Source organism: Zingiber officinale, chromosome 9A (genome assembly GCF_018446385.1).
Source record: "Zingiber officinale cultivar Zhangliang chromosome 9A, Zo_v1.1, whole genome shotgun sequence".
NCBI classification, from domain to species: Eukaryota; Viridiplantae; Streptophyta; class Magnoliopsida; order Zingiberales; family Zingiberaceae; genus Zingiber; species Zingiber officinale.
This window is the reverse complement of record NC_056002.1, coordinates 106,459,808-106,531,896: the sequence shown is the minus strand read 5'-3', so window position 1 is coordinate 106,531,896 and position 72,089 is coordinate 106,459,808. Positions and strand designations below refer to the sequence as shown.

Sequence of the window (72,089 nt, the reverse complement as noted above, 5' to 3'; positions counted from 1 at the left end):
ATCTCTAAAAATTAAAATCTCTTTTCAATCTATAAACAAGGAAAGCTATCAAATTTTTTCTTAATCTTTTGTAGAAACTAATAAAAGAGAATATTTAATTTTTAAACTTTCTTTTAAATCATGAACATGGTTAAAAAGAAAAGTTTTCTCAAAATTAAAATCTCCTTTCAATCTACAAATAAGAAAAGATTACAAATCTTTTCTTAATCTTTTGTAGAAAGCTATAAAAGGAAATATTTAAATTTTAAACTCTCTTTTAAAACCATGATATCCACATAAGAAATAATTTTAATAAAAATTCCTTTTAATTTTCTAGTGGCCGACCACCTAAGCTTGGGACCCAAGCTTTGGCCGGCCACCAACTTGGCTCATCCACTTAGTCTTGGCCGGCCCTAGCTTGGGTTCCAAGCTAGCTTGGCCGACCCCATTAGGATGGGTAAGAAGGTGGGTATGTGGTGGGTATAAATATCTATATACAAGAGGCTACGATAGGGACCGAGAGGAGGAATTGGTTTTGGTCTCCCGATGAAATTTAGCTTCCCGTGTTCGCCCCGAACACACAACTTAACTTCATCAATAATAATTCATACCACTAAAGAATTATATTGAACTACCGCACCAATCCCAAATTACATTTTTGGGCTCCTTCTTATTATGAGTGTGTTAGTCTCCCTGTGTTTAAGATGTCGAATGTCCACTAATTAAGTGAGTTACTGACAACTCATTTAATTAATATCTTAGTCCAAGAGTAGTACCACTCAACCTTATCGTCATGTCGGACTAAGTCCACCTGCAGAGTTTAATATGACAATCTTTATGAGCTCCTCTTGGGGACATTATCAACCTAGATTACTAGGACACAGTTTCCTTCTATAATCAACAAATCACACTATAAGTAACATCATTTCCTAACTTATCGGGCATTTTGATTTATCGAGCTAAATCTCACCCTTTGATAAGTCAAAGAAATAAATATTAAATATATGTGCTTGTTATTATATTAGGATTAAGAGCACACACTTCCATAATAACTAAGGTCTAGTTCTTTTATTAAATTAGTATAAAAAGAACTTATCTTAAATGGTCATGCTCAATACACTTAGAGTGTACTAGTGTAATCTATTAGCCAAGATAAACTAATACCTAATTACACTACGACTATTCCAATGGTTTGTTCCTTTCCATCTTAGTCATGAGCTACTATTTATAATTTATAAAGAACCGATAACACGATCTTCTGTGTGTGACACCACACACTATGTTATCCACAATATAAATTAATTGAACATCTACATTTGGTATATATAAATGTAGACACTTGACCAATGTGATTCTTATAAATGTTTATACAAAAGTTAGGCTTTTAATATACACTCCAACAAAGTCCACAATACAAGTATCAAGACATAGTCAGTTCTCACAACTCTAAATCCAACGAGTATGAAATGCAGATAATAAGGAACTAAAACCGATAAGAAGTCCTCGAATATGACATGGGAAGTCGGACCGGCTGGTAGTGTACTCCAAGCAACTCCATATCATCTACCTACTACCTGAAATCAAAACAGTATAGGCAGGGTGGTGAGTACAAGGAACTCAGTGGGTAAAGACAGAGTAAAGCATGGTAAATATGATGATATAGGAACCAAGGAATACAGTCTCCATAATAAGAATAAAATCATGCTATCAAAATATAACACATCTAGCCACATCTAATACAACAACCATACATAAACATACCTACCACAATAAATGCACATGCTCGACTAGAAACAATACCACGATACCATAATTAGTAAACTCACCGGAACAACAACAGATCTACTCGAGACACCTATGCAAATATTGATACGACTGCATATACATGTAAAATAAATGATATGTATGCAGTATGGCACCCAAATGCAGCATACATAGCTCAAGCAAATGCAACAGTACACAATCACATGCAACTAATATCTACTATGCATGTATGCGAAAATATCTCCACAAATGCACCGCGCATTATATGCAAATATGCATGCATGCTCCATGGTCACCCCCGCCACCTCTCTAGACACCACGCCCCCTGTATGGCCAAGAGGCTTGGGTCTGTGACAAATCGTACTAGCCTCCAGTATATACACCGCTATAGGCGGTCGAAGCGGATGGTCAGCTAAGTAGTTATATAACTACATAGCTAAGGGTCCCTGACCACTCACAACTCAAGCCCTCTGACTACTGTACCCTCAAGACCCACTACTCCAGAGTGGTCTAGCCTGATAGACTATAAATACTGAATGGATGAGCAAGCACAACAGGACTAGCTCCACTCCTAGCTACCACTCTCCAACAGTGGTCAAATGTGCAGCTATAAACAACTGACGACCCTCTCACCACAAGCGAGACAATAGTCGTCAGTATGCAATGAATGATGACATGATGTGAATAGTCACAATATAGATACTATCATCAATCACGCAACCCCAAAAACAACCCCAATAACCACCACAAATGTATATACATACTCCAACATACAACATGGTCAATCCACTATGCGACTCCAATAACACATACCCGTCACGTGTACACTCAACATCAATATGCATGATAAACACGCTAACCGTACAAACCTGACATCTTTATGATACAAACTCTACATATACATATGCACAGAGTTCCGATATCAAGGGTGAGACTGTATCGAGGTATACTAGATCATATCAAAGATCAAGACAGAAAGTGACAAGCAAGAATGAAACAAATATACAGATTTAAGGTAATGCAACCTAAACATCCAAATATAACCATGCTTTAAAGTTCAAAGAACTAATAGGAGATAGGAAGAAATACCCGCCTCAAAATAACTCGTATCAACAGAACCACCCGCGTCACGTGGCACGTCGCAAATCAAGGTCTTATATCACATATACAGTTTAATGTAATTATATGTATATGCTACAAATAGGTGAATTACCTATAAACAAATAACCAACTTAAAAAACAATAGTTACTGTGATTACTACCCCCTTCCACTGATAAAGCTAGATTAACTTTCAACCTAGCTTAACTCCTCCAAGAACTAAATTCCTATTAGACCCTTCTATAAACACCTAACACGAAGCAAACCTAAACATCACTAAATCTATTTCAGATTAGGTTTATCTTCAATTACAACCTCCAATTCTCCAGCATAGCCATCTCATATCACTGTTAACAAATCTTGATCAACAAAATCCATAGAAGTTCTAATGAGACAGCACACTAAGACTTCTAACACCTAAACAAACCAACTCTGGTTGCTTCTACTATGGTTCGAGATCGAACAATGCCAAGATTCCACTATTTACAACCTATTGGATACACTGATGGATCAAAAGAAAGGAACAAGAACTACACAGTGCACTAATTCCAACCGGATCAAGAAGGAAAAATAGCAAGAACTAGAAGATCTCTTCACCGCTACAAACTAATATTAAAAATTACTCTCATTACCTCTTCACCTTTCAATCGCCGGAGACAATCACCGATACGATGAAGAGATCGATCCAACAAAACTGTGGTGGTCGGAATCAAGACACCGATCTCTGCTTCCCAAAAGACCACCCGAATCAACACTAGAAAAGGATCAAGGTTCGAATTCACAACCAAAATCAACTACTTACCTCCAAGAATCCCGACTAGGGCACGATCTGTTCTTGCCGACGAACAGAGAAGGAGATCGGGAAGGAGACAGTGGTCGTTACCTCACCCAATCAGTCGACACTGGCCAGATCCAACTATGGTGCCCTCGATTCCCCTTCGATAGCAAGTGAAATCGCAAGATCGGAGATCCGTTGCGGCTACTTGCCTAGACGAGAGAGGGGAGAGAAAGGACAGGGAGAAGGAGGGTTCGACTGTAGCTAACCCCTTCTTCTCAACGCTCCAAGATCTGTTCCTCATCGGCGACACCGAGAGAAGAAGAAGAGGATCGCCGATGGTCGGGGCAAGCGTTGGCGTCGGGCGTTCGCGCGAGAGAGAAAGAGGAGAAGAAAGGAAACAGGTCGGGTTTTTAGGTTTAGGTGAGAAATGGAATCCTATTAATAGGACTCACTTAGGGTTAAGGAAATTAAACCCTGAATAACTCCTCGATGCAACCTAATAATGCGAATTTCCATGGTAACTCTAAAAATAATTTCGCATATCTTACACTCAAACCCTCACGACTCATTTGACTCTTCCTCGCAGCCTTGACCTCTTACCTCAAGCCTCCTTCCTTTGGCTCTTGTCCCTTGGATGCATTCAAGCCCACGGCTTGTCCTAATGCCATCATTCGTATATGCCTTGAAGTGTGCTTCCCCCCGCTTGTCCTTGCAGCCTTGTTTATGGTCCCATGGATGTTCTATCCTTCACTGAACCAAAAGCCATCAAGCAAAGTCATATGTGTATCCTATAAACCTGCACTACTCAAATACAAGGGTAAACCTAACTTAAACCCCTTTCCAAAATCAAAACTCATGGTCACACCAGACCCTCAAGATTGCTTCCAACAATATTGTGTTTGCATATGTTTTTATTTTATTATATCCATATGACTGTGTTATGTTTACATATGATTGAGATATGTCTGCTACATGCGCATCGACACTGGCTTACTTATTGGTAGTATGCATATAGCATACATGTTGCTCTTGTAGTTATGAGCAATACTATTGTAGATCTTCACTTACAACTGACTTTTTATTACATGCTTAGTATATGGGTTCATCTATGGACATTTATTATGATGTCATTGTTGTTCTTGTTCTTGTATAAGCAATTACTTATGATTTTATTATTTATTTGATAAATATAGATTCACTATTTGAGAACATATTATATGCTTAAATAGTCTTAAACTTATTTACTGAATGTTCGTAATATAATTTATAGCATGAGAGAATTTGTGATTGGATCACAACTAGTGATTATCTCTACATGTGTAATTATGAATATATTAAAATTTCCCTAGTCGTCAAATTGGTGCATTTGGGCATCATCAATTCTATAAGATAACACAGGTTATACTCCATGGTTAGGCTAAGCAACTATTTCTCACTAGCTGGAGACATTTGGATGTCGAGAGTTAAACGTGGATGCTAGTTATGGTAACTAGTTCATTGGAGTGACTTGCTATAAGACTTCATATGGTTGTCTACATATAAGGATATGTCTGTGAAGTTCTTACTGCAGTTTGAGTGTAACTTTCCTTCGACTTGAGATATACAAGTCATCTTGGTCATGGAGACTTATACTTTGACATCTGAAGCAAACATCTCTTGGAGGTGTGGACCAAAGATGATTGGGTATAAGTCAAAGTGTCTGAAGGTGTTTGGATAGCCCATAAAGGATTTACTAATCCTTGCGAGGAGACGAATACTCTATGGTCACTCATTAGGATTATTACTCAAAGTCTTTGGTCAAAGTTATTGGTCCGAGTAGGCCAGCTGGAGAGGGTTGAGTTGCATGAAACACTAAAACAAAACACCTTTCTTGACTTTCAACTTAGATTAATAAAATAATTAAAATAGAATTAACAACTTAAAAGAAATAAGTAAAATGCCACTATTTATTTGGTTACAACCTAGATGGTTGTTAATCCAAGGAAGATGAAAGCTCACTAAGAATCTCCTTTGCTGAAGGCAAAGAAGCCTTTTGCACACAGTGAAAGCTCAGAAATGACTAGGAAATTGAATACGGAAGTTATTACATGTTTCTTAGGCCTAGGGGTCTTTTCATAGACCCTGGAAAAATTTATCTGTAGGGTTGGAAGGCGCCTCCAGCGAGGCCAAAGGATAAAACTTTATCCTTTCCGCAAATGACCAAATTGCCTTGTCAAAGGCGCCTTTCATGACTATGGAAGGTGCCTTCCATGGCTGGTTGAAGGCGCCTTTAGCCATTGAAGGTGTCTTCTGCCTGAAGGTCATGGAGGCGCCTTCAACTCTTGTTGAAGGCACCTCTAGTAGCTCCATAGCTCCACTTTAGCTCTTCTGTTGCTCCAATCGCCTAGGTAATTTTGGTCAACAGAAATAGGGCTCACCCGAATCCAATTTTTGGCCTTCTCCTTGAGCAAGATTCTGCTCCAGCTTCTCATCTCTCGAATATCGCGTGCATCCTTCTCATCCACCGGTGTACTCTTCCATAGCATCTCGTCCCTCTAATGCACTGAGCTTGTCGGCTCTCTCCTGTGTCGTCCTTCTCGCTAGCCGCATCTTTCGCTCGACTTCTTGTGCTCCTAAGCTCCTACACACTTAGACACAGGGATCAAAACATAATAGGACCTAACCTATAACGACCCGACCCCTCGGCCCCTTGGGAAGCCCAACTGGCGGGCCATTTGGCGACCCCTTGGCGGTCCCTTGGGCGGCCCAATTGGCGGCCCAACTGACGACCCCTTATGTCATCGACCGATGACCCTCGGTCGTGCCGTTACTCACTAGGTCTTCCCACCCCTGGCTAGTGGATTTTTGCCTTCCCTAGGATTCGAACTCTAGACCTCCAGGCTAAGTACTAGAGTTTATGAATCCTGGTAGCCAAACTCTAGTACTTAGCCTGGAAGTCTAGAGTTTGAATCCTAGGTAAGGCAAAAGTCCACTGGCCAGGGGTGGGAAGACCTAGTGAGTAACGGCATGACCAAGGGTCGTCGGTCGATGACATAAGGGGTCACCAGTTTGGCTGCTAGTTGGGTCGCCCAAGGGACTGCCCAAGGGGCCAAGGGGTTGGGTCGTTACAAAACCTAACTTGGTTGATCACACTAAAAATAACCTTGGGGTTCCAACAATCTCTCCCTTTTTTGATGTAAGCAACCCAAGTTAAGCTAGGGTAAAATAATTATAAAGTAAATATAATAAAATTATAATTATGCAATAAAGTATAAAAAGATTTTTAAATTTAAAATTTGAATTGAACTACTACCTTTCCCTTGACTTAATCTTCCCTTCTCCCCCTTTGCTCACATAAAACATGAGGTACCAAAAAAAATCTAAGGGTAAAAATAAGTTTAAAAAAAAACTTAATTTTGTAAGTGAGACTTAAATAAAAAAAAATCTAAGTGAAATTTGTAAGTCAAGTCAAACTTGTTCTTCCCTATTCCCCCTTTTGATCATATAAAATTTAGGGTTCTTTTAACTATTAAAAAAAATTCTAACTGAAAATTTTTTTTAATGCATTTATAAATACTTAACAGTTAGTCAATTAAATACTTTATTTTATTAATTGGCTTCCAAGCTGTGGCGAGGCACTAGGCCTTCTTGGTTATTGGAGAAACAACCACTTTCTAGACAAAGCCTTTTAAGGAAATTAAATATTTAATTTTCTCACTGAAAACCCTGAGTCTAATTAAAGTTTAATTTATAAAAGATTTTGAAACCCAATATAGGTTCCTTCCAACTGGGTTAATTAAAAATCTTTTAGAAATATCTTTCTGAGAAATTTTTCTAATTTGCCCCTTATGGTAATTAAAATACCAGTTCAGATTGTTATATTTCCTAATATTTTTATTATATGAGCATGCACGATTTTTCAGATATTCTATCACTGTTTTCAATTTTTCATTTTCTATTTTCAAATTATCATATAATTCTAGTGGTCATGCTTTCAATAACTGTATTTTCAAATTTATATTTTCTTTTTCTAACTTGCAATATTTTTTTGATAGGAATTTAATAAATTTGAATAACTTATCAGGTGGAAAAGATCATACCTGATTTACCTTGTCGATCCCATCATTCGTACCTCCCCATGAACTATTGCTTTCTTCTGATGTAGCTCCCCCTTCATCGATGCTCTCGATGCTCATTTCGGACGAGCTTGCTGCGTGTTCATATTCTTGATGACTTTCCATTAACGCAAGTCTGGAAAAGGCTTCAACCTCTGATTTGGACGATGTTTCGTCGCACGTCGCCTTAAGGGTCTTGTATTTGTTCGTTTGGATGGACTTCTTGTCTTTGCCTTTATCCTTGTTCTTCAATTTAGGGCAGTTATCTTTTACATGTCCTTCTTCATTACAATGGTAGCATCTGATTATTTTTTTTCTTTCTACCCTGCAGATGGTTAGATTTTCTAGATTTAAATAATTTTTTAAATTATCTTACCATCATTACTGTTTCATTGTTGTCAAGAGAGGATTCTGAAGCTTGTTCATCCATCGTTGCCTTAAAGGCAATGTTGTGCTTTGACTCCTTCAGATCTGCACATCTCGTTTCATGGACTTCAAAAGTAGAAAATAATTCTTCTAAAGTAGTTGAATCTAAATCCTTAGATATGTAATAGGAATCTACTAATGATGCTTATTTAGTATTTTTAGGGAATGTGTTAAGCGCGTACCTTAGTAAATCTCTGTTACTTACCTTTTCTCCAAGATTCATGAGTCCAGTGATGAACTTCTTGATCCTTGAATGAAGGTGTGCAACAGTTTTGCCTTATTCTAGTTTGATGTTGCTGATCTGGTTTCTGAGCAGATCTCGTCTTGCGAGTTTTGCCTCCGAGGTTCCTTCGTGTAGTTCAAGGAACTTCTCCCAGAGCTCCTTTGCAGACTCATAGGCTCCAATCCGATTGACTTCTTGTGGCGGTAGCATGCTTAGCAGATGGAACTCTACTTTGTCATTTGTTATGAAATTAGCCTGCTCCTTTTTGGTTTAGTGGTATTTTTCATTACCTTCAGGTGCTACAAAACCAAACTCCATTATTAAAAACAAATCGAAATCAGTTTTGAAAAATATCTCCATCTTCTTTTTCCAGTTGGTGAAATCCCCCTCGAACTTTGGAGGGTGAATGCTTGATTCGGCCATCTTGTGTGCTTCGTTCGGCGGTTAGTCCTCTTGAAGTTGTTAGGCTCTGATACCACTTGTTGGTCCGGGTAGGCCGGCTGGAGAGGGTTGAGTTGCTTTAAACACTAAAACAAAACACCTTTCTCGACTTTCAACTCAGATTAATAAAGAAATTAAAATAGAATTAACAACTTAAAAGAAATAAGTAAACGACCACTATTTACTTGGTTACAACCTAGATGGTTGTTAATCCAAGGCAGATGAAAGCTCACTAACAATCTCCTTCGCTAAAGCCTTTTACATATAGTGAAAGCTTAGAAATGACTAGGAAACTGAATACAGAAGTTGTTACATCTTTCCTAAGTCCAGGGGTCTTTTTATAGACCCTAGAAAAACTTATCTATAGGCAGAAGGCACCTTCCATAGGGTAGGAAGGCACCTTCGGTGAGGCTAAAGGATAAAACTTTATCCTTTCCACAAAATACCAAATTGCTTATCGAAGGCGCCTTCTGCCTTCCATGGCTAGTTGAAGGCGCCTTCAACCATTGAAGGTGCCTTCTGCATGAAGGTCGCGAAGGCACCATCAACTCCTGTTAAAGGTGTTAAGATGTATACTAAAAGCCTAGCTTTTGGTATAAATATTTATTTAGAAATAAGAATCACATTGGTCAAATGTCTATATTTATGATAAATGTAGTTGTTCAATTAATTTATATTGTAGATAACATGGTGTGTGGTGTCACACACAGATGATCATGTTATCAGTACCTTATAAATTATAAATAGTAGCTCACGACCATGATGGAAAGGAACAAACCATTGGAAGGTCGTAGTGTAATTAGGTATTAGTTTATCTTAACTATATAATTACACTAGTACACTGTATTGAGTAGGACCATTAGAGGTCGTTTCTTTTATACTGACTTTATAAAGGAACAAAGACCTCAGTTATTATGGAAGTGTGTGCTCTTAATCCTAATATAATAACAAGCACATATATTTGATATTTATTTCTTTAATTTATCAATGGGTGAGATTTAGTTCGATAAATCAATAAGCCCGATAAGTTGGGAAATGATATCACTTATAGTGTGTTGTTGATTATAGAAGGAAACTGTGTCCTAGTGATCTAGGTTGAGAATGTCCCCAAGAGGAGCTCATAAGGATTGTCATGTTAAACCCTGCAGGTGGACTTAGTCCGACATGACGATGAAGTTGAGTGGTACTACTCTTGGAGCTAGATATTAATTAAGTGAGTTGTCAGTAACTTACTTAATTAGTGGACATTTGTTATCTTAAACACAGGGAGACTAACACACTCATAATAAGAAGGAGCCCAAAAATGTAATTTGAGATTGGTGCGGTAGTTCAATAATAATTCTTTAGTGTAATGAATTATTATTGATAAAATTAAGTTGTGTGTTCGGGGCGAACACGGGATGCTTAATTTTATCGGGAGACCAAAATCAATTCCTCCTCTCGGTCCCTATCGTAGCCTCTTAATTATAGAGTACTATACCCACCTATACCCACCTTCTTACCCATCCTATAGGGGTCGGCCAAGCTAGCTTGGAGGCCAAGCTAGGGCCGGCCATGGTTTGGTTCATGGGTGAATTAATGTGGCCGGCCCTAGCTTGAACTCAAGCTTAGGTGGCCGGCCCTATTAAAATAAAAAGGAATTTTAATTTTAAAATTTTTCTTATGTGGATAACATGATTTAAAAGAGAGTTTAAAAATTTGAATCTTTCCTTTTATAAGATTCTACAAAAGATTAAGAGAAGAGTTAAAATCACTTTCCTTATTTGTAGATTAAAAGGTTGATTTTAATTTTGGTAAAAACTTTCCTTTTAATTATGTTCATGATTTAAAAGAAAGTTTAAAAATTAAAAATTCTCTTTTATTAGTTTCTACAAAAGATTAAGAAAAGATTTAATATCTTTCCTTATTTGTAGATTAAAAGGAGATTTTAATTTTTAGAGATAACTTTCCTTTTTGGAAATTATCCACATGTTTAAAAGAAAGATTTTAATTTATAAAATTTCTTTTTATTAACTAATCATGAAGGGATTAAAATTATTGGAGAAATTTTTATAAATTTCTAGAAATAAATTAGGAAGTTTTAATTTTTGTTTTAATTAAAACTCTCATTGTTTTGGGGAAAGAGGTGGCCGGCCAAATAAATTGGAGAAGAGAAAATTATTTTTAATTAAATAAATTTTCCTTTTCATGGCAAAAGAATTAAGGAATTTTTTATTTAAATTTCCTTATTTGCCAAGACCAAGGATTATAAAAGAGGGGGTAGAGGAGACTTCATGGTGAACAACTCTATTCTTTTTCTTCCTTGGTGTGGCCGGCCCCTAGAGGTTCCCCTTCTCCTTCTCTCTTCTCTTTCTTGTGGCTGAGGCTTCATCATCTCTTGGAGGCATAGAAGTGGCCGGATCTAGATTGGAGAAAAGGAGAGAAAGGAGTCTTGTTTCTTGCATCCCTTGGAGCTTGGTTGGTGGAAAAAGATCTTCATCTTTTGGAAGCTTTGTGCTTGGCCGAAACTTGAAGAAAGGAGAAGAAGGTGCTTTGGTGGTTTCTCATCTCGGAAGATCGTTGCCCACACAACGTCCGAGGTTAGAAGAGGAATACGGTAGAAGATCAAGAGGTTTTTCTAAAAGGTATAACTAGTATTTTTCCTTTCCGCATCATACTAGTTATTTTTGGAAATAATACCAAATACAAGAGGCATACGATTCTAGTATTTCAAATTTGTTTTTGATGTTGTGTTCTTTTGTTTTTTTCTTTTCCTTGTGATTTGATTGTTCTTTTCGGTTGACCTAAAGTTATTTAAGGAAATTAAATATTAACTTTCCTTAAAAGGCTTTGTCTAGTCGGTGGTGGTTGTTCCCATATCCAAGAAGGCCATGTGCCTCGCCACATCAGTATTGGGAGCCAATTTTGGAAACTAATATTTAATGAAATTAATAACCTAGGTGATTTGGATCGAACGTGTTAAGTTCCGCAGGAGATCCGAGTCTAAACCTAAAAGAACAAATAGATTAAACTTTGGATCAAACGTGTTAAGTTCCGCAGGCGATCCAAGTTTAATTTAAAAGAACACATGGTAGCTAGGAAAAGGTTCAGACCTTTGTACAAAATTTTTGTACAGTGGAACCATTATGTTTTCCGAGTAGCAACCAACAAAAGGTGCCTCTAGCAGCTCCATAGCTCCACTTTAGATTTTCTGCTACTCCGATTGCCTGGGTGATTTCGGTCAACTGAAATAGGGTTCACCCAAATCTAATTTCCAACCTTCTCCTCGAGCAGACTTCCGCTCTGGCTTCTCATCTCTTGAATGTCGTGCACATCCTTCCCGTCCACCGGAGTACTCTTTTGCAGCATCTCGTTCCTCGGACGCACCGAGCCTGTGGGCTCTCTCCCGTGCCATCCTTCTCTCTAGCCGTGTCTTCCACTCAACTTTCTATGCTCCTAAGCTCCTACACACTTAGACACAGGGATCAAAACATACCAGGACCTAATCTAACTTGGTTGATCACACCAAAAATAACCTTGGAGTTCTAACAAAAGCATCACATGTTAAGAGTATGGGACTCTTGTACACATGTACAAGTAATTTGAATCCATAGAATGAGAAGTATTACTTGGGCTAGGTGTGACATAGCCAGCCTAGTGGGGGCAAACATATAGACCATGTCATGAATCAAGTAGATATAAGATGAGTGAAAGGAATGAGGCACAACTCACTATAGCTGCTGAAGGATTCAAACTTAGTTCTAAGATCAACTGTGATTTTCTAGTTAATTGGTGATCATGATGTACTACTAGATATCACTCATGATCATTCTATAATTAAATAGTTAATTATGGATGGTCAAGATAAACCGGGAACATATTAGGTCACACCCACTATGAGTCTCTAAAAGATGTAAAATAAGTTAGAGAATAGGATTCTCATATCAAGAAATAAATGTTTGCTTAGACTACACATAAGAAAAATATGGAAATATTTGTCGGAATGGAAGCGTGGATGGGCCACATCTCTTATGAAAGAGTCAGATCCTATTTGGTTTAGTCATGAACCAATTTGGTTTAGACATGAACCAACTTGATTTAGTTGTGAACCAAACCAAGGGATTAATAGGCTAGTTTTTTGTTAAGGCATAATGGGTTGGATTTGGACTTTCTAATCCAACTCATTAAAGAGGACTATATATTGATATGGTTAAGAAAGAATTAATATACAAGTCATTATTGTTTTGATTAGGTTTTAGAAATCTAAACCCAATGTCTCTCTCCCTCCCCATCTCTCTTGTTACCGGCCACAACAAGAGGGTCTCCTCTTGTTGTTGTAAGCCACCCAAAGGAAGAAGATCTTCCTTTTGCTTCTTCTTCCTCTTCTTAATCCTTCTCCTACACTCATGACTAATACCTTTTGAAGATGAAGCTTGTTCTCTTGGAGTTTTCTTAAAGAGCTCGGTTTGGATATGAATAGAGGTGAGGTTCGATAATATCGAAATAAGTTGATACCCTTCTCATTATAGGTTATCCGTAAGGTATATCTAAAATAATTATTATTTGATTTCATTTATTTTTATGATTTTATCTGCATGATTGTATCTTGCTTGCATATGATGTGTGTGATTTAATAAATTAGATTATTTATCGTTAAGTCTTCCGCTGTGCATGTTTACAAAACATGTTTTTATTACACACCACATCGGGCATATCCCAATAGTGGTATCAGAGCTAGATCATGCTTTGACAAGATCGTAAAATTATTTTACGATTTATAATTAGGGTTGTAATTAATTTTTAGTATTTTTATAGAATTATTAAGAATTTTTCATTTGTGAATGTTTTCTAAATTGTTAGGAAATTTTACTTTTAGAAAGTTATGAAATATTTTTTGAAAATTAAATTTTGAAATATTATGTTTGTAAAATACCGAAAATAGGCGAATATTAATAAGGGAATTTTCCAGAATTTTTGAAATTTTTTCGGGAATTTTTCGAAGCTCATATGGACGAGTTAACGGGGATGAAAACGAGGCCCGGAAAAGCCTGTTTAGGCTACCCTGTTTTAATGAGGAAAAGTTTTATTTCTTTTTCCTTTTCCTTTTTTTTTTCTTTTATTTCCTCTTCCTCGCCGTTGCTTCCTCCCCCGCGCGCCCAACTGCTTGCCCTAACCGGCGCCACAGGCGGCGGTTACCTCCTCGTCCGAACAAAAGTCGTGCCCCACCTCTTCTCTAATCCTTCTTCTCGCCACTGCCCGAAGCCTCCTCTGCATCCCGATCCCTTTCTCTCCTTCTCCCGACGCCGAGCAGCGCCGGGTCGATCTTCTTCCCCTGCTGCCGAAGCCCTAGCAGCACCTATTGGTCATGGAGGTTTTTTCACCGCACCGACGCCCTCTCCGATCTCCCCACGACGCCACCTTTTTTTTTTGCCCTAACGTCGAGCCGCACTGCCGATGCCACTGCCGCCAGCGACGTCGAGTGCCTCTGCACAGCGCCGTCATCGTCAGGAAGTGTTGCTGGCCTCTCCTCTACCCCGCCGTCGTTTGCCCTAGTGCCGGTCAGTCGAACCCTAGATCGTTGCTGGCTCACCTGTGCCCTAGTTCCCTACTGATGAAGCCCTCCAACCCGTGCCCTAGCAGTGATTTCTGGAGGTAGGCTGTTAATTTGGTATTTTTGATTTCTGATCTCATCTTGAACCGACAGTGAGGAAGAATTTCCAACAGGACTTGATATGGTGCTGTAAGTGTGATCGTAAAGTGAAATAAGACTTGCTGTGGATTGTCTTGGTCTGACAGTTACCTTTCAGCGGCTACTTTTCTTCGGCAGCAACCAGCTTGAGCTGTGAGTTGAGGTAAGTGTTAACCCTAGCCTCTAAAATAGGTAATACAGTGATGAATTGTTAATTTTCGGGCATTTAACCTTGTTGGACAGCGGTATCGCAGCGTGTACCTCCGACATTGACTAACCGAGGAATTCTTATATCTTGATGAGTTTTAGAAGGGATAATTATTTAGATTTGACTAGAGGAGGAATTTTATTCTTGTTGTAGTTACACCTGAAAATGAAAATTTGAATAAATTAGGGTTAGGGATTTTTATTTAGCTATTTATAAGAATTGTAGCTAAATAGAATATGTTTATATTGGTGACACAGGACCTTGACGCGAGACGAGTATCTCGATTATCTGATTGGACCATTTCTTATTGGAGGCGGGTACTTTGACTTATGTCTTTTGATATGCATAATAATGTGTTTAACATATAGCAATGATTGCGTTTTCCATTTGTTTCGATTGGTCACTACATGATCTGTTACATGTTTGCTTGTTTACTTATTATGCACTGCATGTTATTATTTACCTGATCATACAGGCTTTAGAGGTAGTGACACAACCATATTATACATTATGTTCAGGACCTAGGGTTTCTTTGATACCCTATCTGATCGGTGTACCTTCCATTTGATACATTGTCCTGTGGTACATACTTTGTATTTATTTATATGGTTATTGTTATGTTGTTCATGATATTGCCATGTTTAGTGTCATGCATCATCTTGCATAATTGCATGCTGTGTGATTGTCTGCTCCATTATTGTCGAGCACATCGCCAGTTACATGTATCTATACACACCACCACTCATGGGTTAGTGGTATATCAGACAGGTGTGTGGCAGTTCTGCTGTTTGGCTCCGTTGGTTTGGTGACTCAGCGTGGTAGCCGGCAGACAGTTCCGCTCTGTTTGGCTCCGTTGGTTTAGTGTAGCAGTGTGGTAGTCGGTAGGCAGTTGGACTCTGTTTGGCTCCGTTGGTCCGCTCATGGGTAGTGTGACGCAGCGTGGTAGCCGGCAGAGATTCCTCCTCGTCATCGTGTACCGGGAGATGAGAACATTGAGCTCCCCCATTTATGATTTGGGGTAGGAGGATAGGTGTACTCTGACAGCATCCCGTCCACTCGGTCACTCATCAGGAGTAGTGATGTCAGAGTGCACGGTTGTCACAGCTCTACCCACTCAGTCTCACCATTGTGTGTGAGATGGCTGACTGGCGTCAGGGATGACCATGTCATTGGCATCATATGCATGATGCATTTATTGCTTGTGTTTGCTGCATTTACTTGCTGTATTTATATGGATGCATATGATTGACATGCATACAGGATTATGACACTCTCGGTCTGACAACCCTTTTGTACTTGTACCTTGGTCCTGGTTTATACAGTTTTCTCCTGTTTTGTTTCAATTGCATTTATTCTTCTTGTATCAGGAGATTGTACGCATGATTAGTGCTGCCTGTTATCTTCTTTATTATGCATATCAGTTGTTACCCGCTGAGTGTTGGACTCACACCCTCCTCCGTTGCTATTTCAGGTTGATGCTGTCAGGAGAGAGTTCCAGTCGCTAGTCCCCTGCAGACCAAAAGGGCATTATTGATCTTTTGGTTTTCTTCTTTGGACCATGTTTAGACTTGTTTTGTTTTGATACTTGGAGCTTGTATGGATTGTATTTGTTGATGAATTTTTATTCGATATATTTTACTACATACCTGCCTAGACGGCAGAAGAGGTAAGTTGATCTTATCGTCGGATTTGAGCTTTATGAGTGTAGTGGAGTAGGAATATGTTTTGAGCTTTATGGATGTAGTTGAGTAGGGTTGTTTTCGAGTCTGTTTATCACTGTTCGGTTTGTTTTCTAATAAACTGCGTGGTTGTGTCAGCCAGAGACTGAAATTGATATAAACTGCGTGGATGACTGTGTTATTGTTTGTTTATTGATGTTATTATTCCAGCCGCATGTGGCTGAGGTATATGGTGATGTAGTAAAGTTTCAGATTGTCCGCCGTACAGGGGAGATGCTGTCGAAATTTCTTCGGACAGGGACTCTTCCGGGGCTTGACAATTTAGTGGTATCAGAGCCAGGTTGGCGATACTTGTTTGATTTCCGTGTGTTGGATTTTCGAGATTTATCTGATACCAATTTATTTGTATCAGAGCGGGTTATGATACCTGCTTTTGGTGTTCTAGATATTTGGATATCTATTTCGGTTTGTACGGATTTCCATTATGGTTATATTTCGGACTTCCGTTTCAGATTTGTATAGATTCCCGGCGATTTACTCGTTCGGAATTCCGAGGTCAATATGGGGACTGGACAGTGACGGAACATCTCCAGACAGTAATTAGGTATGATGTTATTTTAGTAATTGTTAATACTTGTAGTAATATCTGTGATATAATTTAACAGATATGAGGAGATCTACACGTATTGTTGCGAGACGTGGTGTTGGACGACCACGTACGAGGACTTTGGGATCTCTGGATATGCCAGAGATGCCTACTGAGGCTGAGCCTGTCAGTCAGGGACAGACTCAGCATACTGCGGGCGTGTTGGGCTCTCAGACCCCGATGGCTCCTATAGAGGTACCTACCTCGGCTGTGCCGAGTGTACATATCCCTACCGTATTTCCGGTACCACCAGGGGTACCATTGGCATACTCGACACTTGCCCCGGCCCAGCCTACGGCGTACTCGGCACCAACGCCACCTGGACCTACCGTGTACCCGACACCAGTGGCACCTGTGCCCTCAGTACCTACAGTATACCCAGCAGCACTTGCACCAGCGATGTCGGCTGCTCCACATCCGGTACCTTTACCTACCGTACATCCAGCCGCGGCCACCTATGTTCACCCTGCAGTGCCACCGATGGCATATGCTCCAGTTTATACAGCAGCACCGGGAGTACCTCCTCCGGTCTATTCAGCGGTACCACCTGTAGCACCAGCTCCAGTGGTTCTGCCAGTTCCTGCAGCCGTTCCGACACACCTCACTGACATTGTCACGGCACGAGCTAGGATTCCAGTGTTGGCAGAGTCGATGAAGAGTCGATTTACACTCTTCCAAGGAGACTGTGATCCGAGTATGGCCCTGTCATGGATAGAGACTATGGAGCTGACCTTCTTATATATGACTTGCTCCGAGTGGGAGAAAGCAGAGCTGGCTGCTTTCCATTTACGGGATAAGGCTAACGCTTGGTGGATTACTCAGCGTTCCATCATCGCCGAGCGGAACATTACTTGGGCTAGGTTCAGAGAGGCTTTTGAGAGCCGTTTCTTTCCACTAGCATATCAGATGGCTCGCCGGCAGGATTTCATGAGTCTGCGGCAGAACAATCGCTCGGTGACGGAGTATAATACTGAATTCAATCGGTTGACTAAGTTTTGTCCAGAGTTAGTTGTGGAGGACAGATCCCGCATGATGCAGTTTATACAGGGACTGGATGGTCATCTGCAAGTACGGCTTGTCGGTTTAGGGATCGCATCTTACTCAGATGCACTGGATCGAGCCTTGATGATAGAGTTAGCTCAGCAGAGAGCATTTCCGGACAAGAAGAGGAAGCATACGGGTCAGACATCTAAACAGATCCAGCAGCCACCGGTTACACAGCAGCATAACTGGAAACAACCCGCCAGCGACATTCGCTGTTTCAGATGTGGGTCCAGAGATCACATCACCTCAGTTTGCTCTCTGGGACAGGCAGTTTGCTTTCATTGCAAACTGCCTGGGCACCAGAGCCGAGATTGTCCGCAGAAGACTCAGCATATGACTTCCGGAGGGTTTGATCATGGAGGGCAGTCCAGTCAGTCCGGAACTTATCAAGGAGGGCGAAGAGCCCAACCTTCGCATGGCCAGCAGCGGAGTGCTCCCCCTGCAGCAGCTGCATTTGGCATGTTCGGACAGGAGTACCCCAGTACTCCCATTGTACCCCAGAGCTCCGTTCCGGGATCTCATTATCTGCCTCAGGGGCAGTATCAGCTACAGCCCCAGTCACATGCTCAGTATCAGACGCAGTTTCAGCTCTCGGTACAGTATCAGTTGCCGCCCTCTCAGGCTTCTATGGCACAGTATCTAGCACCGCATCAGTGGCAGGCTTCTGCCCAGCTGCAGCAGCCGCTGGCAGCGTTACCACCTCTTCTTCCGTCAGAGACTGGGCGTATTCATGCGGTCACCCGAGAGGATGCGCAGCGAGCCGACAGATCCGTTTTCCACGGTACGATTTCTATTTATGCCTTATCTGCAGATATACTGATAGATACTGATAGCTCGCATTCTTTTATATCTCGTACTTTTATGTGGAAGATTGGTAGATTACCCACTTATAGACCCCAGCGACTGATTGTCTCTCTACCATCCGGTGATACTTTGGGCGTCACCCAAGAGGTCAGAGGTTGCCCATTAGATTTTGGCAACCTAATACTTACGGTGGATCTTTTAGTATTGGAAATGGTCGATTTTGATATTATACTTGGCATGGATTGTTTGTCAGCATATCATGCCACAGTTGATTGCCAGACGAGGGTGGTCACATTCCGGCCATTATGAGTTTTTGGTAATGTCATTTGGGCTTACCAATGCTCTAGCGGTATGTTATGGATTGTTGTAGTGGAGCATTGCTCCCACATGTTATGGATTGTTGTGATGGAGCGTCGTTCCCACATATTGTAGATTGCTCGTAGAAGAGCGTTGCTCCCACATATGTAGTATTTCTTGTGATGGAGCGTTGCTCTCACATTCGATGATCTATTTCTCTGGTGATTTGTAGCTAGTGATCAGATTTCAGACTTGTTGTCGGGGATCTTATAGTTGAGTATGCCTGCTGTACGGGCATTATGAGTTCTAGGTTTTCCCATTTAGGCTTACAAAGCCCTAGATGTTTTTCATGGACTCAATGATTTCGGTATTCCTAGGTTGTTTGGATCGGTTTCCATTGTCCTTATTGACAATGTTGTAATCTATTTTTTTTTATCCGAGCTCGATACCCCCATCTTTTCACTTGAGGTATGTGATTTAATTTACCGTTCAACATTTATACTCTATATCTGTTGTTAGTACTTGCTGATGGTAGATAACGAAATTTGGGGACCTAATTTTTATTAGTGAGGGAGAATGTAAAATACCAAAAATAGGCGAATATTAATAAGGGAATTTTTTGGAATTTTTGGAAATTTTTCGGGAATTTTTCGAAGCTCGTATGGACGAGTTAACGGGGATGAAAACGGGGCCCGGAAAAGCCTGTTTAGGCTACCCTGTTTTAATGAGGAAAAGTTTTATTTCTTTTTCCTTTTCCTTTTTTTTTTCTTTTATTTCCTCTTCCTCGCCGTTGCTTCCTCCCCCACGCGCCCGACTGCTTACCCTAACCGGTGCCACAGGCGGCGGTTACCTCCTCGTCCGAACAAAAGTCGTGCCTCACCTCTTCTCTGATCCTTCTTCTCGCCACTACCCGAAGCCCTCCTCTGCCTCCTGATCCCTTTCTCTCCTTCTCCCGACACCGAGCAGCGCCGGGCCGGTCTTCTTCCCCTGCTGCCGAAGCCCTAGCAGCACCTCTTGGTCACGAAGGTTTTTCACCGTGTCGACGCACTCTCCGATCTCCCCACGACGCCACCTTTTTTTTCTGCCCTAGCGTCGAGCCGCACTGCCGACGCCACTACCGCCAGCAACGCCGAGCGCCTCTGCACAGCGCCATCGCCGTCAGGAAGTGTTGCCGGCCTCTCCTCTACCCCGCCGTCATTTTCCCTAGTGCCGGTCAGCCGAACCCTAAATCGTTGTTGGCTCACCTATGCCCTAGTTCCCTACTGTTGAAGCCCTCCAACCCGTGCCCTAGTAGTGATTTTTGGAGGTAGGCTATTAATTTGGTATTTTTGATTTGTGATCTCATCTTGAACCAACAGTGAGGAAGAATTTCCAACAGGACTTGCTATGGTGCTGTAAGTGTGATTGTAACGTGAAATAAGACTTGCTGTGGATTGTCTTGGGTCTGGCAGTTACCTTTCAGTGGCTACTTTTCTTCGGCAGCAACCAGCTTGAGCTGTGAGTTGAGGTAAGCGTTAACCATAGCCTCTAAAATAGGTAATACAGTGATGGATTGTTAATTTTCGGGCATTTAACCATGTTGGACAGCGGTATCGCAGCGTGTACCTCCGACATTGACTAACCGAGGAATTCTTATATCTTGATGAGTTTTAGAAGGGATAATTATTTGGATTTGACTAGAGGAGGAATTTATTCTTGTTGTAGTTACACTTGAAAATGAAAATTTGAATAAATTAGGGTTAGGGATTTTTATTTAGCTATTTATAAGAATTGTAGCTAAATAGAATATGTTTATATTGGTGACACAGGACCTTGACACGAGACGAGCATCTCGATTATCTGATTGGACCATTTCTTATTGGAGGCGGGTACTTTGACTTATGTCTTTTGATATGCATAATAATGTGTTTAACATATAGCAATGATTGTGTTTTCCATTTGTTTCGGTTGGTCACTACATGATCTGTTACATGTTTGCTTGTTTACTTATTATGCACTGCATGTTATTATTTACCTGATCATACAGGCTTTAGAGGTAGTGACACAACCATATTATACATTATGTTCAAGACCTGGGGTTTATTTGATACCCTATCTGATCGGTGTACCTTCAATTTGATACATTGTCCTGTGGTACATACTTTGTGTTTATTTATATGGTTATTGTTATGTTGTTCATGATATTGTCATGTTTAATGTCATGCATCATCTTGCATGATTACATGTTGTGTGATTGTCTGCTCCATTATTGTCGAGCACATTGCCAGTTACATGTATTTGTACACACCACCACTCATGGGTTAGTGGTATATCAGACAGGTGTGTGGCAGTTCTGCTGTTTGGCTCCGTTGGTCTGGTGACTCAGCGTGGTTGCCGGCAGACAGTTCCGCTCTGTTTGGCTCCGTTGGTTCGCTCATGGATAGTGTGATGCAGCGTGGTAGCAGGTAGAGATTCCTCCCCGTCATCGTGTACCGGGAGATGAGAGCATTGAGCTCCCCCATTTATGATTTGGAGTAGGAGGATAGGTGTACTCCGACAGCATCCCGTCCACTCGGTCACTCATCAGGAGTAGAGATGTTAGAGTGCACGGTTGTCACAGCTCTACCCACTCGGTCTCACCATTGTGTGTGAGATGGCTGACTGGCATCAGGGGTGACCATGTCATTGGCATCATATGCATGATGCATTTATTGCTTGTGTTTGCTGCATTTACTTGCTGCATTTATATGGATGCATATGATTGACATGCATACAGGATTATGACACTCTCGGTTTGACGACCCTGTTGTACTTGTACCTTGGTCCTGGTTTGTATAGTTTTCTCCTGTTTTGTTTCACTTACATTTATCCTTCTTGTATCAGGAGATTGTACGCATGATTAGTGCTGCCTGTTATCTTCTTTATTATGCATATCAGTTGTTACCCGCTGAGTGTTGGACTCACACCCTCCTCCGTTGCTATTTCAGGTTAATGCTGTCAGGAGAGAGTTCCAGTCGCTAGTCCCCTGCAGACCACGAGGGCATTATTGATCTTTTGGTTTTCTTCTTTGGACCATTTTTAGACTTGTTTTGTTTTGATACTTGGAGCTTGTATGGATTGTACTTGTCGATGAATTTTTATTCGATATGTTTTACTACATACCTGCCTAGATGGCAGAAGAGGTAAGTTGATCTTATCGTCGGATTTGAGCTTTATGAGTGTAGTGGAGTAGGAATATGTTTTGAGATTTATGGATGCAGTTGAGTAGGGTTGTTTTCGAGTTTGTTTATCACTGTTCGGTTTGTTTACTAATAAACTGCGTGGTTGTGTCAGCCAAAGACTGAAATTGATATAAACTGCGTGGATGACTGTGTTACTGTTTGTTTATTGATGTTATTATTCCAGCCGCATGTGGCTGAGGTATATGGTGATGTAGTAAAGTTTCAGACTGTCCTCCGTACAGGGGAGATGTTGTCGAAATTTCTTCGGACAGGGACTCCTCCGGGGCGTGACAATGTTAATTCAAAAATTATTATTTATAAAATTTTATGAAATAATAAGAAATATTCAATTTTAGAAAAAATTTCTAATTTGTTAGGTATACCAAATTTGCAAAGATTCTGAAATGCTTTAAAAATCTATATTTGAGATAATCTAAATTAAATTATAGAAATTATCTTTTCTGAAATTTTTGTATTTATTTAAATATTCTATTTTTGAAAAGTTTTTTAAATTGTTAGGAAATATCAAATTTGGAAAGATTTAAAAAATTATAAAATATCTAGATTTAAATTATTCTGTAATAAATTAAGAAATATTAATTATTTATTTCCTAAATTATTAAGAATTTAATTGAGAAATATATTTATAAAATAATTAAAGATTATTGATTGATAGAATAATTTTTGATGAGATATGTTAATTGAATTTGAAAATTAGTTTCCTAATTTGATTAGATAAATCTTGATTTATTAAAATTAGATTTGTAACATATTTTTATTTCCAAAATAGAATTATAACATATTTTTATTTCCAAAACATAATTATAAAAGATTTAAATTTTTGTAATATTCATGTCATATTGTATGTCATGTAGATGCATTAATTATAACATGATTAAGATTTTCCATGTGTCCGATATGATTAGATCTTGCTATATGTGTGATATGTCATGTTATATCATGCGTGTGATTTGTCATGTCATCATCTATGCCATGCATGCGATATATTATAACATCATTTATGACATGTATATAATATCATGTAAATATCATATTTGCATGATGTAAATGAGACCAAATCCCTACACAATATTAAAATCTAAACCTTCCTTTAATATGGTAAGAACCAGAGTTTATGTTCTTATTTGAGTTGTTGGCTAAAGTCAAGCTCAACTTGAAATTAAATATGTTCAAACTATTGAGATACAATCTCATGATTAACGGATTAGTTTTAAACTTGAAGCGTTGATTTATTGTACCAAAGTGATGATCAATGTGGATAGAGGTGAAATTGGGTGATATGCATTTGATGCATACTTGTTAATGTGTTAACAACCCGATGTTTATGCTAAAATCAATTAGTTGCTAGGATAATATGATAGTTGTTTATAAGTGATATGTAATCGATAAACTTGTTACCTACCGCTATAGCTAAGAATAACATTTTAGCCAAAGTCAAGGTTGTTCTTATCTATGGTGGATATCAACGCACTTGGAGAAAACCTATCATCTCCCAAATTTAAAATAAGGGTATTTGAATTTGATAAATAAGTGAACTTTTATTACATGTAAATTGTATACATAAATAAAGTCATGCCTCTAATACATTATCATTTTTAGATTTTTAGGTTAATCATTTAATTATGACTTCTGTTAAATTATGTTTGATTCTAGACTCAAACAAAATGACTAGACCGAACTTCTTGGACTAGTTTCGAAGTTTGAGAATTGCTCTCAAAGCTAAGAAGATAGATTATATCCTTGATGAGCATATTTTCATAAGTCTTGATGTCAATGCAACTGCAGACCAATTTGTTGCCCCATCAAAAATATAACGATGATTTTGTACTTACAAGTTGCATCATGCGAGCCGTTATGACTCCTGAACTACAGAAATTGTATTAGCATTTGGATGCTTATGATATTGTCTGACATCTTCATGAGTAGTTTGATGAGAAAACTAGATCCAAAAGGTTCAAGGTCTCCAAGATTCTCTTTTACTCAAAGATTCAGGGAGTTCGTCTGCAGTATAATTTGTACTAAACATGAATGGCTACATAGAGCATTTAGCATCACTTATTTTTATGATGTATCATGAGTTAAGTATTTACTTAATTCTACATAGTTTTTCAAAAGGTTATTCACAATTTGTGATGAACTATCGGATGAACAATTTGGAATCAACCATCCCCGAGATGATTAATATGCTCAAGGTTGTGGAGCCTTTTATTAAAGGTGAATAGAAAACTATGATGTTAATAGACTCCTCCAAGAAAGGTTCTAAGAGAAATTCAAAACAACAGGCTAAGTGGAAGAGCAAAAAGGCCAAGACAGTAGAACTAGGACAAAAAGGGCTCATGCCATCATTGTGAAAAGATGAGATATTGGAAAAGAAATTGTAAGATTTACCTTGAGTCTGTGAAGAAGACTAAGGCATCCGATGCTAGATCCTCTTCAGATACTTTTGTTATTGATTGTCATGTTATTTCCTCAGACACTTGGATATTAGATACTAGGTATGACTCCCATATATGTAATGATATACAAGGGATAAGGAATAGCAAAAGACTCATCAAGGGAGAATCAAATCTGCTAGTTGGGAATGGAGCTAAGGTTGCTGCAGTCACCATCGAAACATACTTATTAAAGCTTTCCAGTGGACTTGTCTTAGAACTAGATAATTGTTATTTTGTTCCTATATTAATAAAGAACATTTTTTTTATTTCTTGCTTAAATAGAAAAGGTTTCCATTTGACTTTTAGTAACAATTGTTGTTATATAACTTTGAATGACGTTCTTTATAGCACTAGAACTTTATGCAATGACATCTACGCATTAGATATATCTGGTGACATATTCAATATCGAAATGAGCAATAAACAGTCTTGAATAGATAATCAATTAACCTCTTACTTGTGGTGTTGTCACCTTAACTATATAAAAAAGAAGCGCATGTTTGAATTGCAAAAGATTATAATTCTCGAATCATTTGAATTAGATACATTTGAAACATGTGATTCATGTTTAAAAGGCAAGTTGATAAAGTTACCTTTTTCTAGAAAGGGTGAATGAGGTGATGAGTTACTTGGGCTCATACATACCAATGTATGTGGACCAATGTCAACTCACGCACTAGGAGGTTATAGCTACTTTATTACTTTCATTGATGATCACTTTTGTTATGGGTATATGTATCTAATGAAACATAAGTCTGAAGCCTTTGAAAAGTTTAGAGAATACAGAAATGAAGTCGAGAATCAACTTGGTAAAAGTATTAAGATACTTCGATCTGATCGAGGTCGTGAGTATTTAAGCCAAGAGTTTCAAGATTATTTAAGGGGCAATGGTACATTGTCTCAATGGACTCTGCCTTATATGCCACAACATAATAGTGTATCAGAAAGGCGTAATCAAACTCTATTAGACATGGTTAGGTCAATGATGGATCGTTCAAATCTTTCCAAAACCTTTTGGGGTTATGCACTCATGATAGCTGTTTACTTGCTAAACAGAGTCTTGACGAAGGTAATATCAACTACTCCATATAAGGTATGAACTAGTAAGAAACCCCTCATATCGTATTTGAAGATATGGGGGTGTCCTGCTTATGTGAAGAGGATTATATCAGACAAGTTGAACGTTAAGTCTAATAAGTACTTATTTATTGGATACCCTAAGAAAACTAAGGGTTACCAATTCTATCACCCCTTGAAATAAAAGGTTCTTATTTCAAGGTATGTTGTATTCCTAGAGAAAAAGCTTCTCTTATAGGAAGCAAGTGGGAGTATAGTTGAACTTGATGAAGTTCAAGAGACTCCAATAGACACTAATGAGATGCCTAGTCATGAACTGCAACCGATTATGACACAACCTCCTCATAGATTAGGTAAGACATGTAATATTCCTAAAAGATATGGATCTCTTGCAAGAGAATCGAATGATGTGTTACTCATTGAGGATGAGGAATCTACTGATTATGAAGAAGCTCTAAATAGCTCAGAGAAGGGCAAGTGGCTTACAGCCATGAAGTTGAAAATGGATTCCTTGTATGAAAACTAAGTTTTGAATTTGGTGGGCCCACCTAAAGGCATTACGCCTATAGGATGCAAGTGGATTTTCAAGAAAAAAATTGACATGGATGGTAATGTAATTACATATAAGGAAGGTTGGTGGTGAAAGACTATCATCAAAGGCAAGGCATTGACTATGACGAAACCTTCTCACCTATAGCCAAACTTAAATCCATTCGGATACTCCTAGCCATATTAGCTCATCATGATTATAAGATATGGAAAATGGATGTGAAAATAGCTTTTCTTAATGGAAACCTGCTCGAGGACGTGTATATGATACAACCTAAAGGTTTCACATATATTAACAAAAATAAAGTATACAAGTTCCAACGGTCTATTTATGGACTAAAGCAAGCATCCAAGATTTGGAATATCCATTTTGATGAGGCAATCAAAGATTTTAATTTCGCATAATATCTAGACAAACATTGTGTGTATCAAAAGGTTAGTAGAAGTATAATCGTATTCCTAATATTATATGTTGATGGCATATTACTTATAGAAAACGATGTGCCAATTCTACAGACAGTTAAAGTTTGGTTATCCATGATATTATTCATGAAAGACATGGGAGAAGTAACTTACATCCTATGGATAAAGATCTATAGAGATAGACCAAAAAGGTTGTTTAGTCTTTCACAGTCATGGAGGCACCTTCAACTCCTGAAGGTCACGGAGGCACCTTCAACTCTTGTTAAAGGTGCCTCTAGCAGCTCCATAGCTCCACTTTAGCTCTTCTGCTGCTCCGATCGCCTGGGTGATTTTGGTCAATCGAAATAGGGCTCACCAGAACCTAATTTCTGGCCTTCTCCTCAACCAAGCTTTCGCTCTGGCTTCTCGTCCCTCGAATGTCATGCACATCCTTCTCATCCACCGGTGTACTCATCTACAGCATCTCGTCCCTCGAACGCACCGAGCCCGTGGGCTCTCTCCCGTGACATTCTTCTCGCTAGCCGCGTCTTCCACTCAACTTTCTATGCTCCTAAGCTTCTACACACTTAGACACAGGGATCAAAACATACCAATACCTAATCTAACTTGGTTGATCACACCAAAAATAACCTTGGAGTTCTAACAAAAGCATCACATGTTAAGAGTATGGGACTCTTGTACACATGTACAAGTAATTTGATTCCATAGAATGAGGAAGTATTACTTGGGCTAGGTGTGACATAGTCAGCCTAGTGGGGGCAAACATATAGCCCATGTTATGAATCAAGTATATATAAGATGAGTGAAAGGAATGAGGCACAACTCACTGTAGCTGCTGAAGGGTTCAAACTTAGTTCTAAGATTAACTATGATTTTCTGGTTAATTGGTGATCATGATGTACTACTAGATATCACTCATGATCATTCTATAATTAAATAGTTAATTATGGATGACCAAGATAAATCGGGAACCTATTAGGTTAAACCCACTATGAGTCTTTAAAAGACGTAAAATAAGTTAGAGAATAGGATTCTCATATCAAGAAATAAATGTTTGCTTAGACTATGTATAAGAAAAATATGGAAATATTTGTCGGAATGGAAGCATGGATGGGCCACATCTCTTATGAAAGAGTTGGATCCTATTTGGTTTAGTCATGAACCAATTTGGTTTAGCCATGAACCAACTTGATTTAGTTGTGAACCAAACCAAGGGATTAATAGGCTAGTTTTTTGTTAAGGCATAATGGGTTGGATTTGGACTTTCTAATCCAACTCATTAAAGAGGACTATATATTGATATGGTTAAGAGAGAATTAATATATAAGTCATTATTGTTTTGATTAGGTTTTAGAAATCTAAACCCAATGTCTCTCTCCGTCCCCCTCTCTCTTGTTACTGGCCACAACAAGAGGGTCTCCTCTTGTTTCTGTAAGCCACCCAAAGGAAGAAGATCTTCCTTTTGCTTCTTCTTCCTCTTCTTGATCCTTCTCCTACACTCATGACTAATACCTTCTGAAGATGAAGCTTGTTCTCTTGGAGTTTTCTTAAAGAGCTCGGTTTGGATATGAATAGAGGTGAGGTTCGATAATATCGGAAAAAGTTGATACCCTTCTCATTATAGGTTATTCGTAAGGTATATCTAAAATAATTATTATTTGATTTCATTTGATTTTATGATTTTATCAGCATGATTGTATCTTGCTTGCATATGATGTGTGTGATGTAATAAATTAGATTATTTATCGTTAAGTCTTCCGCTGTGCATGTTTACAAAACATATTTTTATCACACACCACATCGGGCATATCCCAATAGTGGTATCAGAGCTAGATCATGCTATGACAAGATCATAAAATTATTTTATGATTTATAATTAGTGTTGTAATTAATTTTTAGTATTTTTATAGAATTATTAAGAATTTTTCATTTTTGAAAGTTTTCTAAATTGTTAGGAAATTTTACTTTTAGAAAGTTTATGAAATATTTTTTGAAAAATAAATTTTGAAATATTATGTTAATTTAAAAATTATTATTTATAAAATATTATGAAATAATAAGAAATATTTGATTTTAGAATTTTTTTTTTAATTTGTTAGGTATACCAAATTTGCAAAGATTCTGAAATGCTTTAAAAATCCATATTTGATATATTCTAAATTAAATTATAGAAATTATCTTTTCTGAAATTTTTGTATTTATTTAAATATTCTATTTTTGAAAATTTTCCTAAATTGTTAGAAAATACCAAATTTGGAAAGATTTAAAAAATTATAAAATATCTAGATCTAAATTATTCTGTAATAAATTAAGAAATATTAATTATTTATTTCCTAAATTATTAAGAAATTAATTGAGAAATATATTTCTAAAATAATTAAAAATTATTGATTGATAGAAAAATTTTAGATGAGATATGTTAAATGAATTTGAAAATTAGTTTCCAAATTTGATTAGATAAATCTTGATTTATTAAAATTAGATTTGTAACATATTTTTATTTCTAAAATAGAGTTATAACATATTTTTATTTCCAAAATAAAATTATAACATATTTGTATTTCCAAAACATAATTATAATAGATTTAAATTTATGTAATATTCATGTCATATTGTATGTCATGTATATGCATTAATTATGACATGATTAAGATTTTACCATTTGTTCGATATGATTAGATCTTGCTATATGTGTTATATGTCATGTTATGTCATGCGTATGATTTGTCATGTCATCATCTATGGCATTCGTTCGATATGTTATATCATCATTTATGTCATGCATATCATATCACTACAAGAATTTTTGGATTTAACCACACCTAATAGACAACAGTTTTTTAAGAAATTGTTGTCTTTTTTCCATTTAACAACAGTTTTATTGAAAACTGTTATTGTTCACCATAATATTTTTTAAATAACAACAGTTTTTCAAAACACTGTTGTCTAATGTGTGTCAAAGACAACGGTTTTAAAAAACTATTGTCTTTTAGTGTTGCTTATGTGATAATATACAACAGTTTTATTAAACTGTTGTCTATTGAATGTTGTTGAATCCTAAAAACATAACAGTTTTTTTAACTTCATGAAAAAAAACCTAAAACCCACTTCTCTATGACTCTTCAAACGAACAAAAACCTATCTCCGACTCCTCCTTGGCGACTTCTCCGCAAAAGACGCAGCCGCCGCTACCCTCACATTCCCGAAGCCACAGCCATCGCCAGCCGTCGAGGGTGCTGCCGGTTACTGCCAATTGCCGCCGCCCTTTCCCCTCTCCCGTGCCCTAGTTTCCTATTGTAGTCGCTCCGACGCAGCCGCCATCGCAGATCACGTTGGCACCACTCGACTACCGCCGCCTCCTCGCGCTAGGGCATTGCCATCTGTTCACGGTGTAGAGCCCAGCCTGGCAGTGTCGCCGCATTCCTCTCCAAGCCAATGCTGAGTTCCTCTCCCGATCTTGCCGACGTCGAGCTCCTCTCTTTCGATCCAGCTGCTGTCCGTGGGTTTATTTTTCTGTCATTGTTAAGCTTGATCCTATAGTAAGAGAAGCGTTTGATGTGGCCTATGACAATATTAATGCATTTCATGCTGCTCAAAGGATTCCTGAGAAGGAGATTGAGAATATGAAAGTAAGAATAAGGCACTAGCCTTCTTTCTCTTGTTTATTTTCCTTGTACTTGTGACTTAATTCATAGAATGAACATGCATAAGGGGGTGAGGTGCAAAAGAATAGCACGGTGCATTGCATCTGTTGGCCTTTATGTTCCAGGGGGTACTGCAGTCTTACCCTCAACTGCTTTGATGCTCTTGGTGGTATAGTATCCTTGTTTACAATATCCAATGTTGTAGTCATAGTGAATTTTGACACATTTAGGCAAAAGGATCTGGTTTAACTTTCAATTTATTTATGTATACACTAGCCTGCACAGATTGCCGGGTGCAAAACCATTGTTCTAGCAACTCCGCCTGGTCGTGATGGCAGTATTTGCAAGGTAGCCTTAAAAAATAATCTATCATCACTATCCCTACACTGGTTTTCCATGTTAAGACATAGGTTAACATGATTATGTGACAACAAGAAGTGTTATATTGTGTAAAGAAAGCTGGCGTCACCCGCATTCTAAAAGCTGGGGGAGCTCAGGTTCATCAATTTCTAACCCTTTTCATTCTTTTTTTCTTCAACAAGTCTTTTCTCACAATGGTATCAATGCATTCTATTTTAGGCGATCTCAGTGATGGCTTGGGGAACATCATCTTGCCTAAAGGTAATCCTTACAAACATCTAATACGTTGATTGCAAACCCTCACCATTGAAAGCTGCATCTCTTGTTTGGCAGTATTTTCAAGTTTCTTCTATCTTTGCTTTATTTGGATTGTAATTTTGTGCTTTGTATATGTAGCTTGATTTTGAGGTGATATCTCTTTATCATTTTGGGAAACTTAATAGTGATAGGTGGGCATCTTGGCTAGAAAGAGTAGGAACTAGGAACACTAGCACTAACTCATCTTCTACTTTTACAAACTTTTTTATAGGAGAGCTGTCTTGCATACAAAATCATCATTTTTGCAATCTTGACCACAAACTATTATTCTCATGCTTCAATTATATATATACATATATTAAGCCTTGTTTCATGAATATGATACTATATTACGGTGGATTTTGTTGCCTGAGCATTGTGTGCAAATTTCTCTGCTGCATTCTATATTTGAATCTCTCATTTAGTTAGTACAAAAACATTTGGAATGTAGGCGTTCTGAACCAACGTAGTTAGTGTTGCTAGTGTTGCTTATTTTATTTCCATTGAATAACGAACATTTAATTAAGCTTTGCACTCAAGATTTTGATTTGTGTATTTCAGACATCAGCTATTCACTACCCCCTCCTCTAGCTGTTGTGTCAATCCTACATATCATACATGAACAAATATACACCTATATGAGATTCTCTTGTGGTGCAGGATCTCCCCACTAACTCAATCTTTGTTTTCTGTCAAGCTTTTAATTGATACTCCTCTTCATTTGGTTTAAGCATTATGTAATATTGATTGCACTTACTTTTACGTCTATGTTTTAATTGCTTTTTTCAGGTTGAAAAAATTTTTAGGCCAGGAAATCAATATGTTACTGCTGCAAAAATGATTCTTCAGGTATGATAATAATTCTGTAGCCTCACATTTCTATGAATATTGCTCTTATCATTTGATTACATCTACTTACCTTGTTTTAGTCCTATGCACAAATGATTTTTTCCTTGTCATGAGGTACTGGAAATGTAGTGATCAAATCAAATCTGTAGTATTAATTATCTTGTTTTGTGGTGATTTTTGGAAGAAGATAATATGTTAAGTAAGAAGATCAAAATGTAACAGATAATATGGCCATTCCTTTCTAGATCTTTCAGGAATGAAATGACAGATCAGTTGGCTCTTCTGTAAACTATTAGCTCTTTTCCCTTTGTAGTTAATCAGAAACTTGGAGCTATAGGTCAGATAAGATTTGTTAGGAACAATCATTCAGCTAAATCCCTGCCTTAAGAATAAAATTGAATCCTGTACCTCAGGTACTGTTATTTCCTGGAAAAGTGATTAACAGAAACACAGGAACCAAATTTTATCAAGAAAGTTTCATAGCCAGTGGGAACTATAATAATGTTTATGTTCTTAGCTTAAAAAATTGTGACATTGATAGCCTCTAAATAGTGAATGCAAATATCATTTTTGAGCGGTTAAAACTAGACTCAGGATTGGAGTGGAAATAACTACATCATTGCCCAAGTAATACACAAATCATCTACCATCAATTTTCTGACACTTAAAAAGATAAATCTGCTTTGACCTATCAACTTGGGTGTTATTTATTTGTTTCTCCCTAATTCCGATAACCTTTGCCAGTGTCGTGGCTTCATTTTTGATTCCCAGTAATGTGTTCAATTGGTATGGATATATCTCATAGATATTGTATTAGAGATATGTCTCTACAATAGTTAAATTTCTGTTCAATCCTCATAGCTGTTCATTTTGTTGATCACGAAGAGAATGATCCTTGGTGAATACTTTGGCTAATTTGCAGAATAGTGAAGCTATGGTTTCCATTTATATGCCTGCTGGCCCTTCAGAGGTGCTGGTCATCGCCGATAGACATGCCAATCCAGTTCACATAGCTGCAGATCTACTCTCTCAGGTGCAGAGTCTTTTGTTCTATTGTGCCTGTGTTATTAATGTTTTTTGTTGTAATTTTCAGTAGCTGGAATTTATTACCTGAAGACTTGATAAAAATCCACAATGAAACCTTTCAAATTGCTATAAGGATAGTTGTTCCATGGGTTTGGTGCTCTTCTTTTATAAAATCGCTAATTTTACAGGAAGAACATAGTCCTGATAGTCAGGTAGTTCTTGTCATTGTTGGAGATGGTGTCAATGTTGATGCAATTTTAGCTGAAGTGAGCAAACAATGTGATAGCCTTCCTAGGGGAGAATTTGCTTCAAAAGCACTTGGTCATAGCTTTGTTGTATTTTGTTGGTTGCTTATGAAATTTTGTTGGTTGCTTATGAAATTTCTTCAGAATGTTATAGATATTATTTTTGAATGTTAGAAAATTGTATATTAAATTTTATTTTGAAATTTATTATTTTGAATGATTTATAATATTGGAAAATTGTGCATTAATTTTTTTTATTTTTTATCTAAAAAAGACAACGGTTTTTCACCGTTGTCGTAGATAGTTTAAAACTGTTATTGAAGACCCTGTTATTAAAGGTAGACGCTCAAAGACAACGGTGAAAAACTGTTGTCTTTGAAGGAAAAGACAACGGTTTTTCACCATTGTAAAACTGTTGTCTTTGCCTTCAAAGACAACGGTTAAAAACTGTTATCTTTGAGTACCCCATTTAGCAACACAGCCTTTAACAATAGTCCGAAAAGGGCTACTACAACGGTGAAAAACCGTTGTTGTAAGGCTTTTTTCTTGTAGTGTATCATGTAAATATCATATTTTCATGATGTAAATTAGACTAAATCCCTTACAAAATATTAAAATCTACACCTTCCTTTAATATGGTAAGAACCAGAGTTTAAGTTCTTATTTGAGTTGTTGACTAAAGTCAAGCTCAACTTGAAATTAAATATGTTCAAACTATGGAGATGCAATCTCATGATTAACGGGTTAGTTTTAAACTTGAAACGTTGATTTGTTATACCAAAGTCATGATCAATGTGGATAGAGGTGAAATTGGGTGATATGCATTTGATGTATACTTGTTAATGTGTTAACTACCCGATGTTTATGCTAAAATCAATTAGTTGCTAGGATAATGTGATAGTTGCATATAAGTGATATGTAATCGACAAACTTGTTACCTACCGCTATAGCTAAGAATGGCATTTTAGGCAAAGTCAAGGTCGTTCTTATCTATAGTGGATATCAACCCACTTGGATAAAATAAGTGAACTTTTATTACATGTAAATTGTTTACATAAATAAAATCATGCCTCTAATACATTATCATTTTTAGATTTTTAGGTTAATCATTTAATTATGACTTCTGTTAATTTATGTTTGATTTTGGATTCAAACAAAATGACTAGATCGAACTTCTTGGACTAGTTTCAAAGTTTGAGAATTGTTCTCAAAGCTAAGAAGCTAGATTATGTCCTTGATAAGCCTCTTTTCATTAGTTTTGATGCCGATGCAACTGCAGACCAATTTGTTGGCCCATTAAAAATATAACGATGATTCTGTACTTAAAAGTTGCATCATGCGAACTGCTATGACTCCTGAACTATAGAAATAGTTTGAGCATTTGGATGCTTATGATATTGTCTATCATCTTCATGAGCTGTTTGATGAGCAAACTAGATCCAAAAGGTTCAAGGTCTCCAATATTCTCTTTTGCTCAAAGATGCAGGGGGTTCGTCTGTAGTATAATTTGTACAAAAGATGAATGGCTACATAGAGCATTTAGCATCACTCATTTTTATGATGGATCATGAGTAAAGTATTTACTTGATTCTACATAGTTTTCCAAAAGGTTATTCACAATTTGTGATGAACTAACGGATGAACAATTTGGAATCAACCATCCCCAAGATGAATAATATGCTCAAGGTCGTGGAGCCTTTTATTAAAGGTGAATAGAAAACTATGATGTTAATAGACTCCTCCAAGAAAGGTTCTAAGAGAAATTCAAAACAACAGGCTAAGTGGAAGAGCAAAAAGGCCAAGACAGTAGAACCAGCACAAAAAGGGATCATGCCATCATTGTGTCAGGATAGGATATTGGAAAAGAAATTATAAGATTTACCTTGAGTTTGTGAAGAAGACTAAGGCATCCGATGCTCGATCCTCTTCAAATACTTTTGTTATTGATTGTCATGCTATTTCCTCAGACACTTGGATATTAGATACTAGGTATGACTCCCATATATGTAATGACATACAAGGGATAAGGAATAGCATAAGACTCATCAAGGGAGAATCAAGTCTGCTAGTTGGGAATGGAGCAAAGGTTGCAGCAGTCACCATCGAAACATACTTATTAAATCTTTCCAGTGGACTTGTCTTAGAACTAGATAATTATTATTTTGTTCCTATATTAATAAAGAACATTATTTCTATTTCTTGCTTAAATATAAAAGGTTTCCATTTGACTTTTAGTAACAATTGTTGTTATATAACTTTGAATGACATTCTTTATAGCACTAGAACTTTATGCAATGACATCTACGCATTAGATATATCTGGTGACATATTCAATATTGAAATAAGCAATAAACGGTCTTGAATAGATAATCAATTAACCTCTTACTTGTGGCATTGTCACCTTAGCTATATAAAAAAGAAGCGCATGTTTGAATTGGAAAAGATTATAATTCTCGAATCATTTGAATTAGATACATTTGAAACATGTGGTTCATGTTTAAAAGATAAGATGATAAAGTTGCATTTTTCTAAAAAGGGTGAATGAGGTGATGAGTTACTTGGGCTCATACATACCGATGTATGTGGACCAATGTCAACTCACGCACTAGGAGGTAATAGCTACTTTATTACTTTTATTGATGATCACTCTCATTATGGGTATGTGTATCAAATGAAACATAAGTCTGAAGCCTTTGAAAAGTTTAGAAAATTCAGAAATGAAGTAGAGAATCAACTTGGTAAAAGTATTAAGATACTTTGATCCGATCGAGGTCGTGAGTATTTAAGCCAAGAGTTTCAAGATTATTTAAGGGACAATGGTACATTATCTCAATGGAATCTGCCTTTTATGCCATAATATAATAGTATATCAGAAAGTCATAATCAAACTCTATTAGACATAGTTAGGTCAATAATGGGATTCTTGTTATGTATACTCTATGACCACTCATTAGGATTATTATTTACAGCCTTTGGCTAAAACAACACATGTTAAGAGTATGAGATTCTTGTATACTTATACATGTAATTTGAATCCACATAATGAGAAAGTATTACTTGGGCTAGGTATAAAGTAGTCGGCCTAGTGGGGGTAGACACATAGACAATGTCCTGAACCAAGTGGGTATAAGATAAGTGAAAAGAATGAGGCACAACTCACTGTAGTTGCTGAAGGGTTCAGAATTTCTGATATCAACTGTAGTTTTTCAGTTAATTGGAGATCATGATGTACTATTAGGTGTCACTCATGATCATTCCATAATTAAATAGTTAATTATGGGCAATCAAGATAAAGTGGAACCTATTAGGTCACACGCACTATAAGTCTCTAAAAGATGTAAAATAAGTTAGAGAATATGATTCTCAGATCACGAGATAAAGTTTTGGTTGGACCATACATAAGACAAATATAGAAATATTTGTTAGAGCCGAAGAGTGGATGGGCAACATCTATTATAAAAGAGTTGGACGCTATTTAGTTTAGTCATGAACCAATTTGGTTTAGCCATGAACCAACTTGATTTAGTTGTGAACCAAACCAAGGGGTTAATGGGCTAATTTTTGGTTAAGGTATAATGGGTTGAATTTGTATTTTCTAATTCAACTCATTAAAGAGGACTATATATGAACCAATTTGGTTTAGCCATGAACCAACTTGATTTAGTTGTGAACCAAACCAAGGGGTTAATGGGCTAATTTTTGGTTAAGGTATAATGGGTTGAATTTGGATTTTCTAATTCAACTCATTAAAGAGGACTATATATTAATATGGTTAAGAGAGAATTAATACACAATTCATTATTGGCTTGATTAGGTTTTGGAAATCTAAACCTAATACCTCTCTCTCCTTCACCCTCTCTCTTGTCGTCGGTCACAACAAGAGGGTCTCCTCTTATTGTCGTGAGCCACCCAAAGGAAGAAGATCTTCCTTTTGCTTCTTCTTCCTCTTCTTGATCATTCTCCTTCACTCGTCGCTAGTACCTTTTGAAGGCAAAATTTGTTCTTTTAGAGTTGTCTTGAAGAGCTCGGCATGGATATGAATAGAGGCAAGGTTCAATAATGTCGTAAAAGGTTGATGCACTTCTCATTACAGGTCATTTGTAATGTATACCTAAAATAATTATTATTCAATTTCATTTTATTTTATGATTTTGTCTGCGTGATTGTACCTTGCATGTGTGTGGTGTGTGATATAATAAATTAGTTTATTTATCGTTAAGTCTTTCATTGTGTATGTTTACGAAACATATTTTTAACACACACTGCATCGGCCATATCCCAATACTATATACCTTTGAATCTCTAGATATATTATGTTCATGCACTATCTGTCTTATACCCGCTAAGGAGTTGAACTCACCACCCCATTTATACTTATTTTTCCCTAGGTATCATTTAGATGCTACATGGTCACTTGGAGTATCCTGATTACCAATCCCACATCACATTCAAAAATGGTTCTCTGATTTTGTTTCTTGCTTTACTTGAATTTTGAATTTGTAGACTTGACATTGTTTTAATTCGACTTGGCTTTAGAATTTAGCTCTCTGGTGTCTTGTATTTGCTTTATTGTGGTATTAAGATAGACCAGATCACAATTAGCTGCTTTGGTTTATATATTTTATTTTATGTCTTCTGTTGTCTTTTTGTTCCAACTATGTGGGATGCATATTATAATACGTGGTTGTGTTTGATTCCAGCCATGTGGACTGTAGATATATACTTGTACTGCCTTATGGCATTATATCCATGTTCCATATGTTGTCATAAGGGGGGAGATGTTATCTGTTTATTGGGTCGAGAATCCTCTTGGGCGTGATAATTTATTGGTATCAGAGCCACAGGTTTATGAGGCCTATTTTCCATATTTCAAATTTCACCATTTGTTTTCTCGATATGACTTTTCGAGTTTTGGGACCAGACAGTGACATGACATCTCCATGCTATAGGTGATAAGTTTGTATAACTGTTATCATACACTTCTGTTGGTACTTATCTAGTTGTTTGTAGAATGTCTGGCATGTGTTGGGTCAGCCACTATTCAGGTCCATTAAACCCCTAATGGAGAGCAGGGATTACAGTGTCAGAAAATACCACTAACCATACCAACCCCAACTACTACCAGCCGGGTGAAAGATAGAGTTATATATTCTTGTTGACTCGGTCAGTAGAGAACTGATTTATCCTTGTTGACTTGGCCAGTAGAGGATTGATTTATTAGTTGGCTTGGTTAGTGGAGGACTGCTTCACTCTTGTTGGTTCGATTAGTAGAAGACCAATTGACTCTTATTGGTTCAGTCAGTAGAGGACTGACTTTATTTCATGGAGATTCCGATACTTGGATTCCTCATGCTTGGTTAGATAATGTAGAAGGTATACTTGAGTACATGACTTGTATAGATGTAGGAAAGACTGATTTAGCTGCTTACCATCTATGGGTTTAGACCGTTATTTGGTGGAAAATATAGAGGATGATTTTCGGGGAACAAAGCATCTCTTGTTGATGATTTTGATATGCTCTAGAGAGATAGTATTTCTCTACCTCTTTGTGTATAGCTCCTTATCAGGAGTTCTTAAACCTGAAAAGGAGGAATGGAGGCATAATGGTTAATGAGGCGATGGTTAGTTGACTCACCTAACGTTGTTCCATGGGATATTCTGACTCATGGACCAATCAGATAAGGTTAGATATCCTTGATGGTACATAGAGATATATAACTCGCAATGATGTGAAGAAGGTGATGTTAGTTGATTAATACCTATGAGATCCAACTGTTACTGAGTGAAAATTGAAAAAGATGATCTTTGAGGAGCAGAGCTTCGATTGATAGTTATTTTGACCAAGTATTTAATGATAGTGCTCCTCTACCCTTGTATGCATGGCTCATCACTAGAGGTTCCTAAACCTCAGGTGGAACAATTGTAGTATGATGTGTTACAAGATAATGGTTAGTCGACTCAACTAACATTGTCTCCATCAAGTAGCTCAAGACCTTAACCACATGATCATTTATCCAATGTATTGAAGTATATATGTCAAATCAGAGGGTTCAACCTTTTGTTAACACTTGTCAGAGGATATTTTTGGGCACAATTATGAGAGTTATGGTGATACTCTCTTAATGGGTAGACTCTCAATTAAGAAGTTAAGTGACCCATTGAACTTTGGATTATCATTCTTTTATTGTGGATATTTTAGTATCTATGATGTCAGGTCTTGATAAGATTTGACATATTTTTCGACATATACTGGTTGGTCATTTATTGTGCTATACTCAACGGTTAAGTAAGGGTAGTTGATGTGCGTAGATTTTATATACTTTTATGCATGTTTTGATGCACATTTACATACTTTGAGCATGCTTGATCTATGCATTTTTGTACTTCCAGTCTTCCTTTTAGCATATTTACTCTTTTGGTTCAGAGATCTTCTTTTGTGCATTTTCTGTACACAGGAGTCGAATTCGGTGAAGATTCTGCATTCTTGGATAAAACTTATAAGCTAAGCAAGCGAGAAAGCACCTGGCCGTGTACCAGACACGGCCTTGCATTCGTAGGGAGCTCTGGCCGTGTGGAGTTCAGAGGTCGTGTGACAGCAACAACAAAGGAAGAAGTCCAAGCCGTGTGAACCTTACACGGCCGTGTCAAGTTTTGAAGCAAATCAGAGTTCAATCCTTACATGGCCGTGTGGATCTACATGGTCGTGTAAGGTTTCCAAAGACTAAGAAGGCCCTGGCTGTGTGCACTACACGGCCGTGCAGGGTTCCCAGAGCTTAAAAGTGTTCTGGCCGTGTGCACCACACGGCCGTGCCAAGTTTCCAGAAGCTGGGGCAGTCTAGGCCGTGTGGATCTACACGGTCGTGCTTGGAGGTCTTGAAGAGAGTTGTCCACGGCCGTGTACCACACACGGTCGTGTATAGATGGCAGAGAGGGGAAAGGCTCTGGCCGTGTGAACCTCACACGCCCATGCCTCGAGGTCGTGTGGCGCCCAAAAGCTTCCCTCTATTTAAGGCCTCCTTGGAGATTTGAAAGGGGATCTTCTCCCCTTTGGGAGAAAGCAAGATTTGGTGGATTCCTCCCATTCTTGGGAGGATATTTGGGCAATCTAAACGTAGATCTTGGCGAATATCTTGGCGAATTTGACTCCGGAAGTGTGGATTGGATCCGAAGATAGAGCTATATTGTAGATAAGTTTTCTTTCTTTCCTCTTCTTGGATTGGGATTGAAGAATGCTTGTAATCTTCTCATCTTTGGTCTTCTTCCTTCGTTTTATGGAGTAGATCTTGTTGTTCTAGGATGGAGGGAGTATTTGTGAGATAAATTAATATAAACTCTTGTGGATTTGCCATTTCTTGTTTTCTATGATGTTGCCTAGTTTGTATCGATTGGATCTTGAATGATTAATTGTGATTAAAGCTTAATTCTCATTCTTGATTGATCGTTTGGATATCTTATAGACTTTGTAGAGATAAGCCCTCACTCGATTTTCCGAGGGATCCACGTGACAGGTGCAAGCCCGTGTAAGGACGTTTGGGGGATAATCTTGAAGGGGAAATGAGAATATTCAAGAGGGTAGGATAGATTTTATGATTCAATCCTTGTATCTTTATGGGTTAAGAAGCTATGAACTTCTATGTTGATATCCGAGCGAAGCATAGTAATAGGTGTAATCCTGTGTAAGGACAATGTAGGTTCATATCTAATTGATTACATTTAGGTACATTTTTCAGTCCTAAGTCAGTGATCTATTGCAAGAGAGAACCAACAACCTTCTACAATTATTAGACAATTGAGAAATAAGAATTGGTAAACCATATACATTCAAGAGATCTTACAAAGAAACCAAAACTCCTAGAACCTCCTTTTATCATAACTCAAACCCCCAAATTCTTGTTTGTTAGTCTTTCATTTTAGATTTGTTTTTCATCCTTAGAATTTGAAACCAATTGATTAGTTGTTTAGCTAATTCGCTTTGAGATATTTCTAGTACTTATTTCAGTCCCTGTGGATACGATAATCTTTTATATTACTTGCGACATTTCCGTACACTTGCGGAACGTAACAAGTTTTTGGCGCCGTTGCCGGGGACTGCGCTATAACATTGAAAATTATCAATTGAGTTAGACTAAACATAAAATTTTTATTTCTTTTCATTTGTATAGTAAAAAAATCTTTAGAATATTGTCTTCGTAATTGTGCGACTTAAACATGGTGTGCAGGTCATTAGGGGGTTATGGAGCTCCAAGGTCCGCAAAAGAATTGGGACCAATTGTCTACCCTAATACACAAGCAAGAAATTTTATACTCAAACCATCTTTTGTTTCAATGGTTCAGAAAACTCAGTTTGGAGGATTGGAGATTGAGAATCCTTATTCACACTTGATGGAGTTTTATAGATATTGTTATACTCTGAAATACAAAGAGGTTCCATCTGATGTTATACAGCTACTTGTTTTTCCTTTTAGTTTGAAGGATGCTGCAAAAAGATGGTATAATTCTCTAAATTCTCAAAGTATTAAAACATGGGATAAGTTAGAGCAAAAATTTCTGGACAGATATTTCCCTCTAAAGAAGACTACTTATTTGAGAAGTCAAATTTTGAATTTCAAGCAATTAGATGGAGAAGAATTATATCAAGTTTGGGAAAGATATTCTTCCTTTTTGCAATTATGTCCACATCATGGAATTGAGAAATGATTAATAATGCATTTGTTTTATGTCGGGCTTTCTTTCTCAAGTAAAAATCAACTGGATATAGCATCTGGAGGATCATTTATGAAAAAGAATTTAGAAGAGGCCTACGAGATAGTTTGCAGAATTACACAAAATTCCAATGATTGGTCAGAGCAAGAAAACTCATTCCTAACAGTTGATATTATGGGAGAAAAGGAGAATGGTGAAAAAGGGCTTATTTTGAATCAAAATGATTTTCACATATTATTTCCTTGGTGCTGTGAATCATTATCAAAAATATTTGATGAAAAAACATTTTCAATAGAAAAAGAGGAATGTCAAATAAAAGAAAGAGAGGAAGATTTGTTTTCTTAAAATGAAGAGTATTTAGAAGAGAGATTGGTTAAAGAGGAGATTAACTTGATAGAACAAGAGCCAGCTCTACGAGAAATAGTACCATCTCAACTTGTACTTAAACCATTACCACCAAATCTCAAATATGAGTTTCTTGGGCCAAATTCTACGTATCCAGTTATAATTAATGCTCATCTAAATGAATTTGAAACGAAGAGACTGATAGAGGAATTAAAGCTGCATAGAAAGGCAATTGGATATTTGATTGATGATATAAAAGGGATTAGTCCTTCTCTCTCTATGCACAGAATCTTACTTGAAGAGGGGTACAAGAATTCAATTGAACATCAAAGGAGATTAAATCCAAACTTAAAAGAGGTGGTAAAGAAGGAAGTACTTAAACTTCTTGATGCAGGGATCATTTATCCAATTTCGGATAGTGAATGGGTAAGTCCAGTTCATGTGGTTCCAAAGAAAGGGGGAATGATTGTTATCAAGAATGAAGATGATAAGCTAATTTCAACACGTACAGTGACAGGGTGGCGAATGTGTATTGATTATCGGAAGTTGAATAAAGAAACTAAGAAGGATCATTTCCCTCTACCATTTATTGATGAAATGCTTGAAAGATTGACTAAACACTCATACTTTTGTTACTTGGATGGATATTCAAGATTTTTCCAAATTCCAATTCATCCTCAAGACCAGGAGAAGACTACTTTTATTTGTCCATATGACACTTTTGCTTATCGTCGGATGTCGTTTGGGCTTTGTAATGCTCCAGCCACTTTTCAGAGATGTATGATGGCAATTTTTTCAGATTTAATAGAAAAAATTATGGAAGTATTCATGGATAATTTCTCAGTTTACGGAAATGACTTTGATTCTTGTTTGTTAAACCTTTCTACTGTTCTTCAAAGATGCGAAGATACAAATCTAGTATTAAACTGGGAAAAATGTCATTTCATGGTTAAAGAAGGAATAGTTTTGGGGCATAAAATTTCAGAGCGTGGTATTGAAGTAGATCAAGCAAAAGTGGAAGTGATAGAGAAGTTACCCCTACCCATCAATGTAAAAGGAGTTAGGAGTTTTTTAGGGCATGCTGGTTTTTATAGAGGTTTTATTAAGGACTTCTCAAGGATCTCCAAGCCATTAACTAATCTATTGATTAAAGATGTTGAGTTTTATTTTGATAGTGAATGCACTGAAGCTTTCAACAAAATAAAGAGTGCTCTACAATAGCTCCAGTTATTCAAGCCCCAGATTGGGATCTTCCTTTTGAAATAATGTGTGATGCTAGTGACTTTGCTGTAGGAGCAGTTTTAGGACAAAGAAGGAATAAGGTTTTACATGCAATCCATTATGCAAGTAAAACACTTGACGCAGCCCAAGTAAACTATTCTACTACAGAGAAAGAACTCCTAGCGGTGGTATTCGCTATTGATAAATTTAGATCTTATCTAGTGGGTTCAAGAGTAATTGTATATACTGATCATGCGGATATCCGGTATTTACTAGGAAAGAAAGATGTTAAACCTAGACTCATCAGATGGATTTTATTACTACAAGAATTCAACCTTGAGATTAGGGATAAGAAAGGAGCTGAAAATGTAGTAGTTGATCATTTATCCAGAATATCTCAAAATTCAGAAAAAGAAGTAGATTTTGATTTACCTATTGATGACATTTTTCCGGATGAACACTTATTAGCTTTATCAAGTGTTAAAATACCTTGGTATGCAGATTTTGTAAATTTCCTTGCTAGTGGAGTGTTGCCCCCGAATTTCTCTTATCAACAAAGGAAAAAGTTTTTTTTCAGAAGTTAAGAATTATGTTTGGGATGAACCTCTCCTATACAAGAAGTGTAATGATGTGATTTATCGAAGATGTGTGCCTGAAGAAGAAGTTAGGGATATCCTGTTTCATTGTCATTCTTCATCTTATGGAGGACATTTGGGTAGTTCAAAAACGATTACAAAAATTCTTCAAGCAGGATTTTATTGGCCAACCTTATTCAAAGATGCTAAGATGTTTGTTCAATCTTGTGATCAGTGTCAGAGAACTGGGAATATAACTAAGAGGAATGAAACGATGTTGAATTACATTCTTGAGGTTGAGCTATTTGATGTATGGGGAATATATTTCATGGGACCTTTCCCTCTTTCATATGGGAATAGGTTTATTCTTGTGGCGGTGGATTATGTGTCCAAATGGGTAGAAGCTGTGGTATCTCCTACGAGCGATGCGAAAATAGTTATCAAATTATTTAGGAGTATAATCTTTCCAAGATTCGGGGTGCCTAAGGCGGTCATTAGTGATGGAGGATCGTACTTCATAGAGAAACAGTTTGAAAATTTACTCAGAAAATATGGAGTGAAGCATAAAGTAGCAACACCTTATCATCCTCAAACTAATGGTCAAGCAAAGATATCTAACCGGGAGATTAAATCCATATTAGAGAAGACCGTATCCACCTCAAGAAAGGATTGGGCACTAAAATTAGATGATGCTTTATGGGCATATCGTACTGCTTATAAAACTCCCATTGGAATGACTCCATTCCGGTTGGTTTATGGAAAGCCTTGTCATCTTCCAGTTGAGCTAGAACATAAGGCTTATTGGGCAATTGCAAATTTGAACATGGATTTAAAGGAAGAAGGAGAGAAAAGGAAGCTTCAGTTAAATGAGCTTGATGAATTAAGGATGGATGCATATGAGCATGCTAAATCTTACAAGGAAAGGACGAAGAAATGGCATGATCAGCACATTCTTCGTAAAGATTTTAATGTAGGAGATTTAGTTTTATTGTTCAACTCAAAATTAAAGCTTTTTCCAAGAAAGCTTAAGTCAAGATGGACGGGTCCATTTAAGGTAAAGAAGGTTTATCCTTTTGGGGCTGTAGATATTTGGAAAAAAGAGCTTGGGATAATTAAGGTAAATGGTCAATGCTTGAAAAAATATATTCATGGTATAGAATTAGAAGAGGTACAAAGGTTGTATTTTTCTGAACCTCGTCCTCCAGATTGATTCTTTTAGTTAGTATAAATTCGTTGTTGTGTTTTAGTTTGTTTTCACTATGTTTTAGTTTTGTTTTCAGGTTGAAATCTACTTCCATGAGCTGGCCATGACTTCTTCATGGGCATTGAAGTATTGGAGAAGTGGATTAGGAGAGTAAACATCAAATGGAGTAAAACAGGGCATGGTCGTGTACTGCACACGACCAAGCAAAGGATGCAGAGAAGGAAAAGGATTTGGTCGTGTCTACCAGACACGACCGTGTGAAGTCTGCAGAGAAGGAAGGGAGCATGGCCGTGTACCAGACACGGCCGTGCAAAGAATCCAGAGAAGGAGAGTTCTTTGGTCGTGTTCCAGACACGGCCATGTGGAGAAATCAGAGCAAAAGCTTGCATCGGCCGTGTACCAAACACGGCCGTGTACCAAATCCAGAGAAGAGAACTCAGAAGGTCGTATCCCAGACACGGCCGTGTGAGTAAAGCCGAGGAGGAAAAGGGAGAGGCCGTGTAGATCTACACAGCCCATGTGGAGAAGCCCTTAAGAGGCCGTGTTCTCCTTACACGGCCAGGTTTTGGTCGTGTCCTGCATACACCTACCTCTCTTAAAACATCTTCTTTTCTCTCAATCTCTTTAAAATCCCTCTTTTCTTCAACCTTTTCCTCAAACTCTCTTAGATCCAGATTCTTTTCCTCTCCAACACTCAAGATCTTTGTTCTCCTAACCTTAGATCTTGTTCTTCAAAAAATTGTTTCTTTGAGATCTTACTTCTCTAACCCTAAATAGCCCCTTCCCACATCTAAACTCAACAAGATGTCCAATCTTTTGAAGAAACTTCATAAAGGAGGTGGTAGATCCAGTGGAGATAAAGAGAAGGAACCATCTAGGGATAAAGGAAAACAACCGATGAAGGGCAAAGGAAAGAGGACATCACGCAACGAAGGTAATGACAATGAATTCAATATTGTATTTAGAAATGATGATCAAATTACTAGAATTGTAATTCTTGTCAATAGAAAGATTGTGTGTACTCGGTATATGGACCCAACTGTTCTTGATATGCTTGGAATTAGGGAAGATGTAGATTTATTGATTGGGTTTTTAGAGTGGGGTGATATTATGTATACACATTTGCCTACATATCCTCGTCTTGTTTTGGAGTTTTTAAGTTCATTAAATGTCCATTTTACTAACGAGGATGATTATATTGGAAAATTTTCATTTAGATTGATGAATCAAGAATTTCAATGGACATTTAGTGATTTTAATTCTTGTTTTGGATTGTCTACCGGTAGTCCTCGTAGGTTTGATTCAAGGTTTAATAGGAATCACTTTTGGAATGCATTAACTGGATTAGATCAACCTTATGAGCCTTCAAGAGCTAAGGCTTCTCATATGCAAAACCCCATTTTTAGGTACCTACATACAATTATGAGCAAAACTATTTTTGGTAGGGGAGAGAGTGATGGGGTAGTTAAAAAGATAGAGCTTTATGCTTTATGGGCCATGCTTAATAAGGTTGATTTCGATTCTGGTTTTCATTTTGTACAAACCTTGTTAAGAGCCGCAAGGGCATCATCGGGATCAATTGTCTTTGGTGGTTTGATTACCCGAATAGCTTACAATTTAGATCTTGATTTAGATAGGTTAGAAATAATTCATGGCAATCACATGATAGACATTGATGCATGTCTTGCCATGAAAATGATTGTTCGGGATGAGAATGGGTTTGCATTTCCTAGGAGGAATGGTTTTCCTCTACCTCTTCCTTGTCCTGGACGAACATCTATTCGTAACCCTGCTAATTGGGTAATCACCGATATCGATCCCGAATATATTCCCTCTATATCCGGAGACACAGAGGCACACATTGAACCCTCGACATCTGGATACCCGCAGCCTTCCGGACATCCGGATCCTGCTAGGCATTCTTTTGCTTATGGTACGGGTTCCTCGAGATTTGATTTTTCTGATTTCTGTACTTCTCTTGAATCACTCCACGAGAAGCATGATGCCCAACGAAGAATGTTGGAAGGCCGCTTCTCTTTATCAGATAATCAGTTTAGAGAAGTACAAGAGCACTTTCAGTTCACAAGGAATTTTCAGGGTCAAGTGGCCGAATTTGTCCAGGATTATGATACTGATCAAGCTAGAATGAGAGACTTTATGCAGAGCATGAGTGTCACTAGCCAACAAGTTGATGCTTTGTTTGAGTATCATGTAATCCTAAGCGAAACTCCTGGTTTCCCGAGTTTTCCCGTTGGTCAGCCACGTCGTAGACACCCTTTTCCTCGTCCACCTCCTCCACCTCCACCATATTGATTTCATCGGGACGATGAAAAGTTTGAGTCCGTGGGGGGGGGGGGGGTGTCAAACCTGATTTCTTTTTGTTTCAGTTTTTGATTGTTTTTTTTTTTTTTCTGCATGTGTAGTTTTTGTCTTGCTTGAGTTTTTGTTTTTGTTTTTGAAATAATTTTGGCAAACATCTTGAGAGCATCAAAACTTCACTTATATGCTTTCTTGTCTTCAAGATAAAATGTTAGCACGTTCATTATCTAGATTCATGATGTTGTAAATGATGCTAGTAGTAAGCTTTATGTACTTCTTTTCTCTATCTTGGGTAGCATGAAATAAGCTAAGAATCATATGGAGAAGAGCTTTAGTCTTGCTTGACCTTAAGAATCTTATTTTCACTACACTTTGACTTGATGCTTGAATGGTTGATATCATTGAAATAGTCATGATTCATCTTGTTTGCTTAGTACTTGGTTTCCATGGTGATTTTTCAAACTTCATTTTGGTTACTGGATGAGGCTCAACTCATGCAAGCTCATTTGGAAAAATCAAAATATCCCAACATTTGTGCTAAAAGTACACTTGTGAAATAAGATTTGCACAATGCAAATGTTTATGAAAAAAAAATTGAAAAAAAAAGTGAATATGGGATATAAAAAACAGTTGTCGTGAGTGGAATCTAGCAAGTCACCCCTTTGAGAACGAGTTAGGTTACTGGGGAAATGACTGCTTAGTTTCTCTTGAGATTGAGTACACCTTTGAGACCTTGGGTTGATTGAGAAATATGAACCAAGTGAGTGGCAAATAAGTGCCTATCACTGGTTACTTGTCTCTCACTAGAAATATTAGGAATTCAAATTTGATGATGACTTAACTAGGACATAGATTGAAACTTGAAAGGTTTTTGAGTTACTTTTACACTGTCCACAGGATGCTTAAGCTTGAGTCATACTTGATTTGTTTCCATGATTATGCTTGTTATTGGAACTCTTTGATAGAGTTAGGAAAGTACATTAGGGTTTATGAATGCGTTGTAGAACATATGAATTTAGATTGCAGCATTTTGCTTGAGGACAAGCAAAGGTTTAAGTCTAGGGGTGTGATGTGCGTAGATTTTATATACTTTTATGCATGTTTTGACGCACATTTACATACTTTGAGCATGCTTAATCTATGCATTTTTGTACTTCCAGTCTTCCTTTTAGCATATTTACTCTTTTTGTTCGGAGATCTGCTTTTGTGCATTTTCTGTACACAGGAGTCGAATTCGGTGAAGATTCTGCATTCTTGGATAAAACTTATGAGCTAAGCAAGCGAGAAAGCACCTGGTCATGTACCAGACACGGCCTTGCATTGGTAGGGAGCTCTGGCCGTGTGGAGTTCAGAGGCCGTGTGACAGCAACAGCAAAGGAAGAAGTCCAGGCCGTGTGAACCTTACACGGCCGTGTCAAGTTTTGAAGGAAATCAGAGTTCAATCCTTACATGGCCGTGTGGATCTGCATGGTCGTGTAAGGTTTCCAGAGACTAAGAAGGCCCTGGTCGTGTGCACCACACGACCGTGCAGGGTTCCCAGAGCTTAAAAGTGTTTTGGCCGTGTGCACCACACGGCCGTGCCAAGTTTCCAGAAGCTGGGGCAGTCTAGGCCGTGTGGATCTACACGGCCGTGCTTGGAGGTCTTGAAGAGAGTTGTCCATGGTCGTGTACCACACATGGCCGTGTATAGATGGCAGAGAGGGGAAAGGCTCTGGCCGTGTGAACCTCACACGGCCATACCTCGGGGCCATGTGGCGCCCAAAAGCTTTCCTCTCTTTAAGGCCTCCTTGGAGATTTGAAAGGGGATCTTCTCCCCTTTGGGAGAAAGCAAGATTTGGTGGATTTCTCCCATTCTTGGGAGGATTTTTGGGCAATCTAAAGGGAGATCTTGGAGAATTCGACTCCGGAAGCGAGGATTGGATCCGAAGATGGAGCTATATTATAAATAAATTTTCTTTCTTTCCTCTTCTTGAATTAGGATTGAAGAATGCTTGTAATCTTCTCATCTTTGGTCTTCTTCCTTCGTTTTATGGAGTAGATCTTGTTGTTCTAGGATGGAGGGAGTATTTGTGAGATAAATTGATGTAAACTCTTGTGGATTTGCCATTTCTTGTTTTCTATGATGTTGCCTAGTTTGTATCGATTGGATCTTGAATGATTAATTGTGATTAGGGCTTAATTCTCATTCTTGATTGATTGTTTGGATATCTTATAGACTTTATAGGGATAAACCCTCACTCGATTTTTCGAGGGATCCACGTGACAGGTGCAAGCCCGTGTAAGGACGTTTGGGGGATAATCTTGAAGGGGAAATGAGAATATTCAAGAGGGTAGGATAGATTTTATGATTCAATCCTTATATCTTTATGGGTTAAGAAGCTATGAACTTCTATGTTGATATCCGAGGGAAGCATAGTAATAGGTGCAATCCTGTGTAAGGACAACGTAGGTTCATATCTAATTGATTACATTTAGGTACATTTTTCAGTCCTAAGTCAGTGATCTATTACAAGAGAGAACCGGCAACCTTCTACAATTATTAGACAATTGAGAAATAAGAATTGGTAAACCATATACATTCAAGAGATCTTACAAAGAAACCAAAACTCCTAGAACCTCCCTTTATCATAACTCAAACCCCCAAATTCTTGTTTGTTAGTCTTTCATTTTAGATTTGTTTTTCATCCTTAGCATTTGAAACCAATTGATTAGTTGTTTAGCTAATTCGCTTTGAGATATTTCTAATGTTTATTCCAGTCCCTGTGGATACGATAATCTTTTATATTACTTGCAACATTTCTGTACACTTGCGAAACGTAACAGTAGTAACCATGCAACCCCCAAACCAAGCATCTCCGATATTTGTTGAGACTAAAGACAAAGGAATATTTTGTTTTAGTAATATAAGTCAAGCAGCTACTATCCTATGATGTCAGAGATATTTACTGTCATTAATAAGAATTAACATGGATAGTACATCACTTTGCTCGGATATCTATATAGTTCAAGAATACCTAGATATGTTTCTAGAGCAACTCCTTAGCTTTCCACTTGAAAGTCAATTGGAGTTCACGATTGACTTAGTTTTGGGTATAACTCCAATACTCTTTATAAAAATAAGGATGGATGATTTCCTTCAATTCTATTATTGCTCATGAAGTTATCATGGTTGATTGATGTTAAGGATGATTAGGTATTAGTGGATATGGTGAAATTGAATTTTTATTATATGTTCGATCTAATGATCTAGCAGTGAATATTTGACTTGATAGTCTATTAATAAATAATTATCATTAACAGTAACATGGGGAGTAGCACGTGTGTGATATTTATAGATTTGATAATTATAGTTGGTGATCAGATTATAAATATGTTGTCAGTGATCTTACGATTTGGTTTGTCGATGTACAGACATTATGAGTTCTCAGTAATATCATTTGAGCTTACCAATGCTCCAGATATTTTCATGGACTTGATGAATCTGGTGTTACAAGAGTATTTGAATCATTTGTCATTGTCTTCATCGACGATATTTTGATAAATTCCTGATATGAGGTGGATCATGAATAATATCTTCACATACTTCTGGAGATTTTTCGTCGAGAACATCTCTATACGAAGTTCGGTACATGCATATTTTGGGCTATCTTCTGTGAGATTTTTGGGGGTGCATTGTCTCTAGTAGAGGCATATCAATGGATCCATAGAAGATAGAGGTTGTCACCGAATGGGAGCAGCCGAAGTCATTATAGGAAGTCCTCAGTTTTCTGGATTTGGCTGAATACAAACTCTTATATAGATAAAAAACTTTAAGACGCACTAGAAAGGAAAAAATCCTAATAAAAAAGAAAAATCCTAACAAACTCAAATCCTAAAAGTTTTAAACGAACTAAAAATCCTAAAATGTAAAATATAGAAATGATCAAAAATACCTAAAATAATAAAAAATCTAAAAACTACACAAAAAGAATAATTTACTATTAAAAATAAAAAAGATCCAATGAATTCTTCTACATCAATTTCTCTACCACTAGAAATTATCTGGTAAAGGGAAATTAATTAGTAGTGATTTTGATAGGAAGGTAGTGTTGGGACCTTGACGTTCGCTAGAGGGGGGGTGAATAGCGTCTTACCCAAATCGTCGCTTCCCAATGACACGTTGGTTAACGTGGTTCAGAGATGAAGCTCCTACTCCACGGTTGTCCGTAAGGTGGACGATCCTGATCCGTTGGTGGATGACTCCTCGGAAAACCTCCGGCTAGCTCGTATAGCTCCTTGTGGGTGGAGAAACCTCGCCACAAACTCTCACCAAGGACTCTTGAGAAGCTAGGGCACTGGTAGACTACTAATAGGGGTTAACCACCTCTATTTCGTCAACCTTAACCAAGCTTCCAATGCTTGGTTATACAGGCCACAAGTTAGAAAACCCCACCTACCAGTCGACTGCCAAAACATGCAGTCGACTGCCCTTCGTGGAAATTCGACCGTTGCAGCCCAACGACTCGATACCAACTCTCTGTTCGCTCCTAGTCGACTGCCCCAGTCGACTGCACCAGTCAACTGATGAAACCACCAGTCGACTGCTACAGTAACACTACAGTACTACTACAGTGGTGCTACAGTACTACTGCAGTAAACCCTAATTCTAGGATTTTACCCCGAGTACATTCACTCAGCACTCGTTCTCGCCCGACCAACCTAGACCTAGCCTTCTAGCCTCCTTCATCAGCCTTGCGTTCCTCGGATGCCTCCCCATCCTTCACGTCTTGCCTTCTGGAGCTTCCATCGGCCTTGTCAGTGTTGTCGGGTCTTCCTTTACTAAGAGGTCGTGCCTTCGGGACTTCATCCATTGCCAAGTCACACTTGGACTTACGTTGCCAAGTCTACATGCTTGGACTTACACCGCCAAGACTCATCCTTGGACTTTCCTCCTTTACCAAGATCACACTTGGCCTTTCCTTGTTGTACTTGTATCCTGCACTCACAATGCATATCAAATACAACAATAATCCTAACTTAAACCTTTGCCCAAACATCAAAACTTATGGTACCCAGATTGCTCCAACAATCTGCCTCTTTTTGATGTTTGGCAACCCGTTTAAGTTAGGGAAACAATATAGCAATAATAATGTAATAAATATACAATCTACACATGCATAAATCATGGAACCTAATCCTAGGCTCCCCCTTCACCTAAGCTCCCCCTTGAGCTAGAATTTCTTGCAAAGATAAACTTCTCCCCTTTGCTAATAAATGAGCAATCGCTCCCCCTTCAACTAAGCACCCCCTTGAGCTAGGATTTCTTACAAAGGTATGTAGGTTTCCCACTTAAACCTAAATTTCTCCCCCTTTACCATACATCAAAAAGAGCTCTAACAATATCCCAATTATTGGACTCTTTGACCTCTAATGACCATAAGCATCATGTATTAATCCTCCTTAAGATTACATACATGTTCACCACTCTTTTGGTCATTTTCTAATGCTGAAAAACATTCTTAGATTGTATCAGTCGACTGTCATAAGTACCAGTCGACTAACATCATCAAAACGAGCTTACAGAAATATTCTGTGCTCATGAACAGTGCTACCAGTCGACTGGTAAAACTATCAGTCGACTGGCCTCGTCAAAATGAACTTACAGAGACCTTTTGTGCTCCAAACCACTGTTACCAGTGTAACGACCACCCTTCTTACTACTACTCTCTAAGGGCGATCGTTACCTAACTATTACTCTACTTACTAGTGTCACTTATGCTAATATTAGCAACACTTAGATTTATCACGGCCCCAGAGGAAGTCCTACCGAATAATTTCGGCAGAGTCTCCCCTGTACCGGTGACCAAATCAACCATACAAACACTATATGCATAGCCAAAGGCGGCTGGAACATACTTTTTTCATAACCACGCAGTATAATAACACAATAAGAAGAAGGAAACTACTCTAGCAATAGCAAACAATTATATCACTCCAACAATAGGACCCAACTACAAGTGCGGAATAAACTTAATTACAATCTCAACTCATAATAATATTTAAAGAAACTAAAAGAACTCTAAACAGGAGAGTCTTAACAATTTGCCAGCAAACTCTGGATCTCTCCATAGTCCAGTCATCACACACCTTCATCACCACCACCTTGTTGCCTTCCTTTCATATTTTATCTTTTCCTTTATCTGCAGTAGGAGGAAAAATAGATCTATAAGCGAAACGCTTAGTAAGTACTATACTATCTCACAAAAACTCGAAGTGCATAAAAATGCAAACGATACTGAAACTGAAATGCTAAAAGAAATCTACTCATGCTCATCTAATAGCAAAGTACTCAAATAAACTGCATACTCATGATATACAAGAATAAAGCTGAATACTGGAAATAATACTAAACATGCTCACTAAACTGATAAGAAAGTAATGAAACAAATGTTGTATGCTTAGAAATAAAGAAACTAAACTTCTGTTGATTCTAAACATAGGTGATACTTGTTTCATTTACTTATAGCTTTATACTTGAAATTAATCTTTTAATTTCTTTTACTTTTACTTTTCTTTCTTCTTCTTTTTCTTTGGGCCCAGACTTAGTACCATCTTATGCGCGCACCCTAATAGAGACTGCTGTAGTCCCACAGGGTAAAGACCTCGGTCTTACTAGGGCCAAGACATCGGAAACGATCACCTGGATTTGTTTAACGACAACTTCGGAAGTCGGGTACTAGCATCTTACTTTAATTTACTTGTTATCTCTTTTTAACTAGACCTTGGTCTTGTTCTTACTTATAGCTGCTCATTATAGCAAGGAAAGTCCAAACTAAATGCTATGTGCATACATGTATATGCTAAAATCTATTCATGCATATCTTAAAGCAAAGGGAAACAAAAATCAGCATACTACTATATGTTATAATCTGTTCATGCACTTCTTAAAGCAAAGGGAAACTAAAATCAACATGCTACTCTATATGCTAAAATCTGTTCATATGAATACTAAAAATCTGCACATGTGAATAACAAAAATCTGCACACGTGAATCATTAAAAACCTGCGAATGAAACAGAATTAAAAACTAATACTGCTCATGCTATTCTAATACTGCCTACTTTAAATAAAGGCTTCCCTTCTAACTAAATAAGGGTTGTTTTTGCCCTTTGAGTTGCAAGGAAAATGCTAAACCATTCTAACTAAATAAAGGGTTGTTCTTGCCTTTTTGAGTAGCAAGGAAAATGCTTAACCATTCTAACTAATTAAAGGGCTGTTCTTGCCTTTTTGAAATAGCTAAGAAAAATGCTAAACCATTCTAACTAACTAAAGGGTTGTTCTTGCCTTTTTGAAATAGCTAAGAAGCTAAACTGTAAGCTTTAAATTAGGGAGCTGTTCTTTACCAAGAATTTCTGAATTTAAATGTTGAACTTAAGGTTGTAAGAAAACCAAAATGGTATACTTAGACCAAGCTCAAAAACATCCGAACCGAACCACACTATTAATCACGCTGGGACAGCAGAGCAATTCCAAGCACTTAACATTCTTAACATATACATGTGTAATTTTAGCCAGGCAATGCTACTGCTCCATGGAAAAAGAGAATAAAGCTACTGCATTAGGCCATGACATGGACACCGAATATATAATAACATGGCATGGAACTAGAAGATGCATGATAACATGTAAGATGCTAGAAATATCAGGCTGATCATACTCATTAGATGCTCAATCAAGTTAGGTATAACATGCTTATTACAAACAGTTTGTGCCATATGGGATAGCAGAAAAAAACCAGAACAAAACTTATTGTTACAAGGTAGATTATTCCTTTAATCCCGAACTACATATTCTTGTAGAAGACCTAGAGTTTGCATAACTGTGACTGAAAAATCTAAGCACCCTAAGCACAAAATGCAACCTAGGGTTCGTGTAAAGCCCACGGTAATCCTCAAATCGCAACCGACGGTAAGGAATGAGCAAACATATTCTAGGGTTCATGCAAAGCTTTGGAAACAAGGCAGAGAACAAGAATAACTTCGGAGCTATCCTACCACAGGTGAGTAGTACTTACCCTTGCTTTTAGAACTTACAACCGAGAGAGAAGAGGCTTCTAGGGTTCCGGCGTGACTCAAAATCGCAGCGCCTTCTTCGCGTCTACGTGCTCTCCACGTCGAGAAGATCAAGAGAATGTGAAGGATTCTTGAAGACAACCCTCCGCCGACCACCGGAGAAGAAACTAGGGTTTCTTCGGTTTCGCCCGAGAAGAAATGGCGCACGCGAGGAGGAGAAGAAATGAGATTTTCCGGATTCGGGAAAATTTTGATCTTCTTAAACTAGGGTTTTCATTATACTATACCTTAAACCTATTTCTCCTCATACTTGGTTAACAAAGCATGCGCAACCCAGTTGGTTGGCTGTGTCCGGTTAGGTCGGGTTCGGCCGGAGGTCTTGGGTTCGAGTCTCACCTTCAACGATTTTTTGGTCAAAACTTCTTTCTTTTTGTAAACATACTAACCGACCTCCAAAAATTACGTAAAAATACTCTAAAAATTTCTAAAAATCTCTAGAATATTTTAAAAGTATTTTAAAATATTTTTATGGACTTTTAGAACTTGAAATAGGGAAAAATTGGGTCATTACAATCCCCCATACCTTATAAAAAGTTCGTCCTCGAACTTAGAATAGCTCTGGATATCTCTGTCTCATACTGTCCTTCCGTTCCCAAGTGACTTCCTCGTGCTTCTGGTTCTACCAGATGTCCTTCACTAGTGGCACTTCTTTATTTCTTAGTCTCCTGACTGCTCTGTCCACTATCTGTGTAGGTCTGCTCTCATAACTAAGATCCTCTTGGATCTGCACTGACTGAGGCTGAATCACTTGGCTTGGGCCGTGGAGACACTTCTTTAGCACAGAGACATGAAATACATTATGTATTGCTGACATGTCTTGTGGTAAGTCCAGCTTGTAAGCTACTTTCCCAACCCTCTCTATGATCAGGTAAGGTCCTACATAGCGGGGACTTAGTTTGCCCTTCTTGCCAAATCTCATCATTCCCTTCATAGGAGCGACCTTGAGAAAACTGAATCCCCTACTTGGACTTCAAGTGGCTTACGGCGTGTGTCAGCATAACTCTTCTGTCTACTCTAGGCAGTCTCAATTCTCTGTTTCATGTCTTGGTACATCTTGGTAGAACCAGGATGCATGGAGTATGGTGTACTATGAGCTTCCTCTAAAATCAACCTTCTTAATTCCTCATCATTGGGAACACAAAGGTGGTTCCCCTGATAAAGAACTCCATTGTCTAATACTCGAAACTTTGTATCTTCTTCTTTTTGTATCCCTTGTTTGATCTTCTGGATATCTGGATCTTCCCTTTGCTTTCTCTGTATATCCTCAAACATGGTTTATTCTAAGGTCAATGCAGAGAGTTGTCCATAAATAATTTGTAAAATACCGAAAATGGCGAATAAAGATAAGAGAATTTTCTGGAATTTTAGAAATTTTCCGAGAATTTTTCGGAGCTCGTATGGACGAGTTTACGGGGATGAAAATGGGGCCCCGGGAAAGCCTGTTTAGACTACCAATTTAAGTGAGGAAAAGTTATTTTTCTTTTCCTTTTTCTTTTCTTTTTTTTCTTTTTATTCATTTCCTTACTCTCCCCGCCAAACCCGTGCGTGCCATTTCTCTTCTCCTCCGCTGAATTCACCCGTGCCCTAACCTCCTAGCGCCGGCGGTTACCTCTTCTTCTCCGATTGAACGCCGGCCAAGCTTCTTCTTTCCCTCTCTTCCGAGCTGTGTCACCCGATTCTGTCTCCTCCTGTGCCGCAGACGTTTCTTCTCGCCGGTACTTGAGCGCCGCCCTTTCCTCTTCTCGGATCTGTGCGTCGACACCACCTTCCTTTTCCCTCTTGTCTCTGCTCGACGATGCCACCCGACCCCAGCAGCCAGGTGATCATCCCGCGGCTTCCTCTGCCCTAGCGCCGGCAGACGACCGCCGCTCTGCGCCGCTGCCAACTCTTGACCCGAGCAGTGCTATCGGCTGTACCCTAGATCACCGGAATCCAGAAGCTTGCGTTGGTTGGTCTTCGATTTGGAGCAGCAACCCAAGCATTGGTGTCCCCTTCCATGCCCCAATTCCACTGTTGGGTCTACTTCAGCCACGTTGTGCCCTAGCTTTGGCCAGGCAGCCACTACCTTGCGGTCATGTTAGAGATCAGTAAGTGAAGAATTTTCCCTACTGTGGATTAGAAATCACGGCTGTGAGGAAGAGTTTATAGCCAAGTATTATGTGTTATGGGGAAGACTTTAGCAAGGAGGTCTTGCTGTGGTATACCTTGTTTACAGTAGCATTTAGTTCACCTTGTTCAGTGATCAACAGTGGTTGAGCTTGAGGTACGATGTAGGGATCTTGATACATTTTATAATTTATGTGGTCTATGAATTAGCATCTTTGCTTATTTCTTGATCTTATGGTTGATTTTTTTTTACCAGAAGGGGAGAATCCAGCAAGGTGGTTTCGCGCTGAGGTGTTCTTGTCCAGCATACCGTTGCAGCTCTTTAATTTTGGATCAACAGCAATTCATCTGTTGAGGTGAGTTTTTGTACTGAGGATTAGGGTTGCAGCAAATCTTTTGCTGTATGATTGGAGTTTAGTTACAGATTTAGATTCATTAATAATCATTTACTTGAGGAATTGTTAAGGTGGATTAAATCAACAGAAAATGATTATCAAGTGTTGGATGGATTTTGAAAGAAAAGGATGAGATTGTTAGATTGGAATTATTAAGATTTTGGCTTGCATTGTCCGATCTACGATAAACCTAAGTGATTGATTGTATATTTATTTCAGGGTTCTGATTTGAGACAAGAGCTTTGATTAGAGGACATACGATCTACATTGGAGGCGGGTACCTCTTGAATTATCATTTATGATATTGTCTTTGGATATGCATAGTACTTTATAACTACAAGCAATGAACATGTTTGTCTTTGGTATGTCACTGTTTGATATCCATAGCATGTTTGATTTGTCGCCTGTGATGTATTCGTGCTTATATCACATGATTTGTTGCCATGAGTATCTTATTGCCATGAGTACTTTGTTACCTTATGTATCTTAGTTTCTAGAGTAAGTGACATACCATGTTTTACTGAGGTTAGGACTAGGTTCTGGATTTTTGGTTTTAGTCATGTGTATCTAGATTATCTGACACTTAGGTTTTTATGCCATGACTGGCTTGTGTACCTCTGTTTGTTTGTCATATATGATTCGTGTACCTAGACCTTGTTCTTTGATCTGTGCATATTGTTGGTACATAGGTTATGGAAGGGGGATATGTTTAGGATCTAGGTTGTTATACCAGAGAGGACCTGTATATCCTGGATCCGTGGATTTGACCTATTGATACTGTGGTACCCTTATTATATATATATATATGGATTTTTCTATGCTGATCAGGATATACCATACGTGTTATGTTCGGGACATATGTTTTGATATTCTATCTGACCTGTGTACTCTAGATTTTGGTATGTGACCATCGCTTTTACAGTACCCATTTTGTATATATGGATATGGTTACGTTGATCAGTTTTTGCTATGCATAGTGACATGCATCATGATTGCATGCTGTGCGATTGTCGGCTCCACTATGGTTGAGTCCATCGCCAGTTACATGTACTGCACACACCCCCACTCATGGTGTAGTGGTATATCAGGCAGGTGTGTGGCGGTTCGGCTGTTTGGCTCCGTTGGTCATATGACTCAGCGTGGTAGCCGGCAGTCAGTTCCGCTCTGTTTGGCTCCGCTGGCATTTAGTGTAGCAGCGTGGTAGCCGGCAGATGGTGGACTCTGTTTGGCTCCGTTGGTCAGGTGACTCAGCGTGGTAGCCGGCAGAGATATCCTCCCCGTCATCGTGTACCGGGAGATGAGAGCATTGAGCTCCCCCATTTATGATTTGGGGTCAGAGGACAGGAGTACTCCGACAGCATTCCGTCCACTCGGTCACTGTTCAGGAGCAGTGATGTTAGAGTGCACGGTCATCACATGCATTGATTGTATTTATTTGCTTGTGTTTGCTGCACTTATATGCTGCATTTTGGTGGATGCATTTGTTTGACATGCATACAGGAGACATACTGCGTATCGGTTTGATGACCCTTTAGTTCAGGATAGGAGTTCTTGGTGAGTACAGCTTCCTTGGTTACTTTTCAGTTTGGTATATTTCCTATATATTATTCGGAAGCTGTATTCCATGTTTATTGTTGTTAGATATATCTTACTAGGCATGTCTATTGGTATTCGCTGAGTTGGTGAGTTACACTATCTTTTCAGGTACCAGGTATTTATGGTGTCGCTTGGAGCATCCTGTCTGCTGGTCCCCGCGTCACATCAGAGACATATCGCTGCCTTTCTGTTGTTTATCTTGGTATACGAAATTTCTATATTTCGAATTGTGTTCTGGTTTTGTTGCCGGGTGTTATGTTGTTGGTTGTGTAAGCCTAGCCGGCTAGCAGTTTTGTGTTTGGTTGTATTTGGTTTCTGTCAGTTTTTGTTGTGTTTTGGTTTTGGTACAGCCGAGTGGGCTGCTATACTTTTAACTGCGTGGTTGTGTCAGCCAGAGGCTGAATTTGATATTAACTGCATGGTGTTTGTTTTCTTTTATTGTTATGATTCCAGCCGCATGTGGCTGAGGTATATTATGCCTGTAGAAGTGCTTCAGATTGTCACCCGTACAGGGGAGGTGCTGCCGAAATTTCTTCGGACAGAGACTCTCTCGGGGCGTGACAATTTAGTGGTATCAGAGCAGGTATACGATACTTGCTATGTGTTTTAGATTTTCGAGATTTATCTGATATCAATTTATTTGGTATCAGAGATCGGCTTACGAGTCTTATTTTCCCGGTGTTTCGGATTTTCTGTTTTGGTCTTCTCGATGTGACTTATCGTGTTTTGGGACCTGGCAGCAGCAGGACATCTCCAAGCTATAGGAGGTATGTTGGTATACTGTTGTCCTACTATTTAGTTAGTGTATGCATCGTTGACTATTATAGTTTATCACATGTATTATTATGACATGTATTAGCACTCTTTACTAGTACCTGTCTAGTTGTGATAGTAGATATTTTATGTATTAGGTAAAACCCTGATGATGATCGACCTTGATAGAGATTAAGGGTTACAGTTTTTGGTGATTTATCATATCATACATCAGTAGTTTTTTTAGCTTATGTTATTACTAGTTGGTTAGCAGATTGAGGCACATACCAGCCTCTGCTTTTATTAGCTGGGTAGTGGATAGTATCTATATCTTTATGTTGACCTAGCCAGTAGTATACCAGGTTATCTTAGTTAATTCCATCCGTAGATAATTGATTTACTCTTGTTAGATCGGTCAGTAGAAGATAGATTGACGTTTGTTGACTTGGGTAGTCGTGATCGATTTACCTTAAATGCTTGTAGAGGCTTTATTTGTTCTTGATTAGTTAGTAGATGACCGATTAGTTTTGTTGATCCGATTAGTAGGGGATTGACCTACTTTACTTTTAGATGTTTGAATCTTGGGTTATTCGTGCTTAGTTGGATATCTTGAGCACAACGAGTACCTAGCTTATACTGATGTGGGAAAGGGTTGAACTAGCCATATACTATTGACGACTTGGTCAGTCGATAGAGGATCGATGTATCCTATTCCATGAGTACTTTAATTTTAGACTATATGTACCTAATTGGATAACTTAGAAGGTGGCATAGGGTTTGTGTGGTAGATTGGATTAAATATGCTGATTCTGCATATCTATGAAGTGTACATATGATTGTTATGAGTTGAAGGAGTTCTATGATGGATAGTTCATTTGTAAATAGTGTGGGTATTCCCATCTAGATATGGTTATTGTAGGTTCCTTGTGGATTATAGCTATTTAGTTAGCTGTACGTGTCTGATTGACATATTGGAGGTATCTTATCGATTTAAATCTGTGTCGTGGTATGTGCACATGGGTGTGAGTGTCATGTTGGAAGTATCTTGTCGACTACATCAGTGTTGTGATATGTACATATGTGTTTGGTGTGGTATCTGAGGTATCTTGTTGATTATGTGCGATTTGTGAATGCACCTGGGTTTTAGTATGCCTTATTGGAAGTATATGTTGATTATACTCTTGGCATATGTGTATATTTGTCATGTGAGTGTTGTTTGAGGGTATTGTTGATTTTACCTACGATGTTATATGCACACGGGTTCGGTATACATTGTTGGAGGTATCATGGTGAATTATACCTATGATGTGAGTATTTTTGGTGTGTGCTAATTGGAGGATTATGTCGATCATACATATGTTGTGTGTGCACGTGTGTCAGATGTATGGTTGGTAGCATCATGATGATTCTACCTATGTTGAACGTAGAATGCTTGGTATCTACGTTATGTTATTGGTGGTATTGCCCTGTCACCTAAGTCTTCTATTTGTGGGTGACCGACCCACTAGGATGATGCTAGAGTTGACTACGGATTTGATTTGCTTACTATGTTGCTATATCCTAGGCTACCTACAGTGAGATGTGGTAGAGAGATCTCGTGCAATCTCTAGTTGGATAGTTAGGTGCCTTGGGCACGCAGCTCTGTTTCGGGACAGCTTTCCATCCTCAGACTGATGGATAGTCACAGCGGACCATTCAGACTCTAGAGGACTTGCTGAAGTATTGTGTATTGGATTTTGAAGGCAGTTGGGAGGACCATTTGCCATTGGTAGAATTCGCCTACAACAACGGTTTGCATTTGGCTGTCCAGATGATACCGTTTGAAGCGTTGTATGGTAGGCCTTGTCGGACACCCACCCTTTGGGATGAGGTTAGGGAGGCCCAGTTGTTGGGACCTCATAGAGCACAACAGAACGAAGAGTTGGTCCGTATTATCAGACGGAGAATGTTAGAGGCGCAGGATCTTCAGAAGTGTTATGCTGATCGGAGACGCAGACCCCTAGCGTTCTCTATTGGCGACCATGTATTTCTGCGAGTTTCACCCACGAAAGGAGTGAAGAGATTTGGCCCCGAGGTAAGCTAGCTCCGCGATACAATGGACCTTTCCAGATCTCGGAAAGGATTGGAGCAGTAGCTTACCGGTTGACACTATCATCGTCCTTGGCAAGCGTTTTCGTCGTATTCCACGTATCTATGCTGCGGAGATACGTATCCGACCCGACGCATGTGCTGGCAGATATTCCAGTTCCAGTTCAGCCTGACATTATTTATGAGGAGATTCCGGTATGGATTTTGGACCGGAAAGAGCGTCAGTTGCAGAACAAGACTATCCGGTTGGTTAAAGTCAGATGGCAGCATCATTTAGACGAGGAGGCTACTTGGGAGCTTGAGCATACGATCCGAGCTCGATATCCTCATCTTTTCACTTGAGGTATGTGATTCGGTTACCGTTCAGCATTTATACTTTCTGTTTATTGTTAGTACTTGCTGATGGTAGATAACTGAAATTTGGGAACCAAATTTTTATTAGTGGGGGAGAATGTAAAATACCGAAAATGGCGAATAAAGATAAGAGAATTTTTTGGAATTTTAGAAATTTTCCGAGAATTTTTCGGAGCTCGTATGGACGAGTTTACGGGGATGAAAATGGGGCCCCGGGAAAGCCTGTTTAGACTATCCATTTAAGTGAGGAAAAGTTATTTTTCTTTTCCTTTTTCTTTTCTTTTTTTTCTTTTTATTCATTTCCTAACTCTCCCCGCCGAACCCGTGCGTGCCATTTCTCTTCTCCTCCGCTGAATTCACCCATGCCCTAACCTCCTAGCGCCGGCGGTTAACTCTTCTTCTCCGATTGAACACCGGCCAAGCTTCTTCTTTCCCTCTCTTCCGAGCTGTGTCGCCCGATTCTATCTCCTCCTGTGCCGCAGACGTTTCTTCTCGCCGGTACTTGAGCGCCGCCCTTTCCTCTTCTCGGATATGTGCGTCGACGCCACCTTCCTTTTCCCTCTTCTCTCTGCTCGACGACGCCACCCGACCCCAGCAGCCAGGTGATCATCCCGCGGCTTCCTCTGCCCTAGCGCCGGCAGACGACCGCCGCTCTGCGCCGCTGCCAACTCTTGACCCGAGCAGTGCTATCGGTTGTGCCCTAGATCACCGGAATCCAGAAGCTTGCGTTGGTTGGTCTTCGATTTGGAGCAGCAACCCAAGCATTGGTGTCCCCTTCCATGCCCCAATTCCACTGTTGGGTCTACTTCAGCCACGTTGTGCCCTAGCTTTGGCCAGGCAGCCACTACCTTGCGGTCATGTTAGAGATCAGTAAGTGAAGAATTTTCCCTACTGTGGATTAGAAATCACGGCTGTGAGGAAGAGATTATAGCCAAGTATTATGTGTTATGGGGAAGACTTTAGCAAGGAGGTCTTACTATGGTATACCTTGTTTACAGTAGCAATTAGTTCACCTTGTTCGGTGATCAACAGCGGTTGAGCTTGAGGTACGATGTAGGGATCTTGATACATTTTATAATTTATGTGGTCTATGAATTAGCATCTTTGCTTATTTCTTGATCTTATGGTTGATTTTTTTTTATCAGAAGGGGAGAATCCAGCAAGGTGGTTTCGCGCTGAGGTGTTCTTGTCCAGCATACCGTTGCAGCTCTTTAATTTTGGATCAACAGCAATTCATCTGTTGAGGTGAGTTTTTGTACTGAGGATTAGGGTTGCAGCAAATCTTTTGCTGTATGATTGGAGTTTAGTTACAGATTTAGATTCATTAGTAATCATTTACTTGAGGAATTGTTAAGGTGGATTAAATCAACAGAAAATGATTATCAAGTGTTGGATGGATTTTGGAAGAAAAGGATGAGATTGTTAGATTGGAATTATTAAGATTTTGGCTTGCATTGTCCGATCTACGATAAACCTAAGTGATTGATTGTATATTTATTTCAGGGTTCTGATTTGAGACAAGAGCTTTGATTAGAGGACATACGATCTACATTGGAGGCGGGTACCTCTTGACTTATCATTTATGATATTGTCTTTGGATATGCATAGTACTTTATAACTACAAGCAATGAACATGTTTGTCTTTGGTATGTCACTGTTTGATATCCATAGCATGTTAGATTTGTCGCCTGTGATGTATTCGTGCTTATATCACATGATTTGTTGCCATGAGTATCTTATTGCCATGAGTACTTTGTTACCTTATGTATCTTAGTTTCTAGAGTAAGTGACATACCATGTTTTACTGAGGTTAGGACTAGGTTCTGGATTTTTGGTTTTAGTCATGTGTATCTAGATTATCTGACACTTAGGTTTTTATGCCATGACTGACTTGTGTACCTCTATTTGTTTGTCATATATGATTTGTGTACCTAGACCTTGTTCTTTGATCTGTGCATATTGTTGGTACATAGGTTATGGAAGGGGGATATGTTTAGGATCTAGGTTGTTATACCAGAGAGGACCTGTATATCCTGGATCCGTGGATTTGACCTATTGATACTGTGGTACCCATATTATATATATATGGATTTTTCTATGCTGATCAGGATATACCATACTTGTTATGTTCGAGACATATGTTTTGATATTCTATCTGACCTGTGTACTCTAGATTTTGGTATGTGACCATCGCTTTTACAGTACCCATTTTGTATATATGGATATGGTTACGTTGATCAGTTTTTGCTATGTATAGTGACATGCATCATGATTGCATGCTGTGCGATTGTCGGCTCCACTATGGTTGAGTCCATCGCCAGTTACATGTACTGCACACACCCCCACTCATGGTGTAGTGGTATATCAGGCAGGTGTGTGGCGGTTCGGCTGTTTGGCTCCGTTGGTCATATGACTCAGCGTGGTAGCCGTGATCGATTCGCTCTGTTTGGCTCACGGCATTTAGTGTAGCGTGGTGCCGAAGCGGATGGTGGACTCTGTTTGGCTCCGTTGGTCAGGTGATTCAGCGTGGTAGTCGGCAGAGATGTCCTCCCCGTCATCGTGTACCGGGAGATGAGAGCATTGAGCTCCCCCATTCATGATTTGGGGTCACAGGACAGGAGTACTCCGACAGCATTCCGTCCACTCGGTCACTGTTTAGGAGCAGTGATGTTAGAGTGCACGGTCATCACATGCATTGATTGTATTTATTTGCTTGTGTTTGCTGCACTTATATGCTGCATTTTGGTGGATGCATTTGTTTGACATGCATACAGGAGACATACTGCGTATCGGTTTGATGACCCTTTAGTTCAGGATAGGAGTTCCTGGTGAGTACAGCTTCCTTGGTTACTTTTCAGTTTGGTATATTTTCTATATATTATTCGGAAGCTGTATTCCATGTTTATTGCTGTTAGATATATCTTACTAGGCATGTCTATTGGTATTCGCTGAGTTGTTGAACTCACCCCCGTGGACACTATCTTTTCAGGTACCAGGTATTTATGGTGTCGCTTGGAGCATCCTGTCTGCTGGTCCTCGCGTCACATCAGAGACATATCGCTGCCTTTCTGTTGTTTATCTTGGTATACGAAATTTCTGTATTTCGAATTGTGTTCTTGTTTTGTTTCCGGGTGTTATGTTGTTGGTTGTGTAAGCCTAGCCGGCTAGCAGTTTTGTGTTTGGTTGTATTTGGTTTCTGTCAGTTTTTGTTGTGTTTTGGTTTTGGTACAGCCGAGTGGGCTGCTTTACTTTTAACTGCGTGGTTGTGTCAGCCAGAGGCTGAATTTGATATTAACTACGTGGTGTTTGTTTTCTTTTATTGTTATGATTCCAGCCGCATGTGGCTGAGGTATATTATGCCTGTAGAAGTGCTTCAGATTGTCACCCGTACAGGGGAGGTGCTGCCGAAATTTCTTTGGACAGAGACTCCCTCGGGGCGTGACATAATTTCCATACCAAAGTCTGACAACTGCTTCTGCAGTGGTAGGGCTAATGATGACAAAGACATCAGGGATGCACTGGATTTTCTGCTTAGTGCATCTGCCACTTTATTAGCTTTGCCTGGGTGGTAGAGAATTTCAAAGTTATAGTCTTTGACCAACTCTAGCCACATGCGCCGTCTCATGTTTAAGTTCTTCTGAGTGAAGAAGTACTTAAGACTCTGATGGTCTGTGAAGATTCTGCACTGAACTCCATACAAATGGTGTCTCCAGAGTTTCAGCGCAAAGACCACGGCTGCCAGCTCAAGATCATGAGTGGGGTAATTCTTCTCATAATCTTTGAGTTGTCTGGAAGCATAAGCTATCACTTTTCCTTCTTGCATGAGAACAGCTTCTAGACCCATCTTGGAGGCATCATTGTAGATGTCAAAACTCTTGTCACTAGCTAGAACAGTCAGAATGGGAGCAATGGTCAGTCTCCTCTTCAGCTCTTGGAAAATCTGCTCACATTTATCTGACCATTCAAACTTCTTATTCTCCCTAGTTAAGGTTGTTAGTGGAGAAGCTATCCTGAAAAAGTCCTCCACGAATTTCCTGTAGTACCCAGCTAAACCAAGGAAGCTTCTGATCTCCTGGCATTCTTGGGTCTATGTCAGTTGTTGACCACCTCTATTTTGGCTGGATCTACTTGAATACCTTCTTTAGAAATTATGTGGCCTAGAAACGCCACCTGATCTAACCAGAATTCGCATTTTGAGAATTTAGCATACAGCTGCTTTTGTTGAAGGGTATGCAATACTATTCTCAAGTGCGTGTCATGCTCCTCTAGGGTCCTTGAATAGAATAGAATGTCGTCGATGAACACAATGACAAACTTGTCAAGGTATTCTCTGAACACTCTGTTCATTAAGTCCATGAAGACTACAGGTGCATTAGTCACTCCAAAAGGCATGACTACAAATTTGTAGTGTCCAGATCTGGTCCTGGAAACTGTTCTGGATGTATTACTTTCTTTCACTTCCAACTGATGATACCCAGAGCGCAGGTCTATTTTTTAGAACACTATTGCCCTTTTTAGCTGATCATATAGATCATCTATTCTAGAATGAGGGTACTTGTCCTTAACTGCTACTTTGCTCGACGCTCTAAAATCTATGCACATTAGCATGGATCCGTCTTTCTTCTTAACGAACAACTCTGGAGCTCCCCGGGGTGAATGACTAGGGCGGATGAAACCCTTGTCAAGTAGCTCCTGAAATTGTTCTTGTAACTCTTTTAGCTCTACTAGAGAAATTTGGTACAGAGCTTTTGAAATTGGGTTGGCTTCAGGAACCAATTCAATTTCAAACTCCGCTTCTCTGTTGGGAGATAGTCCAGGCAGCTCTTCTAGAAATACCTCTAGATACCCACAGACTACCCGAACGTCTTCCTGCTTGGGTCTTTCTTGTTATCTTTGTCCCTCCAGTTCTGATTACTTGACTGGGGTCTCTGTTTCCCCACTGTCTTGTATTCGATCTTGACTGACTTGTGTTGTGTTTGTTGTGTCTTGATGCCGTTCAGATAGTGCTCACTAATACCCTGCTGACAAGCTCTTCACTAATCTGTGGTCGGTGAGTTTCATTACTCATATTAAGTGTTATTTCTGGTCTCAGCCTTCGGAGCATCAGTCTGACTCATTCTTTCTCTGTACTTACTAACTCTAGGCAAAGACGGGTTAGCCTGTGGAATCTTTTGACCGTTTCTTCTACTGGTAGGTCACCTTGTCTGAATTCTATAAGCTCTTCATAATGTTTATTGGTGATCCGTTGACGGAAAAATTCTTCGTAAAACTCTATCTCGAAGTCAACCCAGCTCATCTAGTTGACTGCTCTCTTACTCTTAACTTGCTCCCACTACATATAAGCATCTCCAGATAGGCAGAAAGAGGCACACTTAACCTTCTCGACTTCTGGCTAGTCAAAAAGCTCCATTATGCTCTCAAGTGTCTTGAACCAAGCCTGGGCATCCCAGGGCTTAGTCGTGCCTGAGAAACTTTCTGGCTTCAGCTTCAGCCACTGTATCAGGTATGCTTCTTGTCTCCTAGGTGCTGTGGCGACTTCCAGGGCAACTGATGGGACTTTAGTCACCACTGGGGTCTCCACATTGATGGTTGGGGGAGTAGGAGGAGCTGGCTTCTGATTGGCCATCAGATTGGCAATCACTTGTTGCTGCTCTACTACTTGTCTCTAGAGTTGGGCAACAACTTCAGAGAGATTGGGCTCAGTTGATCTAAACTCTTCGTTCTCCTGATCTTAGTTCTCAGTACGAACGGTACGGGGATGTCCTCTTCTTGACATCTAATTATGCAAAGAAAGGCTTGATATCTTCTTTATCCTTTCTAAACATACATATTTGTATAGGAATAAAGAAAATAGCGAAAACTCTTATCTGACTTAAGCACTTATAAACAATTACTCTATACTGCAAATAATAATAAAGGAAAGCAATAAAGAAAGAACTTAAATACTTTTTAACTTGGAGACGGCAAGAATGATGCTGATGTGTGTGTGATGCTGGAGAATAAAACACTACTCTGATACAAACTGTAACAACCACTCTTCTTACTACTACTCTCTAAGGGCGACTGTTACCTAACTATTACTCTACTTACTAGTGTCACTTATGCTAATATTAGCAATACTTAGATTTATCACGGCCCCAGAGGAAGTCCTACCGAAAAATTTTGACAGAGTATCCCCTGTACCGGTGACCAAATCAACCATACAAACACTATATACACAGCCAAAGGCCGCTGGAACATACTTTTTTCACAACCACGCAGTATAATAACACAATAAGAAGAAGGAAACTACTCTAGCAATAGCAAACAACTATATTACTCCAACAATAGGACCCAACTACAAGTGCGGAATAAACTTAATTACAATCTCAACTCATAATAATATTTAAAGAAACTAAAAAAACTCTAAACAGAAGAGTCTTGACAATTTGCCAGCAAACTCTGGATATCTCCATAGTCCAGTCATCACACACCTTCATCACCACCACCTTGTCGCCTTCCTTTCATATTTTAGCTTTTCCTTTATCTGCAGTAGGAGGAAAAATAGATCTATAAGTGAAACGCTTAGTAAGTACTATACTATCTCACAAAAACTCGAAGTGCATAAAAATGCAAACGATACTGAAACTGAAATGCTAAAAGAAATTTACTCATGCTCATCTAATAGCAAAGTACTCAAATAAACTGCATACTCATGATATACAAGAATATAGCTGAATACTGGAAATAATACTAAACATGCTCACTAAACTGATAAGAAAGTAATGAAACAAATGCTGTATGCTTAGAAATAAAGAAACTAAACTTCTGTTGATTCTAAACATAGGTGATACTTATTTCATTTACTTATAGCTTTATACTTGAAATTAATCTTTTAATTTCTTTTACTTTTACTTTTCTTTCTTCTTCTTTTTCTTTGGGCACAGACTTAGTACCATCTTATGCGCGCTCCCTAATAGAGATTGTTGTAGTCCCACAGGGTAAAGACCTCGGTCTTACCAGGGCCGAGACCTCGGAAACGGTCACCTGGATTTGTTTAACGACAACCTCGGAAGTCGGGTACTAGCCTCTTACTTTAATTTACTTGTTATCTCTTTTTAACTAGACCTTGGTCTTGTTCTTACTTATAGCTGCTCATTATAGCAAGGAAAGTCCAAACTAAATGCTATGTGCATAGATGTATATGCTAAAATATGTTCATGCATATCTTAAAGCAAAGGGAAACAAAAATCAGCATACTACTATATGTTATAATCTGTTCATGCACATCTTAAAGCAAAGGGAAACTAAAATCAGCATGCTACTATATGCTAAAATCTGTTCATATGAATACTAAAAATCTGCACATGTGAATAACAAAAATCTGCACACGTGAATCAGTAAAAACCTGCGAATGAAACAGAATTAAAAACTAATACTGCTCATGCTATTCTAATACTGCCTACTTTAAATAAAGGCTGCCCTTCTAACTAAATAAGGGTTGTTTTTGCCCTTTGAGTTGCAAGGAAAATGCTAAACCATTCTAACTAATTAAAGGGTTGTTCTTGCCTTTTTGAGTACCAAGGCAAATGCTAAACCATTCTAACTAATTAAAGGGTTGTTCTTGCCTTTTTGAAATAGCTAAGAAAAATGCTAAACCATTCTAACTAATTAAGGGTTGTTCTTGCCTCTTTGAAATAGCTAAGAAACTAAACTGTAAGCTTTAAATTAGGGAGTTGTTCTTTACCAAGAATTTTTTAATTTAAATGTTGAAATTAAGGTTGTAAGAAAACCAAAATGGTATACCTAGACCAAGCTCAAAAACATCCAAACCAAACTGTAAAATACCGGAAAATAGGCGAATATTAATAAGGGAATTTTCCAGAATTTTTGAAAATTTTTCGGGAATTTTTCGGAGCTCGTATGGATGAGTTGACGGGGATAAAAATGGGGTCCGGAAAATCCTGTTTAGGCTATCCATTTAAGCGAGGAAAAGTTTATATATTTAATTCTTTTTCTTTTTCCTTATTTTTATTTCCCGTTTTCTTTATTTCCTCCGCTTCTTTCCCCGTGCACCCGACGCCGAACCCACGCGTGCCCGAAACCTTCTTCCCTTGCCCTAACCGGCGCCGACGCCTCTCTTCTCCTATCTCTTCTTCTCCTCTGCCGACGTCGACCTCCTTCCCCTGTGCCCTAGCTGCCGGCGACGCACGGAGCAGCGCCGACAGCCGATGCCCTTTCTGCCGCTGAGATAAGGAGCGCAACTTCTTTTCCTCCTTCCTCGCGTCGGCCGCAGCCGACGCCGCCACCAGCCACCCGATCGCCGGGCAACGATGCTGACAGCTAACCCTAGTTCTCCTTTGGCGTGCCACTGTTGAGTCCTCTTCCCGCACGAGGCCAGCCAAGTGACGCCAGCCGACCACCGGCCACAACTCACAGAGCCGACTTTTTCTTCTGTGCTCAGCCGCGACACTCATCTCACGGCGCCACCTCTTCTCTACCTTAGCCTTGTGCCCTATGCCTCTTCACAGTCGGTTCCTTTTCTTCGCCAACAGAAGCCGGCAGAAAGGAAGAACTGTATCAAGTTGGTAAGGCATCATGTTTCATTTGATGATTTAGATATTATGTGATCAATTCATATTTTTCCTCTTGCTCACCAGAGACATTAGGTGGTTGAAGTAATTTGGTTGTGGAGTCTAGTCTTCTTCCGGCAGCAACCATATGTGGTTGAGAATCAAACAGAAGGGAAGAATTACAAGAGGTGAGGTTCTATGCACTGGGGTATTCGGTTGGTGGATTTAGGTTTTGATGTGGACAAATTAATCGATGGCCAGTTAAGGTTGATTAATAATTAGGGTTTTCTTAATTGAGTTAAGAGTTTGATTTAGTTATTTGATACAGGTTGAGTAACTAAATTTTATGTGTTTAATTAGGTAGGGTAATGATTATGACTTAGGGTTTTGTCCTAAGTTGTGTTGGGAATTTTATTTAGCAATTCATTTGAATTTTTAGCTAAATAAAATATCTGTGTATTGGTATTACAGGACCTTGACGTGAGACGAGT

The 72,089-nt window shown here is 38.6% G+C and overlaps 1 pseudogene; it reads left to right on the top strand.

The window, feature by feature from the left end:
• Window positions 1–14,148: 14,148 nt before the first annotated feature.
• LOC122019433 lies at window positions 14,149–34,777 on the top strand (annotated as a pseudogene).
• Window positions 34,778–72,089: the final 37,312 nt, after the last annotated feature.